Raw genomic sequence first — 72089 nt, 5'->3', positions numbered from 1 at the left:
CCTGTAACGGGAGCAGGTTCTATTTCCCTTACTCCATCTTCATCGATTCACAACACACTTATTGTTCCATCATTATCCAATCATCTACTTTCTGTTGGTTAAGTTACTAAGCAATTAGTTTGTGTTGTGTTAATGTTTCCCACTTTTTGCCTCCTTCAGGATATTCAAACTTGGGCGATAATTGGGCGTGGTACTAAGAGGAGAGGGTTATATTATGTGGATGATGTATTGCCAAGTGAGCAGTGGCCACCATAACAAGAATAAGACAATTTGGTTATGGCATCGTCGATCAGGGCATGCATCTTTTGGTTATTTGAAAAAATTGCTTCCGTCTTTATTTCATGGCATTTCAGACTCTAATTTCCAGTGTAATGATTGCATTCTTGCAAAAAAATCATCGTACTTCTTATCAATTAAGTTTCAATAAAAGAACCGTTCATTTTGAGTTAGTTCATTCTGATGTATGGGGGGCCTTCTCCAATATCTACTAATCATGGGGTTCGTTGGTTTGTTATCTTTGTGGATAACTGCACCCGAATGACTTGGTTGTATACTATGAAACATAAAAGTGAGGTTGGATCGTTTTTCACCAGTTTTATTGCATGGTTAAAAAATCAATACTCTCTTCCCCTTAAGGTTCTCAGGTCAGATAATGGCGGGGAATATCTCAACACTGAACTCTCTCAAAATTTTTAGGAGCACGGTATTCTTCATGAGACTACTTGCCCACAAACCCTGCAACAAAATGGTGTCACGAAACATAAAAATGGACATATTTTAGAAACCACTCGTGCACTCCTCATTGGTGTTCACGCTCCTCACTCCTATTAGGCGGATGTCGTTAGATACTCTGTTTATCTCATGAACCGAATGCCATCCCGAGTGCATAATTTTCGTACTCCTTTGGAAGTTTTTGCTGATCATGTGACATTACCATCTTCTCTTCATTTATCTCCACGTATCTTTGGTTGTGTGGCCTATGTACATCTTCACAAAAATCAATGCAGTAAGTTGGACCCATGTGCAATTCGTTGTCTTTTCTGGGATTTAATAATCAGCAAAAAGGGTATCGATATTATCACCCACCAACCAAGCATATGTATGTCACCATGGATGTTACATTTTCTGAGCATGAGATGTTTTTTCTCACTGAACACACCTACCATAATCTTCAGGGGGAGATGAGCACAAATGAAGATTATAGTTGGATTGATTTGCCAACTGTGCCAGTGGATAACACCTGCCATGGTCTAGCAGTGGGTTATGTGGTGGACAACACCTATCGTGGTCCTGCAGCGGGTCATATGGGTCAAAATCGTGAGCCCAACAGCTTGGATGAGCCAAATCTGGGCTTGTCGAGATTGGAAGAAAATATGGGTGGGCCTGAGGGCCTAAGAGCCGAGAGCTTGACAAGTGTGCCCGAGGATCTAAAGGCTGAAAGCCGTTCTGAAAATGCACAGATTGGGCATGCAGCAGGATCGAAAACCTCTATGACAACAGTGCAAAGATTGGGCCTTGTAGCAGCAGGCTGCAACCTTTAACTAATTTTGACAATCCAAACACTTCAAGAAATAACCCTTCTCTAATTGTACCTGTCTGTGCCCCCGAGGATATCCATGAGGTAAGTACATCCCAATCTAATGAAGTTCATAATTTGACTAACATTGAAAGTACTTATGTATTGCCCCTAGACAAAATCGTGGGAAACCTCCTTACAGGTATTCTCCGAATGGGAAAATTAGATATGTTATTGCAAAGTATGTCTCTACGCACCGACTGTCTTCCAAGTACCAAGCCTTGGTGAATACAATGGATGAAATCAAAATTCCAACAAAAGTGGAAAAAGTTTTGCGGGATCCTCGATGGACAGAAGCAATTGAGGTAGAAATGAAGGCCCTAAGAAAATGCAACTTGGAGCATGGAGTCAATACCACAAGGAAAGAGACCAGTGGGATGCAAATGGGTGTTCACCATCAAACACAAGGCCGATGGAACCATTGACAGATACAAGGCAAGGTTGGTAGCAAAGGGGTACACACAAACTTTTGGAGTAAATTATCAGGAAACATTTGCCCCGATAGCAAAGATGAATACTATACGGGTTTTTTTGTCTTTAGCTGCTAACCTTGATTGGCCGTTGAAACAATTTGATGTGAAAAATGCTTTTCTACATGAAGACTTGGAGGATGAAGTATATCTGGAGGTTCCACTTGGGTATGAAGTGCAGAATAAAGCAGGTAAAGTATGCAAACTACGAAAGGCTCTTTATGGACTCAAACAATCGTCGAGGGCCTGGTTTGGAAGATTCACTAATGCAATGAAGAAATATGGGTACCAACAAGGGAATGCAAATCACACCTTGTTTATCAAACACATGGGAGGAAAGGTTACCTTGTTGATAATATATGTTGATGATATGGTAGTTACAGGTGATGATACAGAGGAAATAGAGAGATTATAGGAGTATCTTTCTTATGAGTTTGAGATGAAAGATTTAGGAGGTTTGAAGTACTTTTTAGGGATTGAAGTTGCTCGTTCCTGTGACGGCATTTAATTATCTCAGCGAAAGTATGTTCTAGATCTTTTGTTTGAGACTAGGATGCTGGCATGCAAATCAGCAGAAACACCTATAGTTCAAAATCATCATTTGGCTATCTACCCAAACCAAGTTCCAACAAACAGGGAAATATACCGGAGGTTAGTATGAAGGTTGATTTATTTGTCTCTCACAAGACCAAATATTGCATATGCTATTAGTGTAGTAAGTTAGTTTATGCACTCTCCTAGTGAGGATCACATGGTTGCTGTTATGCGGATATTGAGTTATTTGAAAGGTGCACTTGGAAAATGGTTGATTTTCAGGAAACATGGGCATATGGAGGTAAAAGGGTACACTGATGCTGATTGGGCCGAGAACATTACTGATAGACGCTCGACGTTAGTGTACTTTACATTTGTTGCCAGAAATCTTGTGACTTGGAGGAGCAAGAAACAGAATGTGGTGGCTAGGTCCACGGTAGAGGTTGAATACCATGGGATGACACATGGGATTTGTGAGTTATTATGGCTGAGGATTCTTCTAACAGAGATTGGATTCAAGCCACGTGGAGCGATGCTTTTATATTGTGATAATCAGGCTGCGTGAGAAATAGCTTATAATCCAGTTTAACATGATTGTACAAAACATGTTGAGGTGGATAGACATTTTATCAAAGACAAGTTGGATGTTAAGTTAGTTGATATTCCATACGTAAGATCCGAAGATTAGTTGGCTGACGTGTTGACGCATGTAGTGGTGACAAAGGTGTTTCAGAACTCATTGGACAAGTTGGGCCTAGGTGATATCTACGCACCAACTTGAGGGGGAGTGTTGCTTGAGGCAATTTTAGGGAATAAGGAATGTAAAGTTATTTTGGGTATAAAATATGTAATTGGTATCCTTGTAGATTTGCGATATTTGTTTCCTAGTTTGTAGGAGATTGTATAAGCCTATATATTCCTCTATGTGAAAAGAATAATTTTAGAACAAATATTCATCCAAAACCTAGAATTTTATCTTTACAGTCTAGTGATATTCTTCTTTATTTGTAAATGAGAGGTCTTAGGTTCAATTCTCGTCAACGACAAATTTGAATCACATTATTGCTAGCCTATATGTAGCTAAGGCTAGTGTAGATAATATTGTTTGTTAAAAAAAAAAACAAAAAACAAAACAAAACTTAACCCTAGCGCTTTATGTAGCATCGAGTTGGATATATTTTGTTGTCATTGCGATTGCTACTCTCATGCCCTCCCGCCCTCTCTATCATACCTCCTCATCCTCCATTGTTGTTGCACCTTGAAAGGAAGAAACGACATCGGGCTAGCTAGTGGAGGACGCCGGTGATGATTGGAGTTCCAACTGTTACCCAGGTAAATATACACACACACACATAATCTATGTTGATCTCAATCAAATATGGTTTTCTACATTATGGTTTGCCTAAAAGTGCCCGCTATGCATTTATCATGTGTTCAATTGTTTGGTCTCTCTTTGTTGGAAAATTAGTTTTAATATTATTGTTTTTTATTGATTTTCTTGTGGGTTAAGGATTAAAGTTATTTGCTCGTTAAGTTTATGATTTGTTTGCTCTTCAAGGATTAGGGTTTGCTTTAGTTGTTTTTTCTTATAAATATGATGTTTTGTAACTTGTAGAGTAACAAGTCAGTTAAGATGTCCTCTTCAAATTTTGTACCCTTCTTGATAATAGCGTCCCTTTGGTTTCGATTCATAAAATATTATTTGTAGTTTTATAGTGTGTGTATTTACACATGCAGTCGTACATGTTGTAGTTAGTCAAAACGAAAAACCCTCCAACTGATGTTGGTCCTGGAAGTACTGCTCTCGATAAAACTGCAAACTAAAGCAAAACCTTTATAAATAAATAATCAGATAAGGACAATAATTTTCAGATTCAGGCGTTGCTTTGCATGCGTATGTCATTCAAATTAATAAGTTAAGAAGCTTTTTCATGCTATGAACAAAACAAAAACTTGAACATAATATTGCATATATTATAAGAGCAGTTCCACCGGAGGTGGAATAGCCAGGCACCCAGTGGAAAAAACAAGATGGGACTCAGCTAATTCACTCCAGCCCGTGGAATAGACTGGCACCCAGCCCAAGCCAGTCCACAGGCTGGCCTAAAATCGACAGAGGAAGGAGACGGCTCATTTGACGTCATGTTGACATCATGGCTACCATCTCTCTCATCCGGAACCCCATCCGACGCCTGAACCCGATCCCTGGAACCCCATCAACCCCCTTCTCTCTCACAGTGGAACCGTATAGCCCGATTAAACTCCGTCACACTCCTCCAAATTCCCAAACCGCCGCGACTGCTCAAGCTCAGTGAAGCTGAAACGCCGACCTTGGGCTTCTTCCTGGCAACTGAAGCACCCCCAAAGGCGTCGAAATACAAGAAATTGGACAAAAACGAGGAGTGCCCATCAGAATCAGAGCTGCTATGAGGCTCTGAGCTGAAGGCGAACCGACCCAATTGAGAAACGAGGTCGTAGACCGAACTGGGTTCCTGGGTTGCAACTGAAGGGTTATGCATGGTGGGATTTCTGGGGGTTTTGTGGCCACACAGAGAGGATTTTGGTGTGTACATGTGCGCGTGCGTGACAGAGAGAGAGAAAGGAGGAGGAGATTCATTTCCAGAAGAAGAAGAAGGGAAGAAGTTAGAAAGTAAAAAACCAAATTATTATTTATAATAAAAATTAATAATATTTTAATAAAATTGACTAGGCTATTTAGTTTTAGGAGTGGAGATGCATTGGTCTATTACTGTTCATTAAAGTCTATCACTGTTCACTTGAGTGGATAAATAGGCTTGGTGCTGGCGCAAAGTCTTTAGGGGTGGACTTGCTCTAAAGAAATTGCTATATCTTAGCTACACAATCTTAGTTGCTTGCTGGGTCAGGGCCTTGATATTATTTTCTGATCTTGATTAATTAGTTAATAAACCATCAAACATCAAAGGCTAATCTCAGATTAAACAATTGCAAGAAAAAAAAAAAGTAAATATATATGTAGTACAAAGGTTTTGAAGAATTATATTTATGTGAAATCCATATTGTTGCTTGCATGTGCTTGAGATGGTTAATCAAAATTTAGCGTACATAAATTGTTTGTCTTGTTATGTATGTTTATGTTGTGCTTCTTTTTTTGAGGTTACAAGATATCCTTGTTGGATATAATTAAACGAATAAACTTTTATGTTGGTTCCTTCTCCCATCTTGCGGAAAGAGTGTAAGATTATGAATGTTTTTTTTTAAATTATTATTATTGAAGGGTGGGAGAGTTTCGAACACGGGATGCAATAGTAGAAACCTAACACCCTATTTATTAAGATATTGGACCACATGCTTATATCTTTATTTCCTTGCGGAAATAGTATAAGATTATGAATGTAGTTGGAGGACTATGTATTTATTTGTACCTATTTCATTATATCTCCATTCAGTTAGGTTACCTGTACATTCCCACTGTGCATTGTGTGTTGGTTTTACATCTAATACAAATATCGTTTTAGCTCGAAAAAAATTCCGCAATTTACATGGTCGATGGCTCGTTAGAGTTTTTTGGCAATCAAAATTTGAATGTCCGGTTGTGCATATGTATAGTTGTACAACATTTAGCGTCTAGGGTTTAGGCAGGGTACTAAGAGCATCTTTAAAGAAGATGTCAAATATAATATGTTAAAATTTTATTTGATGGCTGATGTGGCAAATTGAATACAAGTGTTAAATTCTCTTCTTTTCTAATGGATGTGTTAATATTTATTTTATTATTTTATTGGGTCTAGAGTTACATTAACTATTAAAAAATAATCAAAATTAATGGTAGTTTTTATTCTATTGGATGTTAATGGGATTCATGTATTAAAAAATTCAATTAAATATATTTGACTCATTCGTTCTTTGTTGTCAAAAAAGGCAGCTAGAAAGCAAAGGAGTCAAATGACTCACATGCCACATCATATATGGCATATCGATTGAAGAACACCTAAATATCTTTTAATCATATTTGACATATTTGACGTCTCTTTTGAAGGTGGTCTAAATGTCTTTTTATCTAATCGGCCTAGCTCATTCCAAAAGATGAAACTCATGAAAGCAAAAGGCCAGTCTAGAGAAAGAGTGCTCGGTGCTTTGAAATGCTAGCTTGTAATTTGTAAGTACTAATTCCAAAATGGGGTAGCACTAGGTTTTTTTTTTTTTTTTTTTTGTTTGTTTTTTTTTTTGTTGACAAAAAGTTATTGTAGTTTTATTAGCAAACAAGAACAAATACCTATGTTGTCACATCATTATATTTTTCAATGATCTGAAGATAATTTGCACAAAAAAGTATAAAGATAATTTCGTAATTGGCTACCACAAGCACTGTCGTACTACCACAAATGTACAGATGTAATCCACTGAAAGTTCTAGGATGGTACTAGTTTAACCTAGAGGGGGGTGAATAGGTTCCAATTTAAAAATCCAATTCAAATTTCAATTTAATTTTCTGTTCTCAAATTAAATCCACATTCACATCACATATCAAACTATCATACTCATATGCAATTAAAACGATAAATAAAACGTGCACACATGATGTAGGATTTAACGAGGCAAAACCCACCACTGGGAAAATCGTCGGGCTCCCAAGACAGGACAAACACTAAGAGAAATGAGTACAGAAAGACTTACAAAACTCATCAACTAGACACACATACTAGTAGGCAGTTCTGTCTCCGCGCTTTGCTACTCGATCTCTCTTCAGCCTTCTAATTGAAGTGGCATGATACTAACGTGGCCATCAATCACTGTCGCCTCGAACTTTGCAGGATACTAACGCGATCGTGCATAATGTATGTAATGAAATGATTTTTGGAAATCAACCAATTATGAAAATCACAAGGCACATTTTCATAATTGATTTCTAATTAAAGCGCATGAAAAATCAGTGAACAAAAACTAATATTTTCTTTGAAAAACACTTGGCAATAAAACTGATTTTTCTTAAACGAAGATAACTCTCGGTGCACTTAGGGCCGCTAACAAACGTTTGCTTTCAAATGATATATCATGTGGTAAAAGCAAAACTAAAAACCTACTCTGATTCATCAAGATGAAAATATAAACTGACTTAACCCTAGACATGCGGCACATGAATTTTTCTCTCTGTTTAATGCATTGCTGCTCGTGTTTATACCATCGGGAAAACCTAAATGCATATGCAGCCAATTTTAAAGGGCTAAATACAATCCTATATATAATATCCAATCAATGCAATTAAACCAAACGTGAATCAGATAATGCATTCAAAATAGATATGCATGTGATAGTATTAAAACAAAACAAAAACTCTTGTAATTATCAACTTGATAAACATGCAAAATAGATATGCATGTGATTGGATTATAACAAAACAAAAAAGCTCTCATAATTATCAACTTGATAAACATGCAAAATTATCAAGTTAATTAGATGTTAACTAACATCCTATGCAAACACGGCAACAAAGGTGAACTGATTCATTAAGTACAAACCTAAAGTTTAGTCTATAACATATAACCAAATCAGTCGATTCGTTAAGTTCAAGAACATGCAGCCAAAACTAAATGTATTTGTATTTGAACCAAGATAAACCTAACTACATGAAATCCTTATGCATGACAAACTTACTTGAGTGGATGTCTCTGAAACGCTTGCCATTTTGTGATCGAGAGCACGTGAGACAAACTTAGACTAAAATAATTACAACTGAAAACAAGCACTAGTCTAAGATTACAGACTCGTACGTTTTGTTTAGGAATAGCCAATTTTACCCTAACATCCACTACAAATACGACAGATGCAACGAACCTAAACTAGGTACACGTAATGTCATTGCCAACAAGTAAGACCACATCAAAGCGCACATGTTAGCATTGGTCTTTAATGATAAGGAGTGAATCGGTCTGAGACTCTCAGGTCTTGGAACTTTATCTTCGTTCCTGATCGAAGACTACTCTATATAGTACCAAACTACCAGACATTCATTTTAGTTTATATCCTAGGGAATGATCTGATATTCCAACAGGATAGAAAAAGAGAAGGGTTTATTTATTGGGAGTCTTAACGAAACACTTTTAGTACTGTTCACTTTTAACGTTAAAGATATTTTTACTCTAAAAAGTAGACATGGCATTCGTGTCGTGTTTTCCGTGTTCGTGTCGTTTTCGTGTCATATCCGATATCTTAACGGGTCGTGTCGTGTAACACCCGTTAAAATAAACGGGTAAAATGACCCGACCCGAAATCGACCCGATAATATTAACAGGTAATATGACCCAACCCGTTACCCGTTAAGGAAAATATATTTTAAACCAATAAATAATCAAATGAAAAACATAATACTAAATAAGTATATACATTCCATATTATCACATCCAAAACATAAAAACGCAATTTTGTTTTAAGTATATTTTCGCTTACCTAAAGTCTTTAATAGTTTTTTAATTAATGTAATGGAACAAAAGTTTTCGACGGTTATAAACGAAAAATCACAATTTAACGGTTATTTTATCTCTGATTTTGATGATTTTTTACAGATAGACTCCTCGACCTATAAGAATGTAATGAATAAATTTGATCTTTAATTTAAAGTATTTACACTAGTGGATACCACAAAAACTTATTTTATACTTAATACAAGTATAATATTAACTCTAAGTGTTTGTTTAATCTACCGTTTTGACGCAATATGCATTCTACAAAACTTTTTTCAACGATCTAACCGTCAAACATATTTGTACACATTCCAAGATCGCATACGTAAAAAATCATAACAAACAACCATTCAGAGATTACATAACAGAACAAAAGTTTTCGACGGTTATAAACTAAAAATCACAATTTAACGGTTAATTTATCTCTGATTTTGATGATTTTTTACAGATACACTCCTCAATCCTATAAGAATGTAATGAATAAATTTGATCTTTAATTTAAAGTCTTTACACTAGTGGATACCACAAAAACTTATTTTATACTTAATAGAAGTATAATATTAACTCTAAGTGCTTGTTTAATCTACTGTTTTGACGCAATATGCATTCTACCAAACTTTTTTCAACAATCCAACCGTCAAACTTATTTGTACACATTCCGAGATCGCATTCGTAAAATATCATGAAAAAAAAACATTCAGAGATTACGTAACGGAACAAAAGTTTTCGACGGTTATAAACGAAAAATCACAATTTAACGGTTATTTTAGCTCCGATTTTGATGATTTTTTACAGATACACTCCTCAACCCTATAAGAATGCAATGAATAAATTTGATCTTTAATTTAAAGTATTTACACTAGTGGATACCACAAAAACTTAATTTATACTTAATAGAAGTATAATAATATTAACTCTAAGTGTTTGTTTAATCTACCGTTTTGACGCAATATGCATTCTACGAAACTTTTTTCAACGATCCAACCGTCAAACTTATTTGTACACATTCCGAGATCGCATACGTAAAAAATCATAAAAAACAAACATTCAGAGATTACATAATGGAACAAAAGTTTTCGACGGTTATAAACGAAAAATCATAATTTAACGGTTATTTTATCTCCGATTTTGATGATTTTTTACAGATAGACTCCTCGACCTATAAGAATGTAATGAATAAATTTGATTTTTAATTTAAAGTATTTACACTAGTGGAACTTATTTTATACTTAATAAAAGTATAATATTAACTCTAAGTGTTTGTTTAATCTACTGTTTTGACGCAATATGCATTCTACAAAACTTTTTTCAATGATCCAACTGTCAAAATTATTTGTACACATTCCGAGATCGCATACGTAAAAAATCATAAAAAACAAACATTCAGAGATTATGTAATGGAACAAAAGTTTTCGACGGTTATAAACGAAAAATCACAATTTAAGGGTTATTTGAGTTCCGATTTTGATGATTTTTTACAGATACACTCCTCGACCTTATAAGAATGTAATGAATAAATTTGATCTTTAATTTAAAGTATTTACACTAGTGGATACCACAAAACTTTTTTTATACTTAATAGAAGTATAATATTAACTCTAAGTGTTTGTTTAATCTACCGTTTTGACGCAATATGCATTCTACAAAACTTTTTTCAACGATCCAACCGTCAAACTTATTTGCACAAATTCTGAGATCGCATACGTAAAAAATCATAAAAAACAAACATTCAGAGATTACGTAACGGAACAAAAGTTTTCGACGGTTATAAACGAAAAATCACAATTTAACGGTTATTTGAGTTCCGATTTTGATGATTTTTTACAGATACACTCCTCAACCCTATAAGAATGTAATGAATAAATTTGATCTTTAATTTAAAGTATTTACACTAGTGGATACCACAAAACCTTTTTTTATACTTAATTAAAGTATAATATTAACTTTAAGTGTTTGTTTAATCTATTATTTTGACGCAATATGCATTCTATGAAACTTTTTTTAACGATCCAACCATCAAACTTATTTGTACACATTTCGAGATTGCATACGTAAAAAATCATAACAAATAAACATTCAGAGATTACGTAACGGAACAAAAGTTTTCGACGGTTAGAAACGAAAAATCACAATTTATAACGAAAAATCACAATTTAACGGTTATTTTAACTCCGATTTTGATGATTTTTTTACAGATACACTCCTCGATCATATAAGAATGTAATGAATACATTTGATCTTTAATTTAAAGTATTTACACTAGTGGATACCACAAAAACTTATTTTATACTTAATACAAGTATAATATTAACTCCAAGTGTTTGTTTAATCTATTGTTTTGACGCAATATGCATTCTACAAAACTTTTTTCAATGATCCAACCGTCAAACTTATTTGTACACATTCCAAGATCGCATACGTAAAAAATCGTAAAAAACAAACATTCAGAGATTACGTAATGGAACAAAAGTTTTCGACGATTATAAACGAAAAATCACAGTTTAACGGTTATTTTAGCTCCGATTTTGATGATTTTTTACAGATACACTTCTCGACCCTATAAGAATGTAATGAATAAATTTGATCTTTAATTTAAAGTATTTACACTAGTGGATACCACAAAAACTTATTTTATACTTAATAGAAGTATAATATTAACTCTAAGTGTTTGTTTAATATACCGTTTTGACGCAATATGCATTCTACGAAACTTTTTTCAACGATCCAACCGTCAAACTTATTTGTACACATTCCGAGATCGCAAACTTAAAAAACAAACATTCAGAGATTACGTAACGGAACAAAAGTTTTCGACAGTTATAATTGAAAAATCACAATTTAACGGTTATTTTAGCTTTGATTTTAATGATTTTGTACATATACACTCCTCGACCCTATAAGAATGTAATGAATAAATTTGATCTTTAATTTAAAGCATTTACATTTTTTTTATATATGAGTGATTGTATATATATATATTTATATATATATTTACATTTTTTACACTTCTACAATAATTATTATTAATTTTATTAATTTTGCCCTCAAATAAAAAACATTATTCATGAGGACTTGAAGGATTTTAAAAATCTAAACGATAATATAAGTGTAACAATTATCTATTCGTAGAGGAATAATGATAAATCACAAGTGTTTATATATTCTTTCACATTTTTCATACTTTTATGTATGTCTTCTTAGTTCTTGCATATACAAATACTATACTAGTATGTTATGTAAAATTTAGTAAAATTTATGTACAAGAATATGTTGTGTAAACTTTATCCTAGTAATGATAATAAGGAACTCTCATAATAAAAATAAATAATGACTAAAACTTTTTTTTTTTTATAATTTATATAGAACAATAATACAAAACTATATATTTAATATAGAATATATTGTATATATTAATATGACTATTGTGTTTTATAATAAATCTTTTAGTAATTAAACTTTAAAATTATTAAAATAATTTTTTTCTTAACGGGTCGAAACGGGTTACCCACGTGTTACCCGCGTGTATACCTGTTAAGAACCCGTTATTAACGGGTTCTTAACGGGTCACCCGATAGTGACCCGATAAGTTATCGTGTTGACCCGAAACCCGTTATTTTCGTGTCGTTTTCGTGTCGTGTCACCGTGTCGTGTCAAAAACTGCCAAGTCTACTAAAAAGTACTCCTAGTACTATTCACTTATAACACATTTTTGTCATTTTGGTTAAAACTCAAAGTTTTCAATCATTTTTTCATTAGTTTTCCTATTTATTATCCTGATAGAAATTTAAGGGTTCGTTTAGAAGTACTTTTAAAATGATTGAAAGCGCTTTTAGCTAGAGAAAATGTTTTTAGGTTCCAAAAGCAATTAAAGTGTTTTCTGCAAGAAGCATCAGTTATGTGTTTCTTCCAAGAAGCACTTTTAAGTACTTATTTCAGGATTTATTTTCATTTTTACTAATGATTGATTTCAAAAACATTTTCACCAGAAGTGTTTTTGTTAACGCAGGGCACTTTTGAGCCCAAATAGTGGTGCATGCCAAGACGAAAGCCCTAGCTAGGAGGCCCAAGAAAGATCGAGAAGATCAAGGCCCAAAAGGCTTAGAAGAGGATATGTCCAAGCAAAACAACTGACCGCCCATCAATCCAGCATGGGAACGCAAGAAGGCTTATGACCGCTATGGGCACGTGAACAGACTGACAACTTTATGGCACTAGTTCCCAAAAGACAGGTCTATCCAGATGCCAATCATGTCGCATGACAACCATTATTCAGTGATAGAGGCTTAGGGCAAGACGTAAAGGCAATTGGAACGGTGCTCAGGTAGGCGGGGTTGGATAACCGAGACTGAGCGGAGTGCTCAGCTCGTACTATTATGACAGGACATGCTATTCAAGCTGAGCGCCAATCATTTCACAACTGAATGTTGGGATTGAAAAGGGAAAAGATGTTAGCATTTTAGGCCAAGTAAGTGGTGCATTAAATGCCAAGTGGGAAGACTTAAAGTTGAGGGGTTCATTGAGGGCCTATATAAAAGGGAAAGACCTCCTAAATGGAGGTAGGACAACTGAAAGGGTGAGAGCATTTTTATTTGCCGAGCGCCATTTTAGTCTTAATATCAATATGAATCCAAGTACCACAGTGGATGTAGCTTAATTTTGAGGGGTGAACCACTTAAATCTTTGGGTCCAATTCATTTCATTTTGTACTTAGAACCCTCTAAGGGTTTATTATCTTAATTTGTTATTTGAGCGCTAACAGTTTTCAGCCATTTTAAAAGCATTTCCAAACAAGCTATAAGTGTCCATATTCCATAAATTTGGGGATTGAGTCTTGCGTGTACGTAGTTAGAGAAATATCCTATCGTGATATTATCTGCCAACATGAACAATTGTCCAGACTAGTTGAAAAATTAATTTAGAGATGAGTCTCACAAATTACTTTTTGTTGAAAAATTAGGTTTTTTAGTTTATTATTATATAATTTTTTAAATGATTAATTTTCTTATAGATTAAGGATTTGGATTTTTTGTGTATTAGGATTAGGGCTAGTTATCTATAAATATGATGTTTTGTAACTCTGTAGACGTAAACGTGTCAAGATCTTTTCGAGTTATGTAGCCTTTTTGGCAATCTTGTAGTGTCTTTTTTGTTTTCAGTTATAGTTAAACCTCTACAAATTAATAACCTTGGGACCAAGGAAAATCTATTAAGTTAGGTAATATTAAATACAATGGAACCTTGATAATTTGATACTCGATAAATTAGTAACCTCATATAAATAATATCTTTGGCTGGTCTCGACTTGGGGATAACGTGCTAAATTAATTATTCGCTAAATTTGTAAGATATACATTATAATAAATTCGTATAGGTCCCACGTAATATATAAATTAATAATTTCTTGATGAAGAAAGTTGCGGTTTCACCATAAAACCAATTGGAAATATGGGAAGAGCACAAAGCCCTTGCAAGGTTTCTCCTTTCACCAATGTCAAAGCCCTTGCTTTGGGGTTTCTCCTTTCACCAATGTCAATGTGGGACTCTTTTACCTTCACATCCTCACACAGCCCTTCATGTGTAGCGAATTTTTAAGCCAAACACGTGGACAACACGAATTGGGTGACGTGGAGCATATGTGGTCGTTGGACTTCACACGTGAGCCAACCTACTCTGATACCATGAAAAAAGTTAGGGTTCCACCATAAAACCAATTGGCAATATGAGAAGTAACAAAACCTCTTATAAGTCCTTACAAAGTTTCTCCTTTCACCAATGTGGGACTTTTTTACCTTCACATCCTCACACACATACTGCTTTTGCTTGGTTATATGTTTCATAGAATTAAATATGTAGTACACTGAACAATATTATCTATTTTTGGAAAAATGAATACATTCATAAATTTTACTTGGTTAAACAAATATAAAAAAATATTAATTCGTAAAACGAGCAACTAAATATGATGTAGAAAACTTAAGAAAATAAAGAACACCTTGATAAAACAATATGTTATGAATTAATCGATAAATTAATAAATTATTAACTTATTAATTATTTAATATTCGTTAAATTAATAGACGACTTTTTTTTTTAACAAACGATATTATCTACACTAAGAATGAAGGGATGAGCTTAGCCTCACGATGAGTTAACAATAATTTTGTTTCCTTATAAGGCTTTAACCAGCTACGCCCACTGTAGTAGTATTGTATATATGCTTGTATATGGATATTACATGAAAAGGAGAGAAACCTTGGGCTTATTACAATTAGGGGTGCAACTCGGGTGAGTTAGATGGTCAGCACAACTCTAACTCAACATTCCTAATTCGGGTTTGGGTTGGGTTTGGGTTCATGCGATTTTATTCGGGTTTGGGTTTAAATTGGTTCAAGCTTATTCGGGTTGGGTTTGGGTTTACCCAACTTTATCAATTTCAATATTGTAATACATTGTTTTATAAGATAAATCTCATATTTTGAACTAAATAATGTCAAAAAGATTTAAAATTCAAATTTACATAGACAATACCAACGTTTTAACCAAAAGAAACGTCAAATCAACACAATCATTCATTGTTCAAATGAAACAACAAACTTCAAGTATAGCCCTCCCAAACTTGTATCTAGCTTATATAATAAGGAAAACTAATGAAAATAACATGAAAACTTTGAGTTTTAACGAAAAGGAAAAATTAAAGGGTAAAGTGAATAGTACCAGGATTGCCTTTTTAGTGTAAAAATGTGGTTTTTCGTTAAAATGAACAGTATCGGGGGCTTTTCGTTAAAGTTCCCATAATAATATGAAGTGGAAGGGTAATATGTACATGAACAATTCGGGCTAGAAATCGGGTTGGGTTTGGGTTGACATGGACGGGCAAATCATCAACCCAACCCAACAAATAATCGGGTTGATGTCGAGTTAGGTTTGGGCAGGCTTTTACTTCATTTTAACTTGCTCAATCGGGTTTGAAATCGAGTTAAGCATCGGCGGATTCGGGTTGACCCAACCCAAGTTGCATCCCTAATTACAATATGTAGGGATGGCAACGGTTCGATTTGAGGACGAAAATGCTATATCCATCCCCATAACCATGAAAATTAACCATATCCATAACCATCAATTAACCATCGGGTATTATCCATAACCGTACCCACTGAGTAATGGATTCCCCATCGGTTAACGGTTATACCCATCTTCGTCAATGCAAAAAATATATATGTTCAATTGACGCATGATAACTTAATAAATATTAATTTCGTCATTAAATATTGATGTATAAAATGATTTAATGAATGGATCTTGTGGAGCATAAAATTTAAAGTTAAACATTGATAATGTTGGCTAATCTTTGATATCTCCCATAAGTACTATTGTTCTGGATTCTCATAGATTTTGATTCATATCAAAACTTTTTAACTTGCCCACAAAATGCAACTCAAACAGTGCAACTTTTGTATTCTCAAGGTAATGGATTCAGTGAATAATATATATATATATATATATATATATATATTATATAATACAATTATATTATATATAATTCGGTTCGGATTCGGGGACGGATATGGATTGGGGACCCTATAACCATATCCAAAACCATAACCGAATATTATTCATGGTTTTTTTCCATATCCAAAATATACCCGAATTTTCATACCCAAATCTTATTCTTTCAGGTAGTTATCAACGGTTATCGGTTTTAACGGTTAAAATTGTCATCCCTAACGATATACATAGAGAGGGAGGTCTAGTGGAGAATGTGTGATCGTCGTTTTCTTGGTGCTTATGCCTTTCTTTTATAGGCAGCTTCCTATCCATTAGATAAATATCTAAAGACTAACAAAAATCTAGTCTTTTGTTAAATAGTCAAATGACCTTCATTCAAGTGGTGGTCATTCCCAAAGAGGGCTAAACACTTGGGAAGAGCTGACCCCTTGGGGGAGGTTGTCATTCTGGAAGATGGCTGAACACTCTAGAAGAACTAACCACTGAGCAGACCATAGAAGAGATGGTCTATCACGTGCCAAAGGGTTTCTTATTCAACGGTGATCTAGTCCTCAATCAACAAGTAATACATCCAACGGCGATCCTCAGTCAACGAGTCTTCCATCCAACGGTGACATAGCAAGAGTGGACTGGGTCAACCAGATATTCACGTTAACAATATCCATATCATATGCATTAATTCTTTCTTGTCATTCATGTGAAGCCTAATGTTTTTATCCTTCAAAATGCATCATAATTAACGTTGAAAGAGAGGTATAGCACAATGTCTCTCTTTTCTCTTTATTCTCTTTATCCATTAAATTACAAGGACACCTTTTATTTGCCGCCTTATTTACAAGGATGATCTCTTTGTCCTTTAAGTAAAACTCAAACCCCTATCTTTTGGGGAAAGCAAAGCTCTTTGGGGCATCGCCAAAGGCGTTTCTAATCGAATTAAAGGGTTGCGGCGTCAAATATTGATGCCATATATATGCCTTTTATAAATAGGGTTACCTCCTAGTCAAAGGACAATAATGTTCTTTCCGTCTCAACATTGATTTCATACGTGAATTTGTAATCATGTTGTCTTTCTTGTACAACCTTGTTTAATCCCATTTGGCACCAATTTGTATGGTTGTCCTCCTTTAGTTCCCCTAATCCATTTACACTTTATATTTTATTACTTTTTGAGATCGTTTGTTGGCAATTTATGAAATATGAGAGTGACATCATTTTTTATACTAAGGACAATGCTATTTACATATTTATTTTTATTTTTTACACACTTATTTTTATATTTCACACATCTTTGTTAATTTTTGTCATTGATCTTCTTCAATTCATTTGATCTGACGACTGTAAATTGATAAAGGTGTGTGTGAAATGAAAAATGGTGTGTGGATAGCAATACCTTTTTTAATACATGTGAGCCATCTATAAAATGATAAGACATATATTAGAGATTGTGTAAACAATAATATCAAATTGCATTATTGATCTTCTTAATCTCCTTTTCTTTATTAATTAACTAGCATTTGTCTACACATTTTGTGTGTATGAACACAGTTTTTTAGAAAATGAGAAGGAGAGAGGGAGAGAAAGAACGTGGGGGAGTGGGAGGTTTTTGTTTTTGGTTTTTGGTTTAATTTTTTTTTAATTTTTTTAAATATTGGAGGTAGTTTAACATCACCTGTAGGTGAGGCTTCAATAAAAAAAAGTAAAATTTGAACCTATGATATTACATTATTGCCCATCATTTTTTTTGTGGGATAGAAGACTAAGTTGTCTTTTCACCATCTTTTAGTTAACAAAGAGGGTGTCATTAGTTAGTAGAGATTATTTTGAAGTATATCAATTGGTTCTATTTATTGTATATGGTTGTGAGATTGAGATTGCAGAAATTACTTGCAATCTTCCCTTCCCATGAACATGGATACATAGTGACGCTGTCGAACCACGTAAGTGGTATCTCTTTACTCTCTCTCTGTCTTTACCTTTGGCTATCTGTTTTGCTTATTCGTGAGATTTTTTACAATATATTTTCTACACATATTTTACAATATATTCGAAGGAATCGCTTTGCTTGAAAAATTAACAGTTTATTTAATTTTTAAAGTCGATATAGTATAGAACATATGTAAATCCTTTTAGCTCGAATCAGTAGTGAGAAAAAATTGCCAAAAGGAGAGGAGAATATGGTTCTCTCTTTTGGGCAATTTGGTAGTGCAATGTGAACTCAATTATCAAAAACTTTGCAGTCCCACATTATTTGCTTATTATTTGTATAGCAAAACTAATTAACCATCTATTTATCTCTATTCTCAAGAGAGGAAAAAATATGTTTATATATAATTTGTTACACCTAATACAAAAAAAAAATTTATACATAATTGACCACACCTAATTAAGTAATTAGGTGAAAAATAAACCCGTGATTGTAGATACTTACATTTGAGTATTTCTCATTCTATATTTTTTTTCTCTTTCCTTTTTAATTTTTACACAAATGATTTGTGGGAGAGAAGAACTGAAGTTGAGACCTTCTGTGCAAGAGTGAATGTCCTTAATCAACTTAGTAACAAACTTCTTTGATGATCCAACCAAAACCCAATTGATAATAGATCACCCAACTTCTTATAGGCCCTTGCAAAATTTTGTAAATTTTCGATGTGTAACATTTATTCACATTCTTACCTACTCTATCACGATTGATGAATTTGCGAGAGGCTCACAGACAGACAATTTTAATTGCATGACTTTGAGAAATGCCTGCTTCTTTCTAGGCTATAGTTACTTGTATCATGCAAAATTATGTCCAACACTTCGGTGTTTTTTAAGATCATTTAGCCATTGGGATTCAGATTCAGCATGTGAATAAACATTCTTTAACACCATGATTGAAGTTGAGTTTCCACCTAAAAACTAAGTGGCAATACGAAAAAATGACTTAATTCATATAACTTATAAGGCTTTTATATAAATTTATGACGTGAAACATTTCTTTGACTCTCACTCTCTTTGGATTCTGGAGTTCTCCTCCAAAATAATACCTCATACCATATATGACATAATTTAACAAATGTGATTCACCCGATATGATAACTAATGGTCCTGTGGACTAGAACTTGTTGCATACGAAGGCGCGACTGATCACAAAATAGTATCTCAATATTGTGTAAATATTTGATTACCAATCCAATCCTTCTCTTGGCTGTTTGCATAAGTCACATAAAATAGAAATGTTTAGACAAAGTTGAAGTACGTTCCCTCTTGGGGTTTAACTAACTACTTGAGACTCGTATCCCAATTATGCTACTACTAAGCAGCACAGTGAGTGACCACATTAGGGTTATTAGCCAAGGCCACAAAGACAGTGACCCTTAAAAATGGCAGGCCTGCCTTTCAATAAGACAGATTGAGACACCTCAAAAAGAGCACACTCTTCCACCCAATTACTCCTTTCTTGCCATGGGAGTATCATAGTGGATCCAAGCCAACCACTACAGTACTTGCATTTGCATGACAAAACCCTACCACTTTGTATATGTGTGTGAGAGAGAGATTGTGAGGGTTCTTGTTGCTACAAGAGCACTCTTTCCCATGTATGAAGGGCCATGGATTTTTCTTTAGAGAGAGAGAGAGTTTGTTCAAGTTAACACAAGAGCGCTCTTTTCCGTGTGAATTCGGAGAAGGGTGGGGGGGGGGGTCATGGATTTTTTTTTTCTCTCTTTTCTTTCTTCTTTAATTTGCTTTTCTTTTGAAGTGGAAGATCAAAAAGCAGATCAAGCATGTCTATATATCTGCTTTTACTTTTGAGCCCTCTCTTTAACAGTGTTCCATCTTCTAAGAAATACTTAAATATACAACCGCCATCGATCTTACATTGTACATAGAGAGTTGGCCCCGGCTGGCCGGCTGTGTAGGGCAAGGAAGGAGATCGAAGGGAATAAAGCTGCTGGTGCTGCATTGCACAGTAAAAGCTTCCACTGCACTGGTTCCTTATTCCATGCAGCCTATATATTCACAAAACAAACGTAATTATATATTGATCATTCAAACAAACATAGTAATCATATATTAATAATCATCATCTTTTACTTCTTACCATCCACTGTACATGTTGCAGCAGGCACATGTTTCCAACTCAAGAATGATCAAAAGACTCTCGACTTATATATTACTCTACATATGGGAAATTACCACTCCCTATTTTTGTTTTTTCTGTTTAGTTTTTATTTATTTTAATAAACTGTTTTTCTAAGGCTCGACTTATAGTTGTTATGGTGTTTTTTATTTTTTTTTTAATTATTATTGTTGCGGGTGGGGTTTGAAACACTATTACAATCATTTAAAAAATGGGAAAATCTTAAATCCGGAACACATAGGTAGAATCCAACACCATATTCACTAAGATATTGAATCACATACATTATTAAGAAAATTATCTATGTGCAATTATGCCTACAGATTGATGAAGCATGGACACTGTGATGCTTACAGATTGTCATGACATGATGAGGCAAGCATGCATGGTTGCTATCATATGTATTATATTTACTATTTGATGGGTCCTCCATTCATGATCGATCGAATAAGTGTTTATATATTTTCTTTACAATTCCTGCAAACATAAATTTTATGACATGATCATGAAGAACAAAAGATGCTACCTAGCTGTACTATATCAATTGCTTTGTGGAAATCATACGAAAGTTATTTATGCAAACATTCTTGTACTAAACATTCAATAACTTATGTATAAAACCATGATTTAGTTTCCTCTCACTCTTTCATTGTTGATTAAAAACTCATAATTGATTTTATTTGTACGTATTTCTTCACTGCTATAACCTCGATTTTCAATCACACATTGCATCTTTGAGGCATATTTTTTCCCCTATCACCTTTCTTTTTTCTTTCCCACAACTACATCATCATATAGATTTTGAAAAATACAGTCGCTTGCCAAAAGCTTCAAGATAATGTTACCATTTTCAATGATTGAATTGAAAATGCAGCTCCATCACCAGTACTCTCATTCAAAGCAATAAAGAGCTAGCATGGCACATCCATGCCCTTTGATTAAAGCTAAAGGGCATTTTTGTCATATAATAAAGAAAGCGAGAGCATCATCTCATGAACTTTTCCTTTCCTTCCCAAATATTAACTTTAAATTTGTTATCCAACGGCTCTTATATTTCATTGGTTCTCTTTTCTTTTTTTCTTTTTTTTCTCAAAAATAAAAAAAGTTTTCAACAAACCTTCTTCTCTCCTTTTTTCTTCCTGCTTTTTCCATCTTTGCTTTGACTGAAGAAGGCTCATAGCTTAGCAGAATTTCAATCTTCTTCCTCTCTTCTCTGAAAGAAGAGAAAAGAACAGAAAATAAAGAGACAAAAAGGAGAAAAGCAAAGGCTTAGCTTCTTCCTTGTATTTGAAGACTCTGTGTGAAAGAAGATGTTTGATTCCTTAACCCCATACTCACTTCATTTTTCTCAGATTCCTCCTACTTTCCTGTCCTTTATCGGAAAATCTCAAACGCTTAAATCCCTCCATCTTCTCTTTGAATACTTCCAACACCTATTTTCTTGACTATTTTCCAGGAAACAATAACACACATGCATGATGGTCTTCCCCTTTATTGTCTTGACATTTTTCTCTCTTGTTGGCACATCTTGTTTTGCTTCTTCCTTGGTCAGTGATTTTCATGTTTTAGTCACTCTCAAGCAAGGCTTCCATTTCCCCGAACCGGCCTTAAGCACTTGGAATTCTTCGTCTCCACGATCAGTTTGTTCGTGGGTCGGAGTTCGGTGCAATAGAGGAAGAGTTGTTGCAGTGGACTTAACAGATTTCAGTATATCCGGCTCTGTATCTCCACTGATTTCAGGCCTCGACCGCCTCACCGACCTTTCTCTTGCAGGAAACAACTTCACTGGCAGCATTGCCATTGCCAATCTCACAAGCCTTCAGTTCCTCAACATATCCAACAACCAATTCAGTGGAGGACTGGATTGGAACTACTCAGGCATTGCCAATTTGGAAGTGTTTGATGCTTATAACAACAACTTCACTGCTCCTCTTCCACTTGGGATTTTGAGCTTGAACAAGCTCAGGTTCTTGGAACTTGGAGGCAATTTTTTCAGTGGGAAAATCCCAAAATCTTATGGCAATTTAGTCAGCTTGGAGTACTTGTCACTTGCCGGCAATGATCTCATTGGCGAAATTCCGGGCGAGTTGGGCAACCTCACTAACTTGAGAGAGCTTTACTTGGGATATTACAATGTTTTTGAAGGTGGGATTCCAAAGGAGTTTGGAAAATTGGTCAATATGGTTCACATGGATCTCTCGAGCTGCGAACTGGACGGGCGAATTCCCCGCGAGCTGGGGAATTTGAAGGCACTCGACACCCTTTACTTGCACATCAATCTTCTTTCAGGTTCAATTCCAAGGCATCTAGGCAACTTGACAAACTTGGTCAATCTTGATCTCTCCAACAATGCACTTACTGGTGAAATCCCATTTGAGTTTTCCACTCTCAAACAGCTCAAGCTTTTCAACCTCTTCATGAACAGATTGCATGGCTCGATTCCAGACTACGTCGCAGACTTGCCTAATTTGGAAACACTCGGGCTGTGGATGAACAACTTCACCGGGATCATCCCGCAGAAACTTGGCCAGAACGGGAAGCTTCAACTGCTCGATTTGTCCTCGAACAAGCTCACCGGCAAAATCCCACCAAACTTGTGTTCATCCAATCAGCTAAGAATACTAATTCTCTTGAAAAACTTTCTTTTCGGTCCAATCCCTCAAGGCTTGGGGACATGTTCTAGTCTCACTAGAGTGAGGTTGGGGCAGAATTACCTAAACGGTAGCATACCAAATGGCTTAATTTATTTGCCTCTGCTGAATTTAGCAGAGTTGCAAAACAATTACCTGTCTGGCATGTTGTCGGAGAATGCTAATAGCTCGTCGCAGCCAGCGAAATTAGGCCAGCTTAATCTGTCGGACAATCTCCTATCCGGTCCTCTACCATTTTCGCTTTCAAATTTCTCTTCCCTCCAAATCCTCCTACTTAGCAGAAATCAATTCTCCGGTCCAATCCCACCTTCAATAGGCCAACTCCATCAAGTACTAAAGCTTGATCTTCGCAGAAATTTGCTCTCTGGCGAAATCCCACCGGAAATCGGAAACTGTTTCCATCTCACTTACCTTGACATGAGCCAGAACAACCTGTCCGGCTCCATCCCACCCGAAATTTCCAACGTTCACATCCTGAATTACTTGAACATATCGAGAAACCACTTGAACCAAAACATTCCCAAGTCAATAGGAACCATGAAGAGCCTCACAATTGCTGATTTTTCCTTCAATGATTTCTCTGGAAAACTACCCGAATCAGGGCAGTTCGCTTTCTTTAATGCTTCTGCTTTCGCCGGAAATCCCCACCTTTGCGGCTCTTTCTTAAATAACCCTTGCAACATCACCACAATCACAGGCACACCCCGAAAAACCCACGGGGATTTCAAGCTAATCTTTGCATTAGGCCTGCTAATATGCTCACTGGTGTTTGCTGCGGCTGCTATCATCAAGGCCAAATCATTCAAAAGAAACGGTACTGATTCATGGAAAATAACTGCATTCCAGAAGCTGGAATTCACAATTGCTGACATCCTCGAATGCGTGATGGACGGGAATGTGATTGGAAGAGGGGGAGCAGGGATTGTTTACCATGGAAAAATGCCGAATGGGGTTGAAATTGCTGTGAAAAAGCTACTTGGTTTTGGACCGAATAGCCACGATCATGGCTTCAAAGCCGAAATCCAAACGTTAGGCAACATTCGGCATAGAAACATTGTGAGGCTGCTGGCATTTTGTTCGAACAAGGAGACCAATCTGCTTGTTTACGAGTACATGAGAAACGGAAGCTTGGGAGAGGCACTGCATGGGAAGAAGGGAGGTTTCTTGGGGTGGAATCTGAGGTACAAAATTGCAATTGAAGCTGCCAAAGGCTTGTGTTACCTTCACCATGATTGTTCTCCATTGATTCTTCACCGGGACGTGAAATCGAACAACATTTTGCTCAATTCGAGCTTTGAAGCGCACGTTGCGGATTTCGGGCTTGCCAAGTTCTTGATGGATGGGGGTACGTCTCAATGCATGTCTGCAATTGCAGGCTCTTATGGCTACATTGCACCAGGTATGTTAATTGTTTCTTCTTCTCTATCAATTTTACCTTAGTATGATTTTATTCCAAGGTTTGTGTAGTTTGTGTATAACAAAAGATTGTCAAAATCCAGCTATCCAAATTCAGCTGTCTAATGTATCGATGCATTGACCAAAGTTGGTACTACATTGGTAGTTAAGTTAGTTAATATGTGAATTTTTGCTCTTGTCAAAATTGTGGGCCACATCATTAGACAAGCATAGCCGTCAGTTTTCAATGCTTATGTATCGGTCCAAAAGTACAGTTTGTTGGATTTTATAAAATCATTTTTGTTAATATTTTACATTTTTTTAATTGGACATGATTTCTTATGCAAAAATCTTTACTTTTCCTTTATTATTTGGACTTCATCATGACCATAAAGAATATACATACCAGTGTAATCATGTAAGGCATTAGTTTGTTTTCTTGGTTGAGAACTTAAGGTGTTAGTTTGGGTCCTTATTTTTTTTTTTGTCGAAATTTTGGGTCCATTTAGGTGTTAGAAATTTTTTCTTTAAATACTTAATTAAAAAGGGAGGGGAATTGCATCTCGAGACATCTTCTAACATAAAAAAATAAAATAAAATAAAAAACTGATGAAGAAGAAAACCTAAGTTAATTTACTATATTTCTTATGGAGTTGATTTTCACACATATTTTTTAGCCAAGCACATATAATTTTTAAAAAATTATTAATTAAATAAATCAAACGAAAATAATATACATAATTAAACAAGATTAAATAAAACAAAAAAAAATGTAAATTATTTTCTTATTCCTTATTTTCCTTTTGTTTATTGATTTTTGAGTTGTGTGATTGGGATTCCTAATACCTTTAATTAGTAAATGTGATTCCTATAGCATCACAAGGCCTGCACATGCACAATCTCTCGAAGTCCCTCCCATAAAAAAATCTCTATACATGCAGTCCCAGTACACACGAAACCCTAGAAAAAACCATGTGTTTGACAAGTCTATAAACCACCGCGATATGTGTCCACTGTCGACAGAGACAGGGAGAGAGAGAGGGAAGAAACAAATAAGATCATTATGCATGGAATTTTCTTGGTAACACAACACACAACCGGTTAATGTAAAACTTATCATCCTCTCTCTCGATCTGATATCAGAATCTGTACCCTGTGAGGTCAATCTGACAATGACACACAATACACAACATAGGACAGAAGTCCGGCAGTGATGTCTAACCCAACAGCTCTTGACTGTCGTGAAAGCTAACCGGACATGCACGTCCATTTAAATTATATACGTACACACATATACATACATGTTTATTATATATATAGGCCACCGCTACCTGTTGAAAGCCCCGACTGCTTTGCTTTCCTTTCGGTTCTCCCTCTTGCAACTTGCATCAATCCATTCACTTTTTTATTTTTCTGTCTTTAAACTACTTTTTGCTTTGTTTCAAATTTGGGCCCTGGGCCCTTTTTTGTGGGTTTATTTATCTTTCGAAGTTTTGTTACTCATGCTGTTTATATATGCATGCATGTGTTGCAGAGTATGCATACACACTGAGGGTGGACGAGAAGAGCGATGTATATAGCTTTGGGGTTGTCCTGTTAGAGCTTCTGACAGGGCGTCGGCCGGTGGGCGAGTTCGGGGAAGGCGTGGACATTGTGCAGTGGTCGAAGAAAGCAACGAATTGTCGCAAAGAGGACGTTACAAATATTGTTGATCATAGGCTTACAGTATCTCTGCCCAAAGATGAAGCAATGCACATGTTCTTCATTGCAATGCTTTGCATCCAAGAAAACAGCGTCGAGAGGCCGACGATGAGAGAAGTCGTTCAGATGCTATCAGAGTTTCCTCGTCACTCTCCCGAATCCTTTCAGTCGTCCTCGTCCTTAGCCACTTCCCAAAACTTCGAGAATGTCGATAAAGACGGAAAATGTCCCAAGTTCAAACAAGATACTTTGGTTTAATAAATAAGAAACGAACATGTTTTTTTTTCTCCATCTTTTTTTGGAGTTTAATTAATATATATATATATATATATATATATATATATATATGGCTATAGCTATAGCTCCTATATATTCAAAGAAAGCCGACTATATATATATGGTCCTAGAGTGGCTTGATTTTGTTGAAGCTAGCCGTGCTATATGTGAAAAGTAGGTTCTTTCTTTTGATTTATGAAGGGGATTTGCTAGGCAAATCAAGCATATTTGAGAGAAGGATGATAGTGTTATGGAGGATAATAAAGTTGGGCCTTTTCAGGCCCAAATATTGTGTAATTGTAGTTGGGCAACTAAGAGCATGCAAACTTAATGGGCCACTCTCTTGTATCATATTATAGCATATAGTCGACATATTTAATATGATCCATTCTCTGTCACATTCTTATTTTGTTATAAATTTAGATAAAATGGGAGAGAGTTTTTGTTAGAGATTCAACTAGAACGAAAGTGATGGATCTCCCTGTTTATTTTTTGTACAGATATTAGTCAAATAATGGGAGAGAGTTTTTGTTAGAGATTCAACTAGAACGAAGGGAGGCACGATGACACTGAGAAATCTCTCACTGATAAGTGAAGATAAATATTATTAAACTGTAGTATTAAGTGACAAGAGATTAAGTGAAAGAATATGTGTCCATCGACATATATGAAATAAGCAAAATAAACACAGAAAATAAAGTCGAAAGATGTGGAAAAGTGAGAACTTCTCTCTTTAGGGGTTAGAGAGAAATAAACTCCTCATTCCCCTCTAAACCTCCCACCTTCTTGCCACTTAGCTACGGTCTAATAGTATTCTTCTTCACTTGTAAATAAGAGGTTTTATGTTTGATTCTTACCAAAGGCGAATTTGAACCACATTATTGCTAGCTCATTATGAGACTAAACTCACCCATTCTCTCTTAATGTAGATAATACCATTTATTAAAAAAAAAAAACATAACATAACATAACAGAAAAAAAAACTCCCACCTTCTTGTGCTCCACCAACAAATGTCGTCTTGTTTGCTATTAGAGAGTCATGGTTGTTTTTCTGACATTTATTGCCATTTTATATTGTCTTCATTCCCGTATTTTTCCACTCTTGTTATTTTCGTGTCATGTTTTTCAAATCCAAACAACCATCCTCCCCCCCCCCCAAATCTAATTTGTATGAAACGTTAAAAGTACGTGTATCATACATTGAAATTAAAAAAAAAATACAATTAACTAATACTAAGTATTCGTTTAGAAGTACTTTTAAAATGAATAAAAGTTTTTTTGATGAAATTGATTTTGAGTTCCAACAATACATTAAGTGCTTGCATGAAACATTTATAGTATTTTTTTCAGTGTTCTTTCGACTTATTACTAAAAAAATTGATTTAAAAAATATCTAAACTAATAATATTTTTAATTATTTTAAAAATACTTTTAAACGGGATTTAAAATGCCACCGTGAAAAGTCATGTCTTCAAAGTATTTGCTAAAAACGGAACGGAGGACAACGAGCAAAACAAATCATAAAAAAAACATAAAACCGACCCGAAGTGACAAAATTTTCAAATCCCTCCAAACGAACAAACAACGGGAAATTAATGAGAATGCCCTTCCCAAAACGTCGGCACCCGCTTTTTTAACCACACTAATCCAACGGCTCCAAAACCTTCTTCAAAAAACTAGGAACTAATCGTGGCCCTCCGATCATTCCTTTATTTCTTAAGGGCTTACACCACACAGTGCGTCAGTGCCGGTTCCCCTCCCACTTCTTCTTCTACAGTCGCACACTCGTCTCACTCTCCTCTCTCTCCTCTCTCTCTCTCTCTCTGTCGCTTTCTCTCTCTCTCTAGAATTCGAATCGCAGAAGCGGTTCTTCCTTTTATCGCAGCAGATCGGCCTCACTCGTTTCGATCCGCGCTTCTTAGGTGCGTTTCTCTTTTCACTTTTTACGGTTTTTGTTCATTTAAATCAAATTTCTGGTTCTTCGAAACGCTTTCGTACGCTGTTTTGATTGGTAGAAGTTCTTGTTTTTTGTATGAAAATTAAATTAAAATTTCAACTTTTACTTTTTCAGTTCTTGCGTCTTACATGAAAATCGACCATGAATCCCCTTTTCTGCTTCTAATTTTTTATTTTTTATTTTTGAAATTGTTCTTTGTTCTGCTTGTAGTATCGTTGAAGCCAGAGAGATTTTCTTGGGAAAAAAGGAAACGAGTTTTTCAATTTTAAAATTCAAAATTTGAAAATTTCCTCTTCTTTTCTTGCATTGATTTCATCAAATCAACAAATCTTGCGGAAGAAGATTTCCTAATGCGTTTGAAAAATATCTCAGGGTTGAGATTTTCTTTTTGAAAAGTCTGATTAATTTGTCCTCATATTTTTCCGCTTCTTATATTTTTTTAATTTATTTTTGGTGAAGCTTTCAATTTTTTTTTAGAAAAAAGGAAGATGACCCAGATGTCCCTATCAGAAGGGAAAATGGAATCTAGTGTTTTCCAAGGGAAAAATCGAATCTTTTTCACGACCTAATTTCATGGATTTGCTAATGTACGCCTGTTGCATAAGTTGCCCCTCTTATTTTTTAAATCTCTTCTGAAACTGGTCAAATTTTGTTAAAAAAAAAAAGATAACTTAAGGGTTAAGTTCATGGTGAATTTTTAATTAGAATTCCTATATTTATTTAATTTTGAAAGTTTACCAGTTAGGGTCACACTGCTGTGAGGCTTATAAACCCTAGGAGGATAATAGTGCTATTACATCTTACTGACCTCTGTTTTCCTCCTATTTTTTTCCTTCTTTGTTGTTCAGTTCCAGGTTGAATTGGGTTTTAAGGATTGGTAATGGCGGGCGAAAAGAAAATTGAGAAAGGTAATTGTTGACTAACTCTTAGTCTTTGTGGAATTTGTTTCAAGTTTTAGTAGACAATCATATTTGCAGGGTTTTTAGGTTAAATAATTTTTGGGTTTGTTTTAAATGATTGAATTAAGTGTTGGGGGTAAATAATTTTCGGAAGCCGTAGATATGTGCTTTCATGGTAGAAAATTCCATGAATTGTTGTGTTGCAGTGAAATTCTCCTTGCTAAAATATCATGATTTCGTTTTGCTACAGTTTATGCATCTATCTAATGATTTGCTTGAAGTTCTATTTAATATGATTGACCTAATTGATATCAATTTTTGCGTAATTAATGGAAAATTTTATTTTGGATGGGCAAACATCTGATGTTTTTCTTGACTATCTGTTTCCAGTAGAGCCTGTATCCACTGTATTGAAGGCAGATCCTGTTACTGGATTGAGTGAGCAAGAAGTGGTATGTAAATCCTTTCTTTACCAGATGTTTCATTTTTTCTGTATCTGTCCCTGCTTTCTGCCCCCTCCCTGTCCTTTAATTGTAGCCATGTTGATTGTTTCTTGATTGATTGGATTTTGTATTCCAATACCAATGTTGCATGTGTTTTTTATTGTATCCTTAAAGTTTTGAATTTTTTTAGATTGCAAGTTGTGATGTTTATATTTGGACATGGGTTGTGTTTTAGATAATGTTAGGTTCGGCCTTGACTATAATATTCTCATTTCTGTTCTTCTCTATGTATTTCTCTTGCAGGTTTCTGGGAAAGACGGAAGACCATCTGATTCAAAGTCAATGTCTCCTTTATTGGATGTCACCTCTAGCATCAAAAGTGAGACCGATCAAGTCTCAGTCGGAGAGCATGGTGCTTACTATCCACCTACTAGCTGTTACAATTATTATTACCCAGGTTAGATGTCAAAATGGTTCTTTGTGTTTGGTCTGACTGTCCATAGTTTATTTATATAATACAGTTCTACTAAAGCCTTTAATTTACTTAGGTGCATAAGCAACATAAGATCTTTATTATCATCTTTTGCACGTTTATTCTTATTGTAATATGATTATTTTTGAGTGGTGATTCCCATTGAGCAATACAATTTGTTTTTTCAATGAAAACTTTGCTGCTGTTACTAAAGGTTTATGTGTTATGCAATCCATCTACCTATTTGTAAGGATTGCAACTAGGCAATTAGCATGAGTATACAGTTCAAACATGAAATCCATCGTGAAAAGTGCAATAAGGATTATGTTGTTGAGATACTAAAGCTGTATTTATCATAAAAAACATGAAACTCTGTGTCAAATTTGGAATAAAAGACGTGAATACACTTCTAGAAGAGTGCTTAATGTAGTTTGGTTTGTCTAAACTGTGCTTTAGTCAAAGTACATGTTATTTCTGTGACGTAGATTCATTTTAGTATCAAATTTTGGATTTCTTGGGGGCGCAGGATATACTGGATCGTTTACGCAGATGGATGATCACGGTTATTTGCACGGTAATGGTTCACATACGGTATGTTCATCTTTTAGCTGTTTCAATTGGGTCTTGGGTGCATAATTTATTCATGAATGTGATCATTTCTAATTGAGCATGCAATTGCTTCTTTTTCTTAATGACGTTCCAGGGTGCGCAGTCAGACAATGGTTCAATGGTGTATTTCCTTCCCAGCTATAACCCCTATGCCCCAGGAACTCTGATGGGAGTGGACGGGCAAGGTGTTGGCCAACAACAGTATTATCCTTCCTCAGGATATATGCAACCACCTGTTTCATATGGATCAGAAGCTGCGCCTTGTTATTCCTGGGACACAACATTCGGTGGAAACGTCTCGACTGCAGGAAATGCTGGTTTTGGAAATGTAAAGGCTGGACATGCATCAACTGCTTTATCTAGGTCAAATGGTTTTATATCGACTAAAGCCCATGGCCCAACCAAGTTTTCCAAGTCTCTCCCTGCACAACCTAGCAAGTCATTAAACAAGGTTTGGAACAAAATTTCTGCAACTTTGATTCAGTAACTTCCAAATTTATTTGCTGATATATAACCAGAACCTTCTAATTTTTGGTATAAATTTAAATCCACAGATTACTCATCTGGGTAATGATTTCTCAGCGGGTGTTTTGAAGGGATACCCACCAGCTGGAAGATTCTCATCATTTACCAACCAGAAATATGGTTTGTTTCCTCCTACTGGTCAAACATACTACAAATCTAATGGAAATGATAGTTTCAAGTCGAGGGAAAAATATAACAGGAATGAAGATTTTGAATCCTCAGCTGAGTTGACACGTGGTCCAAGGTCCCACAACAAGATTTCTCCATTAGACTCACCAATTGAGAAGGAAGAACTAGGAATTAGTGTCCGTAGAGAGAAATATAACTTGCCAGATTTTCAGACTGATTATGAAAAAGCGAAGTTTTATGTCATCAAGTCTTACAGTGAAGACGATGTCCATAAGTCCATTAAATATGATGTTTGGGCCAGCACTCCCAACGGCAATAAGAAACTAGATGCATCATTTCATGATGTGGAATTGAAATTGAGGGAGACCAGCACTCAGTGTCCCATCTTCCTCTTCTTCTCGGTGAGTTTGATATATGCAATTTCTCTTGATTTTTGGGTTATAGAGTGTCTCATTTCCCGGTCTTGCATTTGAGATTGAACTTTTATTATTGTTCTCAGGTAAACGGAAGTGGACAGTTTGTTGGTGTAGCTGAGATGATTGGACGGGTAGATTTTAATAAAGATATGGATTTCTGGCAAGTTGACAAGTGGAGTGGGTTCTTCCCAGTAAAGTGGCATGTAATAAAGGACATACCGAACTCTAAGTTGCGGCACATTATCCTTGAAAACAATGACAACAGACCAGTAACTTTTACCCGGGACACTCAGGAGGTACTATATTTATTTTTTATCTCATTGGCAGCAGTGTTTTTCCTTGAAACATTACAACCTCGATTTCCTTGTTTGCTCTGATGGATGTTCTCTGTTTCATTGTTATGGCATGATTGTATTAAGACTGTTTTAACTTGTATTATAATTTCCAGATTGGCCTCAAGCAAGGTTTGGAAATGCTGAACATTTTTAAAAGTTACACAGCCAAAACGTCTTTGCTAGATGACTTTACGTTCTATGAAAATCGGGAGAAGTCTCTGCAAGCCAAAAGGAGCAATAAACCGGCAACTTTGAAAATGGAAAATTATGATAATGGTGATATCACTGTAAGTTTTCATTTCTTTGTGTAATGCATTTTAGCAGGACATCTACTCTATTGAGTTTACGAGCTGTGCTTTCAAATGACTATTTTCATCTGTATGGTATTCTATTACATATTGTACTTGTAGATATATGATTTCCCTGAACTTAACGATGCTTTGGTGACACTCGACATAAAGTAAATGAAAAAAAAAAAAAAAACAAGCAAATGCTCACTTTCGTTTGTTTTCATTAATCGTGACATTTGTGCAGAAAACTTTCGGTTAATTAATTTTGGTCTAACCCCCCCACCACTAACCACATTTTGCAGAAGCATATGAATGGTGGAGGGAGAAACATTGATGTCGAATCAGGTGGGATGAGGATGGGTTCTCTCATCTCGCTCACGAAAAATCTATCCATCGACGCCTGCCCGTGATGACAGCGATGCTACAATAAGGCATGTTGAGTTATACACATGGCCTTAGGTCCAGAAGGTTTTGATTCTTATCATCTTTTTTTTGTTTTCCTTTTAATTCTAGCTATATATATTTTTTTTCAATTTTTCTATCAAAGCTGGTTTGTGAGTTTAGTTTTTGTGCTTGGGTTATTTAGCGGGTGAGTTTTGAATTTCATGTGAACAAGTTGTCTTACAAGTCGATGTTTGTCTTTTCGCTCTATATCGAAAGATTGATTTTTCAATAAACAGTTTGTGTTGTTTTTCGGTCATTTTGTTATCTCCGATTGCAACTTGCAAACATATTAGCACGACTGATGTGACGTTTTATCACAAAAAATCTTCATTGTTATTTAGAATTACAACCGTTCATTACATTATATTTTCGTGTAACTTTGTGATATGACCTTGGTTAAATTATATAGTAACTCCTCAGGTTTGAGGTCTTGCACAAATCCATACAATATTTTTAAAACATTTTACTTTCATACTTTACGTACCATTTTATTTTAAAATAATACATCTGTTACATTTTTTATTTATTAATCTGTTAAGTGCTGACGTGAATGCCACATGGCTGCCAAATGTGTGCCATGTGGCAAATTTTTTTTTTAAATTTATTTAAAAAAAAAAAAAAAAAAACGGAAACCTTCCCTCATCCTCCTCTCTTCTCCTTGCAACCCTCGTCTTCATCTTCTTCCCTGCAACCTAGAAAGGAAAAAAAAAAGAAAAAAGGAACCCCTTCAGTTCGTCTTCCCCCCCCCCTCCCCGCGGCTCCTCCTCTCTTCTCCCATCTTCATCTTCTTCCCCTTGAAACCCAGAAAAGAAGGGGAAGGAAAAAAAAAAAACCCAGATCTCGTCTACGCTGCCATCGTTGGGTTTGTGAGGTGGAATCAGGTGCGAGGGTGGGTGCGGGTGTGGGAGGAAGACGAACTAGGTTGTTTTTTTTTTTTTGGGTTGCAGGAAGGGGTTTCGGGGGAAGAAGATGAACATGGAGGAAGGAGAAGGGGGAGGGAGGGTGAGTGCGGGTGTGGGGAGAAGACGAACTGGTTGCAGGAATGGGGATTTGGGGAGGAAGGGTCGCGGGTTGGGGGTGTGTGTTATGGGTTTCTGGTTTTGGGGTGGGTGAAGCGGGTGGGGTGGGATGGGTTGGGGGTTATCATTTCTAGGCTTTTGGTTTGGGGGGGACAATGGTGGGGTGGGTACGGGGGTGGTTTATTTCATTTTTTTTTTAATTTTAATATTTCTTTAAAAGATTTAGGTTTTTTTTTTAATTTTTTTTTGCTACGTGCCAGCTACGTGGCAGTCACGTCAGCACTTAACGGATTAATGAATGAAAAATGTAACGGATATATTATTTTGAAATAAAATGGTACGTGACGTGAGGTATGAAAATGAAATGTTTTAAAAATGTTGTATGGGTTTATGCAAAATCTCAAATCTAATGAGTTACTATGTAATTTACCCTATGACCTTTTTACATTCGGAAACAAGAAACCCCCTTTACGCATCATGCAATTGAGTTACATTTATTCCATGGTATCAAGGCTGGTTGTAGTAATACCTTCTGTGGCTACGACCCTCACTAATTTGGCAAAGGCTCTTCGTGCCTGACGGCAGTGCCAAGTTGCTTGTATGGAGAAGCTGTTAAGAGCTTCGATTGCTCCGCCTGAGGATCCCCCGAGTTGGATATCTTGCTGAATGCCATCAGAATTTATGGAAACGACGATGAGATTGAAGGCTTCAGAAACTAAGAGAAGAAATTAATAAAACAATTTTTTTTTTAAATTCTGGGAAACAAGGGATTTAGATCTCATATGGATTCAAATTGTGGAGATTTTAGGGATTCTTATATCTTAGTTATGTATTGTATATCGTGCAGTTAAATTATTTGAAATTTTTTTATTTAAAATTAAACACAAATAGTACTTAACGAAAATTGGTTACACGGTGTATAATGAGTGGTTAGGATGTGAGGATCCGGAGAGGATCCTCATCCGCAAACAAGGGACTTGCATGTGTTTATAAGCAATTGAGCCACTTCAAAATTGTCAATTGATTTTATAATGAAATTTTAACTTTCTCATACTACTTTATTTTCAAGTGGAAAATGAGCTCATCCCCTGTAGAAGAATGCAAGTATTATCCTTAATTTAGTCTTTACGAAATAAAAAATTTAGTTAAGTTATTAAGTATGATGCTATTCACACATCTCATGTTACATTTTACATTCCTTTCAATTTTCGGCATTTGAAGGTGGATTGTATAGAAGAAATCATATGACATAAATTTATAAAAAGTGTGTGAATACAACACCCATAATTACTTAACTTTTTTTTTTTGGCAAAGCATATACAGCTCAAGTGATTGAAGACTCCACCATTTGATTAAGCTCAGCCATGTTATGAACTTATTATAATAAATCTTTACGAGAGTCAAACTTAATTAAAGTTAACTATAGTCAAATTGAGAATCATTTAGCCATTTGATCATTGACCTAATCATTTCTTTGTAGTCCGATGACACTGTTCTTGTCTTTGTTCTATGTCACGATTAGATAAAAGAAAAAAAAACATCTTTTCGATTTGGATGAATTTTAGTAAAGATAACCATTAAAGAAGATTTATAAACTTGAAATTTGGATAAAAATCAGAATTTGTAAATTGATATGCACCAATTCTCTTATTTGGACTCATAAACATAAAAATTTAGAATTTCCGAGTAGAAATGGAATTTGGGACCTCTAATTTCTAAGTTTAAATTTCATGTAAATATGTGTCATTTCGCAATTTAAATGATTGAGAGCTTAAAAATAATAAATTCCTTATTCAATTCTATTGTTTTTTAAGTTAACCAAACAAGAAAATTCACAAATTCTAAAAAATAAAATCTCGTCAGTTTAATTTCCGTTATTTTAAAATTTCTTACTAATCTTAAATTTACCTGAATTTTTTTTAGAGTGCGTACGAAACGCGGGTCGGGTTTCGGGTACAATCCTGCATTCAATGGCTGCCGTTGAACCCTGATTTCCCAAAGTTCAAAACTTTACACCCCCAAAATTGTAGAGTCCAATGTCAGAAAATCTTAAGCACCCACTGGAACTAGATAGCATCAGCAACTCCCAATCTACCCAAAGGCCTTCAAAGATTTCGAAAACCGCCGACGATCTCAGCGACGGCGAGCAGGAGTCACAGCAACCGCAATCGATGAGCCAACACCCTCGAATCCAGCGATATCTTCTGGCAATCGAGTACATTGGTACTCGCTTTTCGGGCTCGCAGCAGCAGTCCAATTGCCGCACAGTTGTTGGCGTTCTTGAGGTGATTTCTGTGGAATTTGAGATTGAATGATAAATGCTCAATCTTTTTTTCGTTACCAATGAGAATTTCATTACCTTTGAAATTGTATTATCCTTTTATTTCCTCCGCTTCGTAATGGGATCGTTGCAGTTTATGTATTATTCGTGTTGAGAATTAGTCCCACGTTGATGGGTGGAGGGACCTTGCATGGGCTTATAAGAGATTGGGCTACTCCTCGTATTGCCAATTAGTTTTATGGTGGAACCTCAATTTCTTCAGTTTGAAATGCTAATTTTGCTGCAAATCAAGTGGTTGGTTAATTGATCTTTTGATTTTTGTAGGAGGCATTCCGTAAATTTATTGGGCAGCCAGTTTCGATATTCTGTTCAAGTCGGACTGTAAGTCTACTTGGGACTTGGTTGTGTTTGGAATTTACTATGGCTGGTTTTCTTCGACTTGTTATCTCATAAGAAGTATAAAATTAAGAGTATTAAGTGTCACTTTGTCGTCTTTATTTTCTAGCAAGCGTTATATTAACTGGGAGATGCGGTGGATGTATTCTCTTTTGCTGTTGTAGGATGCTGGAGTTCATGCCTTGTCGAATGTTTGTCATGTAGATGTCGAGCGTATTAGCAAAAGGAAGCCTGGCGAAGTGGTATTTCATTTAAAAATTAATATGTTAACTAATACAACTGCATATAATTGACGGGACAAGTGGAGTGAAATGCTGTTAAATTTGATGTTTATCAATCCGTTAAGAAACATCATATTCTGAAGCTAAAGACTAGGCCTTTAAGTCACACTGAAATTTCAAGGACTTTTAGTTAAAGAAGTGTGTCGGTGATAATTGTTGTCTTTTAATAGCCCTATTTTGGTATTCAGTGTAGGTAGAGGATCATTTTTTGCATGCATACACAGAGGCTCCCTCATATTTGAACAGCTCTGGTTGATATAAAAGTTACTTTTATTTCGATGAAATGCAGTTAGAGCCCCATGAACCTGCAGTGGTAAAAAAAGCTGTGAATCATTTCTTACAGGTGTGCTTTCTTTTGATTGTTCAAATCACAAAAATATCAGATGGAGACTTTGTTTGATTGTATATCTGGAATTGCGGATTTGAAACCATAGCCAATATATACTTTATAGTTTTATTTTAATGGGGTGATCCTGACACTTCGTTTTTGTTCCATCAGAAGAATGAAGGTGACGTGATGGTGATAGATGTCCGAAGTGTTCCAGCTGATTTTCATGCTCGATATAAAGCCCAAGAGCGCACGTAGGTACTCATGAATCTGAAATTATGTAAAACAACTGCAACCTTAAGTTATGTCTGGGGACTCATATATGTTATTAATGGTATGCATGCATTTTTTTTCCATGCTTACTTGACTTGTAGAATATTCAAGTCAGTCTGGCAAATGTAAACTAGATTGCAGCTATCTGCCATTTTACGTAGTATGGTGGTATCCACCAGATAAACTTCTGTAGAATGGATCATAACCTTTCATTGGTTGAGTTACAGTAAGCTAATTTTGTTTAGAATATATAACATAGCAGTATTGTTTTGGATTGTGTCTGAATAATGATGTAGTTAGGCCTGAAATTCAGGGACCATACGTGAAATTTTTTTGTTGGCTTCATTGAAATTTGCTCAGGTACTTCTACCGTTTTCTGTCCAGACCAGAGCCTTTGTCAACTTTTGAAAAGGACCGGGCATGGCATGTACCTGAGGAGCTGGATCTTTGCTCTATGCAGGTTCCTTTGCAGTTTTGGCAAATATTATGTTTGCTCTAAATATATCTGGTTATTAATTTTTCGTCTAATGCAATTTCCTTGATTCAAATTGATGCAGGAAGCATGCAAAGTTCTGGTTGGACATCATGATTTTAGTTCCTTTAGGGCAGCAGGTTGTCAGGTTGTTCCTTACCTCCTAATTAGTTAGGATTTAATGTACTTCCCCTTGTTTGCTTGCTGATATTATACTATGAGGTTTTTGTTTCTTTTCTACCCAACAACAACAACAAAGCCTTTTCCCACTAAGTAGGGTGTTTCTTTTCTACCCACCCAAAAAAAAAAAAAAAGTATATGATAAGATGTATCTTTGATGAAGTATCTATGATATTCCCGTCTCTTTACGGTCTTTGGTATCCACTGTCTCTTGAGATATTCCTTTTCTTAACCTTCATTCAGATTGAGGAAGCATCTGTGAGTTAAAGTTCACCAAAAGGTTGGCAAGAACTTTTATGCGACATAGTTAGTAAATTCACATATAATACGCTTATTATACATGTAAGTACGCATTTTTCAAAAATACTTCCGTTTTCCGTACACGTTTTAATGATTCATAAAATTCAACCTTTTTTATAACTCCAAATTATTAGACACGTACGTACATATGTTTTGTGTGTAATATAGTATTGAAGTATTAAAAGTAAATGAATATTTTTAATAAATAAAATATTAAAATTCAAACAAATGGCCAAATTTTTCAAATTATTTTTTTAGTAAAGTTGCGGAATAATACTTGTACTTATTTTTTATGTACTACACTTTCCGTATTTACTAAGTACTAGGAAGATATTTCAACAGGTTCTGAACTTACGTAATTAGGAAGATATTTCGAAGTGTTGTATGCTTTACTATTGACATTATACCATAGCATACTCATTCTAGCTTCTCTTGTATATTCTTTCCTTTTATTTCCTGTATGTGTTGTATGTGTTTGATGTCTCGAAATATAAGGAAAAGACTAATGTTTTTAACTTATGTTATTTATAGGCAAAGTCGCCGATCAGAACTTTGGATGAACTTAATGTTTCTGAGGTAGTGTCAAGTCCTTGTTTTCCATCAATAATGGAGAGGAAACAAAACAATTTAGTGGAGGAAGATCCTCATGCCCACACTAACAAATTAGAGACTGATACACCCTCTAGTTTCAATGAAGGACAAGGATTTGGTGTGAGAAAAAAGCACCGTTGCTTTGTGGTAACCGCACGAGCACGTTCTTTTCTATACCACCAGGTTGAGTTTCTTCTTCCTAAACGTCTTGCTTATTTTTTCTTGTATGTGTTGTATGCTTTCTTCTTGTTCCTAAACGTAATTTTTCTTGTGTTTTTTTTTCATTCACACCTGCTGTTTATGTTATCTTGATTCCTGTTCATAGGGAGAGGGTAACGTTTCTCGAGTTTGCACTGTTTTTGGTTACTTTTGGGTGTGTACTTTGCTAGCCTAAAAGTATTTCAGTGTTCCCGTCCCTAATGACAATACCACCATCCCCCGTAAAAATAACTTAACAAATCTCTCATTAGCGAATTTGGACATAATTAACAGGGATTTATTTGCATTATACGTATTACTTGAAATTTTTGTTGTCCTTTATGAGTTTTCAAAATTTTATTTTGTAAATCTCTTGTATAAATGCGTTGTGCCCTCTTTATTTAGCACTGTGTCATGAGTTCTACAGAATCGTTTAATTTCTACCACACTTATATTTTGGGTAATTTATTAGTTTTTTTTTTTTCAAATGATGCCAACCGAAACTGAGAGTTGTACCGAAAATTGATTGGAAATTCATCTTGGAGCAGTTCAAGCGGTTTACAACCTGTTTACTGAGGCTGTTGAGATTTATGCAGGTTAGACTGCTTGTTGGTGTACTCAAATGCGTTGGCACCGGAGATTTAAAAGTACCTGATGGTGGGCAGCATCGATTCTTCCATGTTTTTGGTTCTTCGTAATTTGATCCTACTCTTGTAATGAGCTAACCCTTTTTTTTCTTTCCTAAACAAAATGGAATTTACAGTCGAGAGGATCTTGAATGCGAAGACGGTGACTGCCGCTAGTCCCATGGCACCTGCCTGTGGTCTGTACCTTGGACAAGTGAAGTACGATTTGCCATGAGATGAACACGGCTACTCTGTCAGATGCTTGCGGTGGACTTCTGTGGAATCTTAGAGAAGGTGTGTCTTCGGGGGGTTGCATGGAGGGCAAGCGTTCTATATGTGCACCAGTTCATCGGACTAGTGCGCGAATGCACCAAAGCCTATGGTGTCCTGCAGTAGATATTGTTGATTCAAATTTCAGGGTTATACTCGTCGCCAATTTTTCAAGCCTACCGCGCGGACATTGTCGACCCAAATTTCTCAGAAAGTTCATAAACACAAGCATTTTTGAATAGCAGATGTCAAGTTGATGGTTAGAGATCGATAGCGGATTCCATGTACACTGTTTTATTCCCGTATTAAGGTTTGCCTTGTTGTCGATACTAATAGCTCCTTTTTCCGGAGTACCAAACGTGGGATGTGATTAGGCTTGAACATTTATTCCACGACTTGTATTTTTTTATCACAAACGATATTATTTCCGCTAAGAAGAGAAGATGAATTTAGTCTCACAATTGACTAACAATAATGAAGTTCAAATTCGTTTCTAACGAGAATCATACTTAAGATCTATCATTTACAAGTGAAGAGGAATATCACTAGATCGTAATGCTATTGCACAACTTGTTGTATGATCCAAAAATCATACAAACACAACCCGTTTTCCAAGCCTTGTGAGATGACACTAGTACATGTTGAAAACAGACTAAACCAAAAATCACCAGCTCAATAATTGTTACCTCCATGGATTCGGATATGACCGAAGACCTAACTCTCCTAGTTTAAATTAACTTAGTATGAACCATTGCTTGTATCAAAAACAAAATGGCCTGGTAAAGTCGTACACAACGATCCTCTTGAGCCCTGACAGCCAACTCCAAACATTCACATTACAAAAATACTTATTATGAAAATAGTACACCAGTCATACACAACATTAGTCATTGAAAGAGATCCAAAGTTCGAATCTCCTCTCCTCGGAAACTAAAATAAAAAAAATCCGGTTCTACTTCAAGACTTTACTAGCACCACTCGCCACAATTCCACAGGATTAAACAACCACAGGCACGAGTTTTGCCTCACATTCATAGAGTGCCAAACGATGTCAGATAACTATACATACAATGGATATAAGATTTCCATATTCTCCTAAGAGAGCCAATTTAGAATCTCTTGCTGCTGCATCATTTGTAAATAACGTATTAGGTCTCTGGCTTGTCCTTGGGTTTCGACCAAGACTGACCAGTATGCAATCGGAAAATCTCAAGCTATTACTTCCCAAACACAATTAAAAAGAAAGTAGAGAATGACTGGAACTGGAAGACTACTATCTAGAACATTTGTAGCTGAGTTTCCATCCTATTGCTCGATTTTCCATTATGCATCAGTAACATCTAAACACTGGATTACACAAGCATGCATGTACCGAGATATGTTCAGTTACCTCATATGCCCAAAAGATAGGACCTACTTCATGAGCATGTTAATAGCTGCATGAATGGAACTGGTACGAGAACTGCGATGTTGAACCAGCGAATGGGGTCCACTCCAGATAGACTTACTATTGTTAGGGAAGAGAGTCCCACATAGATCCAAAAGCATGGGATTCTCAAATTGCAGACTTTCATATGCTGTAACTTTCTTATGCCTCCTTTCTTGCGATTCCTGCGACTGAATTAGGCCAATGAGTGAGTAATTTTCAGATGCACCTTCGAAATTGAATAAAGTTTCAAATGCAAATTTCAAACCTTATAAATATATAAAGATTAAAACGTGCTCCTTTTGCAGTTTAGACATAAAGACAGTTAAAACAAATACAGAAAAGAAAACAATGTGTATCCATTGTGACCTCGATTCTGTTACTTGATAGAGAAATTCTTTTGCATTGTTGTTAAATATATGTTCAACCAGGACGCCAACCATTATATCTCCTGATATATCCAGTTGCCTACTTAAGTAAGAAGATAAATAATAATTTGAAGTGTATCTACTTTCTATTGGTATGAAGACAGGTGAGGGTTCTGTAATATCCGGATGCTATTTACGAAAAGATTTTTCAAACATGGGTGATGCCAAAGAAAGCAAAATATTATACCTTAGGTTGTTTATCTGCTACAAGTCCTTCCTCCTGCTGCATCGATGTATTATCTTTGTTTGCATCTGTTTGGACTCCTGCGGAAACCTCTGCTGTTATTGGTTGCAATTGTTTATTAGGCTCTTCTCTTGATTTCTCAAACTGCTCTAGTGCTTCACCATTATCCTCATCTTTCATCTCTGTGTCACTATCTTCTTCCTCATTCCCCTCATCATCATCATCCTCCTCCTCGTGCTTCTCCCCTGAAGGACCATACTGCTGCTTGGGTACCCCCATTTTCACATCCTCTCCTTTTTCTTCTACCTCCACATCTGCATTGGGTTCCAATGATCCATCCATATCCGAAGATGAATTCCCACCCGGACTTTCCGCAAGTGAAGATTCCTAAAGAGAGATGATTCAAAAGTAATAAATTAATAATCATCTAATAATAATAGTAGTATTACCACCAGCAGCAGTAGCAATAATGAAAATAAATAAATCAATAATAGATAATAAGAACTTACATCAACCAAGTTTGCAATTTAACTATCAAATGTCTCTTTTCACAAGTAAAAGGTTACTGTCCAAGGCAGTCCTTTATAATGTAAAACCTCAAAGTATAATTATTGGTGATGGGAGATACGTATTAAGGGGTAATCACACAACACCTTGCTTTCAAAATAACGCACACTACAACCCCAAGGCAATGGGAAAATTAAGAAAAATGACGATCAACGTTTACAGCTCTATCGAAATGCACCAAAAAGGTGATGAGCTAATATTAGGCCTCTTCTTTTCAATAGGTCACAGGTATCCACTGTCCCTTGAGCCATCCATGCTAAAACTTGCACATCACATAGTACTTTAGCCTAATAAATCATCAGGGATGGACTCCAAGTAGGAAGAGGCAGGTTACCAACCAATTGACTAATGTAAAATTTACACAAAAAGCTAACAAACTCAAATTTCCATACCCTTCTGTCTAATCATTTTGGTCATGTGGCTGTGATGAGACGTTTTCAATAAAAGAGAGAACTAGAGAACTCAACAACTTCAAGGTTAGTTAAGTTTCTGAAACTGGGTTCAAACCAATGACAAAAGAAGGAAAAAAAAACCCACAAACTAGCTATGGGTTCACCCTGCACTTACAGTATGCAACAAGCCTTTAAAGGAAAGGCAAAAAGACAATACTCAAATATCAATGCGCTCGTCCTCCTAGAAATACTCCCTAAGCATGAAAAAAAAAAAGCCAATAGTTGCTTCTCTATCTCTTAATATTCATTTGTGTATGGCACAAGATGCTCCAATCAATATTAAATCAACTGGTTATACTACTATTCTCATGAAAAATTACAGTTAAGAAAATTCCAATTTCGAATTCCTGTTACTCTTCCTAATTTCAATACTTGTATACAAATGAAAACACCCTCCAAAGAGCAGATCAGATCTGTAAAAATAAACACTGAATGAAAATTGCAATTTAAATTTTTATATGTGAAATAAAGAGCTAATGGTGAATTAGCAAAGATTTTACTAGTTCATGACATCTCTTAAAAAACTCCGCCGTGTAAGTTTATTTTACATTGCCGGTCCCAAGCCCGGATAAAGGAGGAGGGGGAGGGCGTCAGGTAGTCGACAGCCGGCACTCCATGATCACGTCGAATCCTTATGAAAATGAATCCAGAACGAAATCGCGCTAAAGCTAGGGCGTCACCCGTAAGTGGCGCGCTGTGTGGCCCGAGCACAGTGATAAGTGAGCAAGGGTCGCTGTATCTCCATCGGCACCCGGATGCAGTGTTAAATGAGCAAGGGGGCTATAGAAACTTCTTTTCGAACGACTCCACTCAAAGTTGTTTGGGAGCATATGCTCCTATCAACTTTACACGGGACACACAAAAGAAGTACTTTGATCCTATTAGACGGGGAAGGGTGAAGAAGCTAGGACAGAAGGGTAGAGTTCAAGAGAGCAAAATGCGTTTAGGAACGTGGAATATAGGAACCTTGACGGGAAAATCTATGGAAGTAGTAGAAGTTATGGTGAGGAGAAGGATAAATATTATGTGCCTACAAGAAACTAAGTGGGTTGGGTGTAAGGCAAAGGATCTAGAAAACTCAGGGTTTAAACTATGGTATTCGGGCACAAATAGAACGAGAAACGGTGTTGGCATCATCGTGGACAAGACCTTGACACAAGATGTTGTAGATGTCAAGAGGGTAGGAGATAGAATCATGGCAATCAAGATTGTAATAGGACAAGAACTTATCAATGTGATTAGTGCGTACGCACCCCAAGTAGGGTTGGATACGAGTTCGAAAGAGAAATTTTGGGAAGACCTTGGAGACTTGGTCTAAGGAATTGCTCAGACGGAGAAGTTATTTATAGGAGGAGATTTAAATGGACACGTGGGCAGGGAGATAGGCAACTATGGAGGTTTTCATGGTGGCCATGGTTTTGGGGAGAGAAACGAGGATGGGGAAGCTATCTTGGATTTTGCAATGGCATATGATCTCTTCTTAGCCAACACCTTCTTTAAGAAGAGAGAAGAACATGTGATCACCTACAAGAGTGGGTCTTCAAAAACACAAATAGATTTTCTTCTAATGAGGAAAGGGGATCGTATAACTTGTAAGGATTGCAAAGTTATACCAGGAGAGAGCGTGGCTAATCAACATCGCTTGTTGGTGATGGATGTACATATCAAACGAGTGAGAAAAAAGAACAAGACTTGGAAGTGCCCAAGGACTAGATGGTGGAATCTAAAAGAAGAAAAACAAGCCATTTTCAAAGAGAAAGTAATCACCCAGTGTGTGTGGGATAGAGAGGGGGAAGCTAACCAAATGTGGGATTCCATGGCTAGTTGTATCCGAAAAGTAGCAAAAGAGGTATTAGGAGAGTCCAAGGGCTTCGCCCCACACCAAAAGGAATCTTGGTGGTGGAGTGAGGAGGTACAAACAAAGGTGAAGGCTAAGAAGGAATGTTGTAAAGCCTTATACAAGGATAGGACCGATGAAAATGGTGAAAGGTATAGAAAAGCGAAGCAAGAGGCGAAGAAAGCTGTGAGAGAAGCTAAGTTAGCGGCTTATGACGATATGTATAAGCGACTAGATACCAAAGAAGGAGAGTTGGATATCTATAAACTAGCTAGAGCAAGGGAAAAGAAGACAAGGGACCTAAACCAAGTGAGGTGCATCAAGGATGAGGATGGAAAGGTTCTTGCTACAGAGAACGCAGTTAAAGACAGATGGAAAGGTTATTTTCATAATCTTTTCAATGAAGGACATGAAAGGAATGCTTCTTTAGGGGAGTTGAGTAACTCAGAAGAGTGTAGAAACTACTCTTTTTATCGTAGAATCCGGAAGGAAGAAGTGGTTGTAGCTTTGAAGAAGATGAAGCATAGAAAAGCAGTAGGCCCAGACAATATACCAATCGAAGTGTGGAAAGTTTTGGGAGAGACAGGTATAACATGGCTCACTGACCTTTTCAATAGGATTTTGAAAACGAAGAAGATGCCAAATGAGTGGCGAACGAGCACTTTGGTGCCTATCTACAAGAATAAGGGCGATGTACAAAATTGCATGAACTATAGGGGTATTAAGCTAATGAGTCATACAATGAAGCTCTAGGAGAGAGTCATTGAGCATAGATTGAGGCAAGAGACACGGGTTTCGGACAACCAATTCGGGTTCATGCCAGGGCGCTCAACCATGGAGGCAATCTATCTCTTACAAAGATTGATGGAAAGATATAGAGATGGGAAAAAGGATTTACACATGGTCTTTATAGATTTGGAAAAAGCGTATGATAGGGTCCCAAGAGACATTCTTTGGAGGATTTTAGAGAAGAAAGGAGTACGAGTAGCATATATCCAAGCTATACAGGATATGTATGAAGGAGCAAAGACTGCCGTAAGAACTCATGAAGGACAAACCGAAAGCTTCCCCATAACTGTAGGATTACATCAAGGCTCATCCTTAAGTCCTTACCTTTTTGCGTTGGTAATGGATGAGTTAACAGGACATATTCAAGATGATATTCCTTGGTGTATGCTTTTCGCAGACGATATAGTGTTGATAGATGAAACTCAGGAAGGGGTAAATGCAAAGCTTAACCTTTGAAGAGAAGTGTTGGAATCTAAAGGTCTTCGCCTAAGCCGATCAAAGACAGAATATATGGAGTGCAAGTTCAGTGCAAATGGAGGTCAAAACGAGTTAGGGGTGAGGATCGGAGATCAAGAAATACCAAAGAGCGACCGTTTTCGTTACCTAGGATCTATCTTGCAAAAGAACGGAGAATTAGATGGAGATCTCAACCATAGAATACAACCTGGATGGATGAAGTGGAAGAGTGCATCCGGCGTGTTGTGTGACCGCCGTATGCCACTGAAGCTCAAGGGAAAATTTTATAGGACGGCAATAAGGCCGGCGATGCTGTATGGCACAGAATGTTGGGCGGTGAAGCATCAACACGTACACAAAATGGGTGTAGCGGAGATGAGGATGCTTCGTTGGATGTGTGGGCACACGAGAAAGGATAAGATTAGGAATGAGGATATCCGGGGTAAAGTAGGAGTAGTCGAAATTGAAGGAAAGATGAGAGAAAATCGGTTACGGTGGTTTGGACATGTGCAAAGAAGGCCTACTGACGCTCCGATTAGAAGATGCGACTATGGGACAGAGGTTCAGGGCCGAAGGGGTAGAGGAAGACCTAGGAAAACTTTGGAAGAGACCATAAGAAAAGACTTAGAATACTTGGATCTAACGGAGGACATGACACAGGACAGAACACAATGGCGTTCTAAGATTCATATAGCCGATCCCACTCAGTGACTTGGATTTTCCAAGTCTCCAACCGAGAAGTTTTCCTCACTCGGGAAATTAAGGGAACACTACCTCAACCTACATGCTCCACTCACAAAGCTTCAACATACAAGCTTCAACAAAAAAAAATTCAAAGAACTTAGCGAAGAAGGCTTTGGTGTATTTAACACAATACGTTGAAATGAAGGAAAACTTATTTATTGATATCCCCGATAAGTTACAAATATGTACATATACTTGAGTCAAAATAAACAAACAAGAGGGAGCCTTCACAAAGGTTGCTTAGGAGAAGTCTCAGCAGTCGGTAGAGCCCCAGAAAGAGAAGGCACCGGAGGGGGATCATTCGGAGCTTCAGTACTGGACAGAACCCTAGAAGGAAGAGGCATCAGAGGTTGATCATTTGGAGCTTCATTACGCGGTACAGCCCCAGAAGACGAAGGCAATAAATGCCTTTGGAACAAACCCACAAATCTCTGATGATCAAGTAAAACCTGACCATCAGATTCCTTCATCTGGTCAAGCTTCCTCTTCATGTTTGTAGCATAGTCATGTGCGAGCCGGTGCAACTGTTTATTCTCATGCTTGAGCCCTCTAATCTCCTGTTTGAGACTCATCACTTCAGCCGCCAATGATTCAACTTGGCGGGTTCGAGCAAATAGGCGTTGGGCCATATTAGACACAGAACCTGCACACTGAACACTAAGAGCCAGAGAATCCTTAACAGCCAACTCATCAGACCGTTTGGAAAGTAGTCTGTTATCTTTGGGAGTGAGAAGGTTTCTGGCCACTACCGCAGCGATCATATCATTCTTCATCACGGAATCCCCAACGGTAAGAGGACCAGTAGGGGAGACGAAGGATGGGCGCCATATGTTGTCTGGAGAAGGCGGGGCTGCCTCTTCAACAAGGTTCAAGTCAAAACGACGGTCGGAGGGGCCAGACATTTTCAAAGGTGTTGAAGAGAGAAGAGGTCGGACAAATCAAGATCTTAGAAGTGCAAGAATGGAGCTTCTACTGGTGGATATTCAAGTATGCTTTGGAACTTAATGTCTGCCCCTATAAAAATCTGCACTCGATGAAGCTTCAGAAATCGAAGAGGCGTTTGCTTTCTCAAAAGCTGGGCTGCTCAGAGACCACGAGGGTCGATCTCAGAAATCGAAGAGGCGTTTGCTTTCTCAAAAGCTGGGCTGCTCAAAGACCACGAAGACCGATCTCAGAAATCGAAGAGGCTTGCTTTCTCAAAAGTTGGGCTGCTCAGAGACCACGAGGGCCGATCTCAGAAATCGAAGAGGCACCTACTTTTCCAGCCCTGTCAGCACCTGTCACACGCACACTCAGCTTTGTGGAATTTATGGGCATTCTGTCGAAGATTTCTGGCGAAGTAGAAAGCACATGAATCGTACTGTTCAATCACCCACTTCCCACACGCAACAGTAGCTCATGGGTACCACATATAACTTTGCCAAAGTTCTCTGACAAAGTTGAGACACGTGAAGCTTGCAGCTCCCACTACATCGCTCTGACCAAGAAGGGTAAAAGATTAGCAAAGAAAAAACACTAACAAAGTTTAGACACATAAATTTTGAAGGTCTAGCTACCATATTATTACCCACAAGGTTAAAGGAACAGTACCACTGCTGGATAATTGGAAAGTCCCGGTGTGTCAACCTCTGTGCTTCGTGGCAAGGTAGACTAACAAACATGCCCAACCTTTACTCACATTCGAGAAAACACTCCCAACAAGATTGCTTGCTCCAAAATCGAAGAGGCACCGCCCTTCGAATCTCGAGAGCCAGACTCCCAACATGATTACTTTCTCAAAAATTGAAGAGAGGGTAAAGGAACAGTACCACGGCTGGATAATTGGAAAGTCCCTGTGTGTCAACCTCTGTGCTTCGTGGCAAGGTAGACTAGCAAACATGCCCAACATTTACTCACATTCGAGAAAACATTCCCAACAAGATTGCTTGCTCCAAAATCGAAGAGGCACCGCCCTCCGAATCTCGAGAGCCAGACTCCTAACATGATTACTTTCTCAAAAATCGAAGAGAGGGTAAAGGAACAGTACCACTGCTGGATAATTGGAAAGTCCCTGTGTGTCAACCTCTGTGCTTCGTGGCAAGGTAGACTAGCAAACATGCCCAACCTTTACTCACATTCGAGAAAACACTCCCAACAAGATTGTTTGCTCCAAAATCGAAGAGGCACCGCCCTCCGAATCTCGAGAGCCAGACTCCCAACATGATTACTTTCTCAAAAATCGAAGACACCGCTCTCCGAATCTCGAAAGCCAGACCCCCAGTAGGATTGCTTTCTCAAAAATCGAAGAGGCATCGTTCTCCGAATCTCGAGAGCCAGATCCCCGACAGGATTGCTTGTTCGAAAATCGAAGAGGCACCACTTTCCCAACTTCAAGAGCTGGATCTCCTTGGATAAAGCTTGTCTGTAATCTTCACACGCAACATCAGCTTTCCAGATACCACAGACCACTTTTTCAAAGTGCTCTGACAGAGTTAAAACTTGTGAAGCTGGCAGCTCCCACTACCGTGCTATGACCAAGCAAGGTAAAGGAATAGCATTATTACTTGATGTTAGGGAGACTCCTATATATGTCGACCTCCATCCCCAACGGACAGGCAGACCTGCAAAAATGCTCAACCCTTCCTCTTATCTGAGAGGGCACTCCCAACGAAACCTTTCGAAATATTCAGCTTTCTTTCCCCCCGATAATACCTCTGTAAACAAGCTATACTAGAGCAAGAATATCTCATATCATCAGGGTTAAAAGCAAGAGTATCCCATATCATGCTTTTTCCCTGTCTTTTCCTTTGGCCTTGTTCTTACCTGCAAGACAAGGAGAATGAGAGCAATCAGTCGGCACTTGGAATCAAGCTTCCAGCCAGGAACTGACTGCCTGGAACCCTTTACCTGATTACTTACCTGGCATTGCTCTCGAGTACTCATCTTCAACACCTTATGCTTCCAGGGAAGATCCCGCATCTGCCTGAGGAACAGATAGGGCAAGTGAGAAGGATACAAGGAAGCATGTGGAGACAAGCGTAACAACACACGTGCCGATACATCCATTACTCTGTCAAAAGCAAAAGTATCCCATATCAGCAGGGTCGAACGTACTCTAGATTTGATGGACTTGTTTTGACCCTCAAATTCTTCAGTCGGCCTTATCTCTGGAGGAAACCAGAAAACCCTCCAGCCCAGTTCAAGAATAAGCCTGTGGAAAGTTACTTCTTCAAAAGCAAAAGTATCCCATATCATCTCTTCTCATTTTTCTTCTCTTTATCCTTCATGCTGCCTGCAAGATAGGGAGAATGTGAACAATCAGCCGGAGCTCTGATTGCTTACCTTGTCTGTCACCTCTTTCAGCAGATCCCCTAGCTCGGCGACTTGGGGGACTCCTACTACATGGTTTGTATCGCGCTTGACCAAGCCTGAAACTACAAGTAAGCTTCAAGTGACATTGATACATTACCTTGTGCATCTCCACCAGTTACAGATACCACCCCTGGATGGAGGAAGAGTACTTCCAGAGAAGATGCCACATCTACCTATGAGACAGATAAGGAAAGTCAAGACGATACCACACTCCAGTACTTAGAAGTTTCGTGGTTACGAGATCATTCTTCCACAATATTTCCTAATGTCATTTGTACTAAATCATTCACTTGTACTCACTAAAGGAGAGCTTGAACCTATGTACTTGTGTAAACCCTTCACAATTAATGAGAACTCCTCTATTCCGTGGACGTAGCCAATCTGGATGAACCACGTACATCTTGTGTTTGCTTTCCTATCTCTATCCATTTATATACTTATCCACACTAATGACCGGAGCAATCTAGCGAAGATCACAAAAAGTGACCGTTTTCGCTACCTAGGATCTATCTCGCAAGAGAACGGAGAATTAGATGGAGATCTCAACCATAGAATACAAGCTGGATGGATGAAGTGTAAGAGTGCATCCGGCGTGTTGTGTGACCGTCGTAGGCCACTGAAGCTCAAGGGAAAATTTTATAGGACAGCAATAAGGCCAGCGATGTTGTATGGCACAAAATGTTGGGCGGTGAAGCATCAACACGTACACAAAATGGGTGTAGCGGAGATGAGGATGCTTCGTGGGATGTATGGGCACACGAGAAATGATAAGATTAGGAATGAGGATATCCGAGGTTTGGACATGTGCAAAGAAGGCCTACTGACGCTCCGGTTCGAAAATGTGACTACGGGACAGAGGTTCATGGCCGAAGGGGTAGAGGAAGACCTAGGAAAACTTTGGAAGAGACCCTAAGAAAAGACTTGATTTTGAATCTAACGGAGGACATGACACAAAACCGAGCGCAATGGCGTTCTAGGATTCATATAGCCGACCCCACTTAGTGGGAAAAGGCTTTGTTGTTGTTGTTGTTGTTGATGACATCTCTTAAAATTCCTCATATAGTTTTTATGTATTTACTAATTTACTTAATTACATACTTAGCAATGCATCTGATTGCAGGAATTCAAAGGGAAAACCCACTTTAATAATCATTTTCTGAATGGATCCATTGGCTAAAACTTCCAATTTACCTCTTGCTTGAGTTCTTGAGCAAGACTATTATCACTAGCTCCACGGCCCTTTGCAATTTGATCATTCTCCTCACGCTCCCTTCTACGGCGCTTTAGAACACAGATAGCACATAAGCAATCCGCTTTATGATGCCTTCTGAAAATGGAAGAAATCTCAAAACATAAGAAAACCTTTTTCTAGTATCGCGCTATAAAAGTTAGAGATCAAATTGAATATCATTTTGAAGTTGCAACACTACATGCAATTTATCTGTGTTTGTGTGTTCATTGCATGGGGAGAACTGTGGGATGTGATGTTCACTTCTAAATGTTAACATTACAAAAAATTAAAGGAATAAAAATTACTATACTACAACAATCTTGAATACAGTACCTGCATACACAATTTATAAGAAAAAGCAACTACGACAGTTTTTGTTGACTTTGACTCACATGTATCATATGAAACATGCCTTTACCCAGGCATACGCTATAACAATTTCCCAGAACCCAAAAATTCCCTCCACCTCAAGAAACATGTCAAATTGATTAAAACATCATGGTTTTGAGAATGCAATAAATGAACGGAATTACATGGAACCAGAAAATTATATAAGGCATACCTAAGCTCCTCAGCACAGAAAAAAAAAACATTGTTTATTGACCATAAGAAAATGAGACACGAAATAAATACGGTGAATGAGAAAGCAGATGTTGTAAGCATCAGGAAATAAAACATCCCTTTGCATAATACTAGTGTAACAGTGTAATCCAAAGTAGCAAGGGAAAAGCCTTTTACCACGGCTTTATAGCCTTGCCCAGTTATCTGCTAAGAAGGGACTCATAGTTAGTTAGTTATACTATGACATATATATGCTGGTATGAGCTTTAGAACCTACTGCCCAACAACTGTAATGGCTATTGCTCGCTGGTGTAAAAGCCATTAATAAATCCTCTTGTAATTTTTGGTTCCTATTAATAAATCGCTGTATTGTTGCTTGTCCAAAAAAAAAAAAAAGCATTTACGTGTAATTACATATATTGGTAAGGAAGGTGCAAACCCTAAACCTTAAAAGGAAGTTTCTCGAAATTACTACACTCAGAACAATCTGCACATCATATTGATTGATAGTTTCAAGGAACAAAACACAGATTAAATGCAAAGACATACCCATGACCTTTTCGTGTTTTCTGCTTTGATTGGCCACCTTTAACATGTACTTTTCCCTGATCAGATGGAGCCATTATCTCTTGAGGGCTTTCAACACCTAGCATGAAGATAATTAACAAAACTCAGGTAGCTGTCATAAACATGGACACTAGGGACTCCAAAAATCTAAACCAACCAGAGAAGCCACCCGAAGCAGAGTCAATAGCTGAGCATAACTTTACATATTACAAGCAGAGAAACCCATCAACTACATATAAACTTTCAGAGCAAACTATTTGCTTAATTTTTAATAAATTCTCAGATCCAGCATAAAATACTTTGGCATTTCAGCAAACATTACGTTCAATTCTTACATTATTCTTTTCAAAAACTACAGTTCAAAACATGAACCTACAATTAGTGTCATATCACATATATCCAATCGACGAGCAGTCATTATTTACATCCTCTTCTTTCAATAAGGTTTCACAACCATTGCCTTTAAGTGCATCTTGTAGTTCTTTATTACTTCCGGGGTCAATGACTCTGGTAATCTTGCAATAATATATGGGTAGGTAATAGGTAAATTCCCAGAGAAGGCTACGGTATTAGCATCCAAAAGGAGGTTGGTTGTCGAGTTCAGGACAGAAAAAGAAGATTAAAAAGTATCAACAAAGGGAAAAGGCAAAACTGTAAAACCCTCACCATTAGTTCCTCTTGGTTGTCCATTATACAACCCGGCTGCAGTCCAATACTTAGTGAAATTCTTTTTCACCCGCCTCATAAGATCCAAAATGTAGTCACCTTTACTGTTATACTTATAACAATTGTTCCAAATGTATTCAACATCTCTGAAAACATCCTCGGAATTATTATACTTGCCACCCTGTTCAAGATTGTTGCATATTGTTCCAAAATCCATTGGTGTATCTATCACATCAAAATAATCCTGATTCCAGACAAACCCCACGCCCACAAAACAAAACACAATGCCATTAATAAAAGCATGAAGAAAAGAAAATGGGTATGATGCAGCATTCATAGCATAACATTCGAAATCAAAACTCAAAGAGATGAAATGGAGCATACAAAAAAAACTACCAAGAAAAAAGAAAAGGCATTGTTCAAGCTCAAATCCGCGTGCAATGTGTATCTGACAAGAGTCGCATGCAACAAAGATAAATAAACTATTCAATAATCTTATCAATATAGTTCCTCGAAACTAAGCACTTTTGATGGACTTGAGTCACAACGTGAACTTGTAGGGGTCTTGTCATCATCCAATTGAGGCACATAGAAGTCAAGCAAATAATCGAGAGCAAAGTCAAATCAAATCAACTGACTTTTCAGTATGCATATGCTTTGCACATTAGGGAGCATGGTTACACTTTGAAAACATCCATATAAAATCACTTCGTGATTCTAGCTCTGAAGACCAACTCATCAGGCCCACTTGTATCACATCCCATTAAAAAGCACATACGCAAAACAATGGGCTATACAAATGAATCAAGCCTCAGGCATAACAAATATAAGGTAGCATCCAGCCAAGGAAACAGAATCTGGTGACACAACCCTCTGAAAAGCCCTCAATATCCCAAAAATTAAAAGGAATAAAAAACCAGAACAAGCTTACAATGCCTACTTCATGGAAAACGAACATGCCTGATAGAAGAGAAGAGATACAGTTCCTAAAAATTAACAATTTAACATAAGATTTGTTGAAAGCAACCAAATTTTTTTCTCTTCTCATTAGTGCATACTTTGTGAAAAACATGGGTATTCAACGCACCATGAGCAGCTGTTTCCTTTGTTTCTGTAAACATGGGTGACCAATGTATCCGTGCTTCATAGGATTTAGTAATTTAAGGAGAATAATGTATTTTGTAACAATGTGAGCTTCAGTTTAAACTGCCTATCAAGGAATTTTCAGAAGTTCTCTCTTTTAGGGACTGTAGGAGTGTTATTGAGGATTTTTCACCTTTCCCCTTAATGCTTTGCATTTTTCACCTTCTAGCTCTGAAGACCAAAACATGCATGTACATTGAGCACAAACGACAATCAAACTTACAGGTATTCCCAAAGCTTCAGGATTCACAGGGACATTAAAGGGTTCAGAAGCATCCATTTTCATCACCTTCTTTATTATCTGTGTACGTGATAAGTGAAGACAAATATAAGTACGTACACAAAAGCACACTTGAAACAGAAACAGATGACACTAAATTAAAGGTTTACATGACCCAAAAGAAATACGATCTATTTCATAATTCTCAACATACCGTCAGTGCAGTATCTAATTCTTGCTTATTGTATCGAGAACTTTGGTCAGCCATCTTTGATTCTCTTTTATGTGGACTCTTAGTCCGTGCAGAAACAGGATCAGTACTGTGGTTGACACTAGACCCCAACACCTTTGACGACTTAATCTTTATACCCCCAGTTTTCTTCGATGCGTTCACAGAAGCACCAACGTTTACTTCATGCAATGAATTGGCACTATCCTCCATTTTCTCAGAAACCAGACCTTGTCTTTCCAAACCAACTTGTTGGCCACTTTTATCTGTATCACTTTGTGTGTATGCATCTGATGAAGTAGGCTGAGAATCCATTGTTCTCGAAGTCTTAAGCTTCACTTTAACTCTTCCCACTGATTTCCCAACCCCCCTATCAATTGAACCATCAGGATTAATATTGGCAAGATTGATATGCTGATCAGTTCCAGAAGACGAAGGGGTATCAACTTCCATTCCAGACTCATACTTATTATCGTAATTACCGTCTTCATCCATATTTGTACCATCCTCCAAATCTACGATAGCCCCACTTGAAACCGCCTCATTTCCTCCCCCCACAGACCCTTTGGGCTTTCCTTTCTTGTTCTTTCGCTTCCGCTTCATTTCCTAACCAAAAAGTAAACTATCCCTGCTCCACACTGCACATACCACAGAATTTCCAATTCATTCCACATAAGCTATAACGATTAAGTCATAATTTCATACAAGTTCACCTTTTTAAGCAAAAATTAATAATAAAAAAAAACCAAGAAATTAAGTTGCAATTGGGGAAACCAAAATATAAAAACTTTCAACTATTCGGTCAATTAGAAACTTCAATGTTGATGTTAAACGTCTCGAATTTAAACAGATTCTAAAGCATTACCAAACAACCCAAACAAATAATTGTTCTTTTTTTTTCCAGCAACTCTCTAACCCCAAATTCAATCAAAGCAACACAAAACCCTAAAAACAAGTAGACCAAACAATTGCAGAAAACCCTAGATTCCTCAACACCCAAGGAACTAATAAAAATTCAAACTTTATTCGAAAGAGGGAGAGAAAGATACTGTACCAGTGCAGAAAGCTGATTAGTTGAAGAAGAAAACGTTTCGCTGTGGTTTTTTTCTACGTTTCGTGGAGAAACTTTTGAAAAACGGGTACAGCGCGGAGAATTTTTCAGTTTCCGCGAGATGAAGGTGGGGGAGAGAGAGACAGAGATAGAGAGTTGTTGCGATAGAGAGCGAGAAGTGTATTGATACTGTTGGGCCGTCTAATTGAGCAAAAATGAGCCCATTTGAGGGTATTCAAATTCAACAGGCTGGGGAGAGTTAAAGGGTAATTTGGGCTAAAATTCATATTTTTTCTATTGGTAAATTACATTTTACTCCCTTAAGTTTGAAATCGATTTCAAATCCTTATAACATCTTTAAAATATTTTAATTTCATACATTTTTTTATCATTTTATTTCAATTTCATACATCCGTTAAGTAAACCATTAAGTGATGACGTGGAAATATGAGATCCATATTTGTGCTGACGTGGTTGCCAAATTTGTGCCACTTGACAAAAAAATTTGGGTTAAACTCTGTTTACTTTCGTGGTTTTCAACATTTAGTATATCAAGTTTTTTTTCGTACTAGAGTCATACCTAAAGTGTTAATTTTAGGACAGTCTCATACATTCGTTAGTCAAACTATTAATTATCTCGTTAAGTGATGATGTGACGCCCATATGGACAATGACTGGGCGCCATGTGTCATTAAAAATATTAAAATAATTAATTAAATAAAAGTTAAAAAAAAATCCATCCCTTCGAATCTGCAACCCAGAAGAAGAAGAAGGATGAGGAGGAAGAAGAAGAAAAAAGAAAAAAAAAACCAAATATGTAACCCAGAATAAGAAGAAGAAGAAGAAGAAGAATAAAAAAAAAAAGCAGCCCAAACCCAGTTCGTCCCCCCTGCGCCGGCAACCCCATATTCCCCTTCCCTGATACCCACCCCCCACCATTGAAGCAGCCCTTTTCGAACCCTAATTTTCCACCTAAAAGAATCCCATCGGTTCCTTCTCATGTTCCAATTCGGATCCAGTCAACCATGGTGAAGTGAAGAAGCTGGGCAACATCCACACCGTCAATTCCTCATTCTTTCCTTGCAAAATTAAAACTCCTAAAAATCAAAATATCTCCCCCATGCAACAACACACTCACAGGTCTACTCTAACCCGACTGCTTCAATTGTGCAGCCTTCATGGCTGAGTTTAGAAGCTTGTGGGTCCCGCTAAATGAGTGGCTGAAATTGGGCATATGGAACAGACTGATGTGCTTGAATCTAATACACGACTTCTCGTCCTCATCCTCGTTGGGGAAGTTACGGCTGTTATTCCGTCTGTGACAATAGAGGAATAATGTGTCGATGACCATCACGAGATGATGGATAACACAATGGTTATAACAAGGTCGAGAAGCTTGTGGGAGTTGGAGTTTTTGTTGGGTTGGGGGACGACAAGGGAGGAATTGGAAAATGGGTAGTTTGAGGGAGTTAGGTTCGGAGGAGAGGAAGAAGGATGAAGATGGTGGTTGAGTTGTTGATGGCGAAGAAGATTTTGTGGCATAAATGGCTGATCTGGGTGAAGAAGAAGATGACTACGTGGGTTGATTCGAATTAGGAAATTGGGTTTTGATCTGAAATGTATAAAACAGGGTGAAGTGGGTTTGGAATGAGAGTCTTCGAGAGGTTATTTATTTATTTCGTCCCAGTTGAGGGTTTGTCTTCTACATCTCCCATCCATCCGTCCCTCGCTCCCTCCCTTCTCTTTTATGCATGAACCCACCAAACCTATCCCTTATTCTTCTTCTTTTGGGTTGCAGATTCGGTTTTTCTATTTTTTTTTCTTCATCTTCCTTTTTCTTCTTCTTCTTCTAAGTTGCATATTCTTGTTTTTTTTTTCTTCTTCTTCTTCTTTTGGATTGCAGATTTTTTTTTTCCTTCTTCTTCTAGGGGGGGAGGGATGGGTTTATTGTGTATTTATTTATTTTAATATTTTTAATGACACGTGGTGCCCAGTCATTGTCCACATGGGCGCCACATCATCACTTAACAAGATAATTAATAGTTTGACTAACATATGTATAAGACTGTCCCAAAATTAACACTTTCGGTATGACTCTAAGACGAAAAAAACTTGATGTACTAAATGTTGAAAACCACGAAACATGAGGCAGTAAACAGAGTTTAACCCAAAAAATTTCTATGCATTTAAAAATAATAATTTAATCAGAATAAAAAAAAATTCTTCATTTTCCCCACCCCTTCTCCATCGTCGACAGAACCCTAAACCCCAAAAAATCCAATCCAGGCTTCTCCTCTCCTCTGGCTGCAACATCTCATTCTCTCATCCCGTCTGCAACACCTCCTCTCCTCGCAGCATGTTGTCGAATAAGCCCCAAGACGCCAACTCCTTCGCTGCTCTCTTAAAGACGTCTCCCACCTCCATCCTATCTCCTCCTCTTCTGGTTCCCTCGAGACCCGCGACCTCATCGCATTGTAGGGAGGTGTCGACAGAGCCTCCGCGTAAAACTCATTGTACCCTCTCTGTGCATTCTGGTACACTCTAGAAGGCGGTCCTCCTCCACCTCCACCATAGAAACCATAGTCCTACTTTTAATTCAACCACAAAAGCCAAACAATCAAACATCTTAGATACAAAAGTATACCATCAGATCTACAAAAGCTTCAACATTTTAGTCAAAATCCCACCTGGGTCTGATCAGAATGTACCCAAAAAAGTTTTAAAAAATTAAAAAATTAAAGGGAAAAAACAATAAATGTTGATTACAATTTACCCAAATATCAGATTTGGTACATCGTTTTGATTAAATTCGAATAGGTTTGATTGGAAAAACAAAAAAAATACCTAAGGAGGAGGACCATATGAGTTGGAAGACTGAAGGTGTTGAAGACCAGGTGACTGAAGCCACCTCCCGTTGGACGAAGTCTCCAAGAAGTTATCAGAGTATTGTCGCGGGTGGTGCACCACCGCCGCACTAGATCTTTGCCCTTGCCTCCCAACTCCGTTCATCTTTCTATCACTTCGACCCGATCCAAATCTCAATCGGACCATCCAATCAAAAACCCATATCAAAACCTCAACCCCTCTCTTTCTCTCTATCTTTAAGCACACAAAAAAATCTCGATAATTTATTACTGCAAGGGAGTCGCCATGTTCGAACAAGTTCCTGGATGAATTTGCCGCCATTTATCTCACCCCTCCAAGAAGGGAGAAAGGGGGTGGGGTGGGATGGGATGAGGTGTTTGTATTGCAGGGAAGGGAAGGGCTAGGGGAAGAAGATGGGTTGTTTTTTTTTTTTAATTTTTTTTTTTATAAATAGGGTAAATTATTATAATATTTTTAATGTATAATTTTTTTTTGTCACATGGCACAAATTTGGTAACCACGTCAGCATAAATGTGGATCCCATATTTGCCACGTTACCACTTAACAATTTACTTAATGGATTTTCTAACGGATGTATGAAATTGAAATAAAATGATAAATAAATGTATGAAATTGAAATGTTTTAAAGATGTTGTAAGAAATTGAAATTGACTCCAAACCTGAGGGGTAAAATGTAGAAAAAATGGGGAAATGATGATGTGTGTTTGAATTCCGTCCGTGGCTAATTTAATATCTACTTACTAACATTATCACTCGACTAAAAAAAAAAAAAAAACGGAATGATGCAACTTTTTGAAGTTTGTCATTTTGTGTTGTTATGGCTTATGCTTATGGTTTCTTTTGAGTACTAAAATAAAAATATTTGAAGATAATCAATATTGGACTCATATTGAAGAACTTATTAATAAATTCAATGGTATAATGTTCATGCATGTTAAAGTAATATAAAATATTGATTTAAAATACACAATTAAAATTATGCGTAATTTAATTTTGTAAAATGTATGAATTTCACTTATTAAATTACCATTAGTGTAGCAGTAGTTATAATTACCAACATCATGTTGTTTGATTCGTAAGTATCTCTCAATTAAATTACTGTAAGGGTGAGTTTACGTATCAGTAATCAGAATGAAAATGTGGAATTGAATTTTAATTACGGAGTACCTCGGTATTTATTAAAAATTGAGGAATAAAAAAAGTAGTGGGACCCACACAAATTTTGGAATTCAATTTGTTTGTACCATACTTGACCAATCCCGAAACTACCGAGCACCGGCCAACGCTATACTGTCAAGGACCCAGAAGAGTTCCCCTCCGACCAGGAGGCCAATCACTACTCGACACGTGTCAAGATTAGAAGCCAATCAGAGCGCAGCACGTGTCGACATTAAGAACCAATCATAACATGACACATGTCAATGTGACAAAGCTACAAGTTTTTCTATAAATAGGGGTCATTCCCCCACAATATTGCCTAATGCCATTTGTGTTAAATCATTCACAAGAACTCACTAAATTGAGAGCTTGATCCTTTGTACTTGTGTAAGCCCTTCACTACTAATAAGAACTCCTCTACTCCGTGGACGTAGCCAATCTGGGTGAACCACGTACATCATGTGTTTGCTTCTCTGTCTCTATTCATTTACGTACTTATCCTCACTAGTGACTGAAGCAACCAAGCAACCAAGCGAAGGTCACAAAACCTGACACTTTCTGTTGTACCAAAGTCTTCGCTGATTTTGTGCATCAACATTTGGCGCCGTCTGTGGGAAACGACACTTATTCCTACTCTCTTCAGCTGTGTCAAGCTGGTTTCTATCATTCGTACACTTTCTTTTGACCAGGCATCCCTCTCCAACATGGGAAGTGAAGGAAGCCACAGCACACAGAATGACACCCCCCTTGCACATAGTGCGAAACAACGAAAGAATGAAGGAAAACGAGTTCTTCTTCAAGCTAAAGTCGATGAGTTGGAAGCTCAGAACAACAAGATATCAATGAGGAATGAGGTCCTCCAGGAGCAATATGAGAAGCTCTTCGAGACACTCCACGAAGCTAGGCAAGCTCAGACACGCGAGCTTGTTGCCCCCGTGGAAGTCAACCATCAACTGGGTGCCCTCCAACATGGAGGGTCACATGTATTCGACATAGATATCCCTGATAGGGAACAGATTTCCCCTCGACTTGATAATCAACATGAGGCTTCTCTTAACCCAGTTGCTTCGACCCGAACCATGAGAAGTGGAGGGAGACACCTCTTTGCTGAAGGGGCAGAAGGATCGAAAGCCGTCTTTCGCGATTGTCGGGATTTCCTGAAGCAACGTCGAGAGAATTCCATCCATATAAGCTCAAAGATTAATGACCCAAGGATTTCTGAGAGACTCGGTCCCCTGCCACGGCCCAAGCCGGCCACCAATTTGGGGAAGGGGCAACAAGTCCTAGAGAGACATGAGGGTACAGGGGACTCAGAGGTGTTCCGACAGACATACCCTGGAAGCCAGTACAGCGAGTCCAGGGAAAAATCACATGCCCTTGATCAAACCTTCCTAATTCCAATAGGAGATGGAGATTTACGAAAGAAAGCTCCAGTGACACATAACTCCGCTCAGGACCCCCTTGTCCTACAACTTCTTGAGGAAGTAAACAAGTTGAAGGCTGAACGTCAGGCTGAAATACCTGACTGGAACCAACCCAGGCCTGGCCCTCTTACAAGGAGGATCCTCAACACCCCCCTTCAAGCAAAGACAAAGCAAAAGCTTGGCTTGCAACTTTATACTGGAAAAGAGGACCCGATTGAGCACCTTAACCTCTTTGAGTCCACCATGGCATACCGGATGCACACCGACGAAGAGCGATGTCTTCTATTCCCCTCCACCCTCTCTGGTGGAGCTCTAAATTGGTATTGTCGTCTTACACCTGAGACGGTAGACTCATTTGAGGAATTGAGGAAACTATTTGTTTCCCAACACATTTTCCAAACCGATCGCTTGCACTCTGCAGATGACTTGTACACTATCCGCCAGAAGCCAGACGAGTCATTACGTATGTATGCTGGCCGCTTCAGCCATGAATACTCCCGGTGTGCCGAGGCAGACGACAAGACTGCCCTCAAAGCCTTCACGGCAGGCATACGTGATTGTTTCTTTAAATACATGATCAATGCCAATACTTGGAAGACTTACTCTGAGGTGATGGCGCAGGCTTATAACCATGCCTCCGCCGAGGCAAAGACATATCAGGAGAAACCCCCTACAACCATCCTTTATCAACAAGTGGGAGGTGGAAGCCAGACTCACCTAAATGAGAAGACCTCGACTTTCCAAACAGCAGTGGCACCTCCCCATGCCTTGCATAATGCTTCACCGAATCAACAGACATATCAATTTCAAGGCAAGAGGAAGGATTTCCATCCTCACCACTCTCCTTTCAGTAAAAAGAGTAAGGGACACTATCCCGATAACCAAGGGTACCGCCACAATAACGCTCGCCCCCAGGCAGTCAATGCAGTGGGTCAAACCCGTGTCAAGATACCCCCTACCCCAAGGTATGAGACATACACGCCCTTGAATGCCACATGCGCGGCCATTTACCCCAGCATAGCTCACCTGATACCAAAGCCAAAGCCGAGGCACCCAGATTACACGCCCCCGAATAACGCGGGCATGTTTTGTTGCTACCATGAGCATAACGGCCATGATAGCGAGAAATGTATCATCCTTCGTGATCGTATTGAAGCTTTGGCACGAGAAGGAAAAATTGATCAATTCCTTCTTCACCCTCAAATGGATAACCGTAACCAACGCCAGGTGAATGTCATATATTCCATAAGCGGCGGCACACCCATATCTGAATCTTCCAATAGGGCCATGAAAAACAGTGAACGAAGTCTGAGGCCTGGTCACCAAGTGTTTCACGTGGAAGACATCAGGGGAGGGAAGTATCAAAAACCTAACTGGGATCCGATATGTTTCTACCCTGAGGAAGAAAGAGGCATCATCTACCCTCATAACGACCCATTGATCGTGGAGGCTCACATAGCCAACTTTGATGTTTGACGAATCCTCGTAGACACGGGGGCTTCGGTCAATATCATGTTTGCCTAAGCTTTCAGGGCACTCAGTGTAGCTGAACACTTGCTCGATCGCTCGATTTCTCCTCTGATAAGCTTCTCCGGTGATATCGTGCAACCCTTAGGGAGCATACATTTACCCTTTACTATTGGTACAGGCCCTTACACGGCTACCATTACCACTAACTTCCTAGTGGTTGACTGCCCAACGGCATACAATGTCATCTTTGGGCGCACAGGCATCAATGATCTCAAGGCTATGGTATCCACGCATATGCTGTTGATGAAATTTCCAACCCCCCATGGCAACGGCTACATCAGAGGAGATCAGCTTAGTGCACGATCATGTTACAACACTTCAGTTAAGCAACAACACTTGCCCGGACCCAAGGAAACCCTGTCTGTACATGACCAAGTCGCAAAGACCAGCCTAGATGAAGCGACCTTGGATCTTCCTAATAGCAACAATCAACCCGATGATCCTCGAGATGACTCTTTCACCCAGCAAGCCCAACCTGCTGAAGAGTTGGAGAAGGTACCTATCTCAAGAGATCATCCAGACCGCATGGTGAATATTGGCACCACATTGTCACCACCCATTCGGTTAGCATTGATATCTTTTTTGAAAGAGAACACTGAAGTCTTCGCCTGGTCATACGAGGACATGCCAGGCATCTCTCCCGATGTCATCTGTCATCGTTTGAGTATTGACCCCAAGATCAAGCCGGTGAGACAGAAGCGAAGATCTTATGACGCTGAACGATACGAGGCAATGAAAGCAGAAGTTGAAAAACTCAAAGGCATAGGCTTTGTCCGCGAAGTCAATTACCCGACATGGGTAGCAAATGTGGTCCTTGTTAGGAAAAATCCGACCAAAGAAAGTCTTTCGCTTCAAAAGGTCTTGTGGAGGATGTGTGTTGACTACACCGACCTAAACAAAGGGTGTCCGAAAGATAGTTTCCCTCTTCCTCTTATTGACAGGCTTATAGACTCTACGGCAGGGTGTGAGCTCTTGAGCTTTATGGACGCTTATTCAGGATACAACCAAATCCTCATGAACCCCTCAGACCAAGAACACACGGCCTTCACTACTGACAGGGGACTATATTGCTATAAAGTCATGCCTTTCGGCCTAAAGAATGCAGGAGCAACTTATCAGAGACTGGTCAATTCAATGTTCGCCGAACAAATTGGGAAGAACATGGAAGTTTACGTTGATGATATGCTAGTCAAAAGCAAACATGCTGACCAACACATCACCGACCTATCTGAAACTTTCACCATTCTAAAGAGGTATCGAATGAGGTTGAACCCCAACAAATGTGCCTTCGGCGTGGGCTCTGGCAAATTCTTAGGCTTCATGATTAGCCAACGAGGCATTGAAGCTAACCCTGAAAAGATCAAAGCAATCCTCGACATGAAAGAGCCAATAACTTCAAAAGACATCCAAAGCCTTACTGGCAAGGTGGCAGCCTTAACCAGATTCATCTCTAAGGCCACAGACAGATGTGCTCATTTCTTCAAAGCACTCAAGGGAAATAAGAAGTACATTACATGGACGGAGGAATGTGCCAAGGCATTCAGGAACCTCAAAGAGTACATGAGTAAAGCCCCTCTGCTCTCCAAACCAGAAGTTGGTGACACTCTCATCATCTATCTATCGGTTTCGGCTTCAGCAGTCAGTTCTGTTCTTATTCGAATGGACAGTGGTGTCGAACGGCCCGTCTACTACGCTAGCAAGGCCCTACAAGATGCGGAGACACGATACTCCAACATTGAGAAATTAGCTCTAGCATTGGTCATGTCTGCTCGGAAACTTCGCCCTTATTTCCAAGCACACGTCATCATCGTGCTTACCAATCACCCTCTTCGACAGATACTCCAGAGTCCTGACACGTCTGGGCGAATGATCAAATGGGCGATAGCATTAGGTGAGTTTGACATCTCCTACCAACCAAAACCAGCCGAAAAAGGTCAAGCAGTAGCAGATTTCATCGCCGACTTCACATATCCTGTTGACATTGCTTCTACACCTGAAGCAGTAGCTTCATTACCATCGGAAGCTCAGAAAGTAGAATTAACGACCTCAGCATGGAGTCTGTATGTTGATGGCTCATCCAACCAACATGGCTGTGGAGCGGGACTAGTCTTGACTACGCCCGACAAAGTAGCAATGGAGTATGCTATTCGTTTCAAATTCAAGGCATCAAACAATGAGGCCGAGTATGAAGCCCTTCTAGCAGGATTACGTTTGGCCAAACACCTCGGGGTTAAACAAATTGATATTTTCAGTGACTCCCAATTAGTGGTCAACCAGGTTACCAACAACTTTGATGCTAAGGACAGCTCCATGGCAGCATATCTTGCGCAAACACAACTTTTGCTCAAGCACTTCCACTACCAGATCACCCAAGTTCCTCGAGCGGCAAACAGTCATGCAGACGCCCTGGCTCGCCTCGCCTCAGCTGTGGAAGACAAGATTGGAAGAAAAATTCATGTCGAACTGTTGGCAACACCAAGCACCATGGCCGCAGAAGTATGTAACTTACAACAGGGGGATAGTTGGATCACCCCGATCTATAATTTCCTTGCTCATGGCACCCTCCCAAATGATAAAGTCCAGGCTAAGCAAATTCGATACAAGTCTACCCGCTACCTGATCATCAATGATCAACTCTATAAGCGAGGTTTTAGCCTGCCATACTTAAGGTGTCTTACGCCTGCCGAGGCGGAAATCGTCCTTCGGGAAATACATGAGGGAGTTTGTGGAGATCATGCTGGATCTCGGTCCCTAGCACACAAGACTTTTCGCCAAGGATATTACTGGCCAACACTCCACCAGGATGCCATCAAAGTATCCCGCTCATGTGACAAATGTCAACGATATGCAACTATTCCTCATTCCCCTCCAGAGCCTCTTACTCCTATGATCAGCCCTTGGGCCTTCGCCCAGTGGGGACTTGATTTGATCGGCCCAATGCCGGCAGGGAAGGGCAAAGTCTGTTACGCAGTCGTTGCAGTGGACTACTTCACAAAGTGGGCCGAAGTAGAACCCTTGGCAACCATTACTGAGGCAAAGATAGAAGACTTCGTGTGGAAGAACATCCTTTGTAGATTTGGCATTCCCAATGCGATAGTCACTGACAATGGGCGACAGTTTGACAACAAGAAGTTCAGGTTGTTCTGCTCTAAGTTCAACATCAACTTATGCTTTGCCTCTCCAGCTCATCCCCAGTCTAATGGACAAGTTGAGGCCATCAACAAAATAATCAAGCGCACTTTGAAAACCAGCTTGGACAAAGCTAAAGGCTGTTGGCCAGAATTTGTACCCCAAGTTCTTTGGTCATATCGCACTTCATATCGGACTTCAACAGGAGAAACTCCATTCTCACTTGCCTTTGGCACAGAGGCGGTTGTCCCTGTTGAGCTCGAGCAAGCAACATTCCGAGTCCAGAACTACATTCAAAGTGAAAATGACAAACAACTCACCCTCAACTTGGATTTAGTCGAGGAACACAGAAACCAAGCTCACTTGAGGAATGTCGCCTACAAGCAGCGCATCTCCAACTATTATGACTCTAGGGTCAAGCCTCGTTCTTTCAAAATAGGAGACTGGGTCTTAAAGAAAAGATTACTCTGCGACAGAGTCCCGAGTGAAGGCACACTTAGTCCAAACTGGGATGGACCGTATGAAGTCATTGGCATCAGTCGCCCTGGCTCTTACACACTTAGAAGCTCCGATGGCAAGACCCTTGGCCATCCATGGAACGCTGATCACTTGAAGTACTACTACAAATAGACTCACGATGTACAAGTGTTGAGCTATAGCCGTTCGGCATCCTATGTAATGAAGGCCATTTGGCAATGAATTCAATAAAGAGGTAATTTAGCCAACTCAGCCCTCACTCTTTTACATTCATAGCAAGCGATGCCGGAACCCTTCTCAATCAGAAAGCAATCCGTCTTCCACAGTCACTACAAAACAAGCAAATGAAGACCGTGTCAAGCGCCAAAAAAAAAAAAAAAAAAAAAAACAGCTTCATCCAAAAAGCTTCACCCGAAAAACTTCACCTCCAAAGCTTCACCCACAAAGCTTCACCTAAAAAGCTTCACCCAAAAAGCTTCACCCGAAAAGCTTCACCTCCAAAGCTTCACCCACAAAGCTTCACCTAAAAAGCTTCACCCAAAAAGCTTCACCCGAAAAGCTTCACCTCCAAAGCTTCACCCACAAAGCTTCACCTAAAAAGCTTCACCCACAAAGCTTCACCCAAAAAAAAAAAAAAAAAAAAAAAAAAGCTTCACCTACAAAGCTTCACCTAAAAAATCTTCACCTAGAAAGCTCCCTCTACATACTTTCACCATCAAAGCTTCACCATCAAAGCTTCACCTAGAAAGCTTCATCTACAAAGCTTCATCTACAAAGCTTCACCATCAAAGCTTCACCTAGAAAGCTTCATCTACAAAGCTTCACCATCAAAGCTTCACCTAGAAAGCTTCATCTACAAAGCTTCATCTACAAAGCTTCACCATCAAAGCTTCACCTAGAAAGCTTCAACACCAAAGCTTCACCTACAAAGCTTCAACACAAAACCTTGCTCCAAATAAACAAATTTTGTTCACAAAACCCAAGATGCCCTTGAACTTGTACAAAAACACTTGGGTAAACATAAACATTTGTTGTTTTACACCCACAAGGGCCCAAAATCTTCCTTCTTATTTATTCACTTATATATGTTCCCAAACATATTATAATAGATCAAATAATAATTCAAAGTCCAAAATTTAGTTATGGACAAAAATACAAGCAATTCACCAGTACTGAAGTTGCTACAAAAACTGGAATCTTCCCCAGCCTAGAAATCCAACAAAGCTTCGCCTCCTTTCCTCTATCAAATTTTTGCAGCTGCTGCTCTTCTCCAATGGAGCTGAATTTTGGACACCCTATAGTTCTTGAGCATATGAACAACTTTCAAGAAGGAACCATTTCTGTTTGAGCGACGGAAATTAAAGTGTTGAAGCTCCAAACATGACAGTCGGATTCTTGCAGATTTCGAAGCTGCTGTGATGTTTCGAAGATCTGGAAATATTTAACCATTAGTTCATTCTGAATTTTTGATATGTTATGAAAGAGACGATGAGGAACAACTTCAATGCAGAAAGCATGCCGATCTGAACAATAGAAAATGGATTTTCGAAGCTCACAACAAATTTGACGGGTTGACAGAAAAATAATAACCAGTCATTCATCATACCTGGATTTGTGGAGTTATACTGCTCCGAGGGATCTCAAATTTGGATATGTTGTAGTTCACGAGCTGAGGAACAACTTCAATGAAGAAAGCATACCGATCTGAACAAGAGAAAATGGAGTTTCGAAGCTCACAACAAATCTGACGGGTTGACAGAAAAATAATAACCAGTCACTCATCATACCTGGATTTCTGGAGTTATACTGCTCCGAGGGACCTCAAATTTGGATATGTTGTAGTTCACAAGTTAAGGAACAACTTCGATGAAGAAAGTATGTTGATCTGAACAAGAGCAAATGGAGTTTCGAAGCTCACAACAAGTCTGACGGATTAACAGAACATTGATGAACAGTTACTCATCATACTTGAATTTCTGAAGTTGTACTACTCCGATGGATCTCAAATTTGGATATGTTGTAGTTCACAAGATAAGGAAAAACTTTCATGAAGACGACTTTGCAATCTGAGCTATAGAGAAAGGTGTTATCTTGCATCCACTCAGGCTGATTAGTGGAAACGAAAAGCAATTCCACCAAAGAAAAGATGAAAAAGAGAGAAAAGCTACTAATTGCACTTGATCTTGTCTAGTCAATAGCATGCAGCATCAAACACACAAAAGTTGGAAATATTTTTAGATAAAGCATATACGAATGTGTGACATCGAAACAAGGATTCGTTACTTTGACAAATTAGTAACACGCGAGACACCTCATTCGGTAACTCTCTTCGCCTGAAGACTTGGGGGACTCCCACCATATGCTACTGCACCTTGATACTCGGCAGTCTCACAACCACTCAGTGACTTGGATTTTTCAAGTCTCCAACCGAGAAGTTTTCCTCACTCGGGAAATTAAGGGAACACTACCTCAAACTACATGCTTCACTCACAAAGCTTCAACAATACAGGTTTCAACAAAAGCAAAAATTCAAAGAACTTTATGAAGAAGGCTTTGGTGTATTTAACACAATATGTTGAAATGAAGCAAAGCTTATTTATTAATATTTTCGATAAGCCACAAATATGTACATATACATGAGTCAAAATAAACAAACAAAAGGGAGCCTTCACAAAGGTTGCTTAGGGGAAGTCTCAGCAGTCGGTAGAGCCCCAGAAAGAGAAAGCACCGGAGGGTGGTTATCCGGAGCCTCAGTACTTGACAAAACCCCAGAAGGAGGAGGCATTGGAGGTTCATCATTTGAAGCTTCATTACCAGGTACAGCCCCAGAGGACGAAGGCAATAAATGCCTTTGGAACAAACCCACAAACCGCTGATGATCAAGTAAAACCTTACCATCAGATTCCTTCATCTGGTCAAGCTTCCTCTTCATGTTTGTAGCATAGTCATGGGCGAGCCGGTGCAACTGCTTATTCTCATGCTTGAGCCCTCTAATCTTCTGTTTGAGACTCATCACTTCAGCAGCCAATGATTCAACTTGGCGGGTTCTAGCAAATAGGCGTTGGGCCATATTAGACACAGAACCTGCACACTGAACACTAAGAGCCAGAGAGTCCTTAACAGCCAACTCATCAGACCGTTTGGAAAGTAGTCTGTTATCTTTGGGAGTGAGAAGGTTCCTGGCCACCACCGCAGCGGTCATATCATTCTTCATCACAGAATCCCCAACGGTAAGAGGACCGGTAGGGGATATGAAGGATGGGCGCCATATGTTGTCTGGAGAAGGCGTGGCTGTCTCTTCTCCAAGGTTCAAGTCAAAACGACGGTCGGAGGGTCCAGACATTTTCAAATGTGTTGAAGAGGGAAGAGGTCAGACAAATCAAGATCTTAGAAGTGCAAGAAATGAGCTTCTACTGGTAGAGATTCAAGTGTGCTGTGGAACTTAATGCCAGCCTCTATAAAAATCTGCACTCGACGGAGCTTCAGAAATCGAAGAGGCGTTTGCTTTCTCAAAAGCTGGGCTGCTCAGAGACCACGAGGGCCGATTTCAGAAATCGAAGAAGCACCTGCTTTTTCAGCCTCGTCAGCACCTGTCACATGCACACTCAGCTTTGCGGAAATTACGGGCAATCTGTCGAAGATTTCTGGTGAAGTAGAAAGCACGTGAATCTTACTGTTCAATCACCGCTCTCCATATGCACCATCAACTCCTCGGGTACCACATATAACTTTGTCAAAGATCTCTGACAAAGTTTAGGCACGAGAATTTCGAAGTTCCAGCTACCCTACTATTACCCATAAGGGTAAAGGAACAACACCACTGCTTGACAACTGGAAAGTCCCTATGTGTGTCGACCTCCGTGTTTTGCGGCAAGACAGGTTGGCAAGAACGTCCAACCTTTACTCACATTCGAGAAAAGACTCCCAACATAATTACTTTCTAAAAAACCGGAGTAGCACCGCTTTCCGAATCTCGAGAGTCAGATCCTCGACGGGATTGCTTGTTCGAAAACCGAAGAGGCACAACTCTCAGAACTTCGAGAGCCAGATTTCCTTAGATAAAGCTTGTCTGTAATCTTCACACGTAACATCAGCTTTCCAGATACCACATACCACTTTTTCAAAGTGATCTGACAAAATTAAAACACGTGAAGCTGGCAGCTCCCACTACATTGCTGTGACCAAGAAGGGTAAAGGAATAGCATTACTACTTGTTATTGGGAAATCCCTATATACATTGACCTCCCTCCTCAACGGACAGGCAAACCTGCAAAAATGCTCAACCCTTTCTCGCATTCGAAAAGGCACCCTCAACATAACCTCTCGAAATACTCAGCTTTATTTCCCCCCGATAATACCTCAGCAAATAAGCCACACCAAGAACAAGAGTATCTCATATCATCAGGGTCGAAAGCAAGAGTATCCCATATCATGCTTTCTCCCTATCTTTGTCTTTGTCCTTGTCCACACCTGCAGGACAAGGAGAAAGAGAGCAGTCAGTCGGAACCTGAAATCAAACCTCCAATTTGGAACTGACTGCCTGGAGCCTTTGCCTGGTTGCTTACTTAGCATTGCTCTCGAGTACTCATCCTCAACTGCTGTCAAGGTCACGAATTCCACCGGCAAATACCTCATGACAGTTGATCAGATATTGGCTCTTTACACTGAAGCTGCCAAGCGTGGATGAGTCACTATGAAGGAATGTTCTGAAGGACCATTTAAATGCAAAGGTTGCACACCACTTCTGCCATGCAAAAGATTGAAGCAGAAGGATCAACGGTGAGCTGAAACAGATCACTACAGCACGACACCTTTCCATACCACATTCATTATTCCGTCAACAGCAAAAGTATCCCATATCATCAAGGTCGAACGTACTCTAGATTTGATGGACTTGTTTTGACCCTCAAATTTTTGAGTTGGCCTTATACTCTGAAGGGCACCAGAAAACCCTCCAGCACAGTTCAAGAATAAGCCTGTGGAAAGTTACTTCTTCAAAAGCAAAAGTATCTCATATCATCTCTTATCCATTTGCTTCTCCTTATCCTGGCAGTTGAATGAGAGACAAGGAGAAGGAGAACAATCAACCGGAAGCCGAAGTCAAACCTCTGATCCTGGGTTGCTTACTTGGAAGTTTGACTGCTTACCTTGTCTGTCACCTCTTTCGGCAGATCTCC

General features: G+C 38.2%; 3 protein-coding genes and 1 pseudogene across 6 annotated transcripts; 3 read left to right on the top strand and 1 right to left on the bottom strand.

The window, feature by feature from the left end:
- Positions 1 to 21794: 21794 nt before the first annotated feature.
- LOC126605944 (leucine-rich repeat receptor-like serine/threonine-protein kinase BAM3) lies at positions 21795 to 26687 on the top strand. The gene is made up of 2 exons (XM_050273401.1): positions 21795 to 24699; positions 26230 to 26687. Exons 1-2 carry the CDS (start codon positions 22125 to 22127, stop codon positions 26652 to 26654), a joined length of 3000 nt encoding a protein of 999 aa, XP_050129358.1. The 5' UTR covers positions 21795 to 22124; the 3' UTR covers positions 26655 to 26687.
- Positions 26688 to 28406: 1719 nt separating this feature from the next.
- On the top strand, positions 28407 to 33447 carry LOC126604197 (YTH domain-containing protein ECT1-like). 2 transcript variants are annotated; one of them, XM_050271350.1, is made up of 10 exons: positions 28407 to 28594; positions 29478 to 29537; positions 29919 to 29980; positions 30275 to 30383; positions 30970 to 31034; positions 31147 to 31503; positions 31607 to 32107; positions 32206 to 32418; positions 32571 to 32744; positions 33050 to 33447. In XM_050271350.1, the coding sequence occupies exons 2-10, from the start codon at positions 29510 to 29512 to the stop codon at positions 33155 to 33157; spliced, it is 1617 nt and encodes a 538-aa protein (XP_050127307.1). In that variant the 5' UTR covers positions 28407 to 28594; positions 29478 to 29509; the 3' UTR covers positions 33158 to 33447. The 2 variants fall into 2 exon arrangements, with proteins under 2 accessions (XP_050127307.1, XP_050127306.1); XM_050271349.1 differs by having other exon boundaries at positions 28408 to 28594; positions 30275 to 30428.
- Positions 33448 to 36176: 2729 nt separating this feature from the next.
- LOC126603206 (uncharacterized) lies at positions 36177 to 40881 on the top strand. Of its 3 annotated transcripts, XM_050269968.1 has the most exons (10): positions 36179 to 36495; positions 36816 to 36872; positions 37052 to 37129; positions 37458 to 37511; positions 37668 to 37750; positions 38130 to 38229; positions 38327 to 38389; positions 39253 to 39495; positions 40107 to 40167; positions 40274 to 40881. In XM_050269968.1, exons 1-10 carry the CDS (start codon positions 36247 to 36249, stop codon positions 40369 to 40371), a joined length of 1086 nt encoding a protein of 361 aa, XP_050125925.1. In that variant the 5' UTR covers positions 36179 to 36246; the 3' UTR covers positions 40372 to 40881. The 3 variants fall into 3 exon arrangements, with proteins under 3 accessions (XP_050125926.1, XP_050125927.1, XP_050125925.1); XM_050269969.1 differs by lacking the exon at positions 37458 to 37511 and having other exon boundaries at positions 36177 to 36495; XM_050269970.1 differs by lacking the exon at positions 37052 to 37129 and having other exon boundaries at positions 36178 to 36495.
- A 954-nt stretch (positions 40882 to 41835) lies between these two features.
- LOC126603205 (uncharacterized) lies at positions 41836 to 56482 on the bottom strand (annotated as a pseudogene).
- Positions 56483 to 72089: the final 15607 nt, after the last annotated feature.

The sequence above is a fragment of the Malus sylvestris genome, chromosome 15 (genome assembly GCF_916048215.2).
Source record: "Malus sylvestris chromosome 15, drMalSylv7.2, whole genome shotgun sequence".
NCBI lineage: Eukaryota > Viridiplantae > Streptophyta > Magnoliopsida > Rosales > Rosaceae > Malus > Malus sylvestris.
This window is presented reverse-complemented; position numbering and strand designations above follow the sequence as displayed.

Excerpts from the sequence above, each read along its gene's own strand:
- LOC126603206 (XM_050269968.1), top strand. The coding sequence starts at position 36,247 with ATGTCAGAAAATCTTAAGCACCCACTGGAACTAGATAGCATCAGCAAC. Across the intron at positions 37,751-38,129 it reads TATAAAGCCCAAGAGCGCAC|GTACTTCTACCGTTTTCTGT; the intron begins GTAGGTACTCAT and ends AAATTTGCTCAG. Across the intron at positions 40,168-40,273 it reads AGATTTAAAAGTACCTGATG|TCGAGAGGATCTTGAATGCG; the intron begins GTGGGCAGCATC and ends TGGAATTTACAG.
- LOC126604197 (XM_050271349.1), top strand. The coding sequence starts at position 29,510 with ATGGCGGGCGAAAAGAAAATTGAGAAAG. Across the intron at positions 32,108-32,205 it reads CCATCTTCCTCTTCTTCTCG|GTAAACGGAAGTGGACAGTT; the intron begins GTGAGTTTGATA and ends TATTGTTCTCAG. Across the intron at positions 32,745-33,049 it reads ATGATAATGGTGATATCACT|AAGCATATGAATGGTGGAGG; the intron begins GTAAGTTTTCAT and ends CACATTTTGCAG.
- LOC126605944 (XM_050273401.1), top strand. The coding sequence starts at position 22,125 with ATGATGGTCTTCCCCTTTATTGTCTTGACATTTTTCTCTCTTGTTGGC. Across the intron at positions 24,700-26,229 it reads TTATGGCTACATTGCACCAG|AGTATGCATACACACTGAGG; the intron begins GTATGTTAATTG and ends CATGTGTTGCAG.